This window comes from Haemaphysalis longicornis, unplaced genomic scaffold (assembly GCF_048455015.1).
Source record: "Haemaphysalis longicornis isolate Haplotype H1 unplaced genomic scaffold, Haemaphysalis longicornis Haplotype H1 scaffold_18, whole genome shotgun sequence".
Taxonomy (NCBI): Eukaryota; Metazoa; Arthropoda; class Arachnida; order Ixodida; family Ixodidae; genus Haemaphysalis; species Haemaphysalis longicornis.
In genome coordinates this window covers 8,381,128-8,453,046 of record NW_027526282.1, presented here as the reverse complement: position 1 = coordinate 8,453,046, position 71,919 = coordinate 8,381,128, and the positions used below count along the sequence as shown (strand labels likewise).

The 71,919-nt window shown below is 47.2% G+C and overlaps 2 protein-coding genes across 3 annotated transcripts in view; both read left to right on the top strand.

Annotated features, from left to right (window-relative positions):
• Positions 1-21,291: 21,291 nt before the first annotated feature.
• Positions 21,292-59,789, top strand: LOC144166613 (scoloptoxin SSD43-like). 2 transcript variants are annotated; one of them, XM_077696154.1, is made up of 7 exons: positions 21,292-21,688; positions 43,672-43,980; positions 45,403-45,493; positions 49,218-49,396; positions 51,185-51,294; positions 55,253-55,346; positions 59,426-59,789. In XM_077696154.1, the coding sequence occupies exons 2-7, from the start codon at positions 43,690-43,692 to the stop codon at positions 59,600-59,602; spliced, it is 942 nt and encodes a 313-aa protein (XP_077552280.1). In that variant the 5' UTR covers positions 21,292-21,688; positions 43,672-43,689; the 3' UTR covers positions 59,603-59,789. The 2 variants fall into 2 exon arrangements, with proteins under 2 accessions (XP_077552280.1, XP_077552281.1); XM_077696155.1 differs by lacking the exon at positions 21,292-21,688 and adding an exon at positions 34,347-34,478.
• Positions 59,790-67,170: 7,381 nt separating this feature from the next.
• Positions 67,171-71,919, top strand: part of LOC144166649 (CRISP/Allergen/PR-1-like) — a 20,024-nt gene continuing 15,275 nt past the window's right edge. Inside the window, exons 1-2 of the mRNA XM_077696182.1 lie at positions 67,171-67,386; positions 70,993-71,083. Of these exons, the coding sequence (XP_077552308.1) occupies positions 67,171-67,386; positions 70,993-71,083 (307 nt within the window). The remainder of the gene's footprint in view (positions 67,387-70,992; positions 71,084-71,919) is intronic.

Here is a 71,919-nt window from a genome sequence, read left to right as displayed (position 1 = left end):
AATATTTTTGTTCCACGAAAGCCAAAATAGACGTTATGTGTAACACACATTTTTAAATACAAGTCGCCTTTCTTGCTGGAGAAAACACAATGCATTACAAGTGCCGTTCGCAGGGATTTGCCATAGAAAAAGCACATAGGCCGCGATATCCGCGCACTGCGTCGCCTTGCTGTACCGCGTGAGTTCCACAACGCTCACTGCGGCTGGTGCCGCAGTGATCGGTGACGAACACAACGTGGAAGCTGAATCATGATGTCTACTTTTCACTCTGGCAGCAGAAAACACCGAAACGCAGCGTGAATGACACGGAAAGTCAAGCACGCCGCGCATCCACCGCAGCTGCGCCCGCTACTCCGCAAGCGATAGCCGGCCCCTCATTCGCAGCGCCCCCGCACCGCTGCGGTCTGCGCATGTACTAAGGGCGAACACGATCTGGCCGCGTTCTCCGCCGCGGCGGCCGGCGAGTGTCAACACCTAAATATTCTTACACCGTGGTTCGGGAGAATTTAAGGAGGTCAAAATGGAGTATTCTTTACTTCCTGAAGGGCGTTTTTAAGTGATGTTTATGGAATTTTTAGGCGGTTGAATAGGAGCCTATTATGGCTCCCTTTGGAAGTACTTATGTTAGTTTAGGGGCTTTTTAGGTGGTTCAAGGGAAGCATTTACTTCTTTTGAATGGAGTTTGACGAAAGCTTGGGGAGTTTTGTAGGCCTTCCGAAAGGAGGTTTTCAAGGCCACAAGGGAGAATTTCTAGTTCCCTGCGGGAGTACTGATTTCACACGGTTTTTCTCGATTTCAGGTTTATTTCAAACGAACTATCGCAGACAAGTTTACATGGTACATGGTGTACACAAGGAGGTTCCGAAATAAATACTTATGGCGACCTCATATTAGAAATCACAAATGGTACATTGCTAAATAACACGCCAGTTAGGAATTGAAGACAGCAATACGATGCTAGTTGAACAAAACGTAGAAACAATATTACTACAAGAACTGGAAATACGCGAAAAACAAAGATAGGCACAAACACAACCGCATGGTAAGTGAAATCATTATAGATTACTAGAGGATCGAGAACGCGTCAGTACTTATCAGAACTTATCAGTACGCATCAGCGCTCAGTACACAGTGAAAAAAAAACGCTGCAGTGTTTTACAACAACAAATAAATTCAGTAGGTGGTGAAATGAGCGAGAGCTGTCTTCTAGTTGTACAAACTGTAGAAACAATAATAATACAAGAACTGGAAATACTTGAAAAACAGATAGGCACAAACACAACCGCATGGTAAATGAAATCATTATATAATACTAGAGGATCGAGAACCCGTCAGTATTTATCAGAACTTATCAGTACACATCAGTACTAAGTACACAAAGTGAAGAAAAAATGGTTGAAGTGGTTTACAACAACAAAACAATTTTTCAATTTGTCGTGAAATAAGCGAGAGCTGTGCAACGATTTGATATTGAAAGGTAACAAGCATTTTGTAGGTGGTAGAGGCACAAGAGATAAATGATGTAGGAGACAGACTGCAGTGAGATGGCTATGGATGAATGAGTAATATAAAGAACAAAAAATATGCTGCGGAAAATACCAGTGCGTTTTGATAAAGACACAAATGCGCCAAGAAAAGTGACCGAGTCTGACGGGTTAATTGCAATGATATAGAACAGAATGGGTGGTATTGCGACAGCTTGTTTAGAGTGAGAACAAAAAGCCATGAAATTCGTGTTTTTCGGATAATTTTTAGTTGATTCATTTCGCACCAGTTGCCAATATTATTTAAATAATTGTTTCAAGTTAAATTAGTTTGTTAATATTATTGATTCACTGAAAGATAGCTGTATTATGAGCATACAGAACGGCCCATCAAATATCCCCTTTTCAGTAAAAAAAAGAAAAAAGAAAAAGTCAGAAATATAATACGGAATTCTTTTTGACTACTATCCAATGATTAGAGGATTGAAAACAAATATTAGTGAGCGATATAGATGCGATAAAAGTTAATTAGTTCTAAATCTTTCACATGTGGTTTGGCGCAGGCAAGGTCTAAAAAGCCATGTTCCACAAACGTTATAGCTCTGTGTAACTTCTTGGGATATTGAATGTTGAAAACCCAGAACGATGCAAACAGACTACACAGTCCTCCCAGTAAAGATGATGCAGTGAAGACACGCTGGCCATCGATGTGGAGGCTAACTTCCCCGTTCACGGAATGCAGGCAGGGAGTCAGAGGAACATCTGCCTGAAAAAAGCAAAAAAGAAAAAAAAGCCCCACGCGTAAAATTCAAAACAGACACTATGGTTAAATGAACTTATTAATTCGGTACAGTAATAAAATTGTAAGGCCAGGTTCCCTGCGAATTCCAGTACCTAAATTAGGAATGCAAAGGCTTCATAAAACCAAGTGCCAGTACATTAACCGTCGTGGCTTTTGCAGCAATAAAAAAATATTACTTCCGCACAATATACTCGAGCACAACTTTAAATGACAGTGAAGATAAAATGCAAGTCTCTGTAGGTTGATAGATTAGTTTTTGTTTTTGAGTGAAAAACACTTTGGTATTGCATGATTTTGTTAACTGCTGTTTCTTGCTTTAAGATGCCAGCTTGCATCTATTCAAGTGAGTGGGCACACAGTTAAAGATGCAAACCCTTACACTGCCTCTCCCCTACCATGGTGGCTCACTTTCATAGAAAAAGTGGAGCTTTTGCGAGCTGGACGGCTGTTGCAAGCCGTGGCAATACTCACTTCTGCTGGAGGGGCCAACTTGGTTTCCGAATGCAGCCTTGCCTTGTACAGCACAGCCTATCCTGCCTTAAGATCTATGAAGTCATTCAACTCGATCATGTATCAGGATCTGCAGAAGAAAATCGTGTCAGCAAATAATGAATTCATGCCGGACAGGCACCCACTGTTTCAGTTATACTTGCAGATACCTCCACCTATTTCCCTCCTGGTGTTACATCCAAAGCTAATTTGTTACGGTTTGTCTCATCAAGTATGGTCATTTGTCATAACACAGCTAGTCATACAGGAAAGTCCTTCGCTGGGTCAGAAAACACTTTCTTTTTTTATAGTAGTAATAAACTAGGCGACTCAGTCATCCGTATTCTGACACCTTAATATTCTGTGTCACCGAGCTGACAAGCGTGATTGGTGCATAAGGTCATTTGTAGCCGCAACCATTACTACAGCCTTGTTAGCTAACGTAAACCTCGTTCATGGCAACGAATTACTTGTGACTGCATGGCAACAAAAAAAAACAGCTGAAATGGAAACGCTATTCTCGCAAACTTACCAACGCTGCGTTCCACACACACCTGCCTTAGTTAATTTACCGTGATTGTAGAAGTTTCCGTCACGTAAAACCACAGTGCACTTTTTGGAGCTGCAAGCCCCGTGTCAAAATCGGGTGTCAGATGAATCGAGTAATTTTTGTGTATGGTCTTACTATTGATTATGACAAATTTATTACCAACAAAAGAAGAGTGTGTGCATTGTTCTTGTAAAAAAATGATATCCTTTTTTATACCCGGCAGACTTGTGTCATGCTACGGCAAACTCTGTTCTCTTCCATAAGGGCATGAATTTGTGTTTTTAATTACGTGGCCTTAGCTGGCGACTGACGGGCCCCGATTGTATACAGACCCCTCATTATCACCCGAAAGGGAATAAAAACATTTCGGTTTCGAACCACGTCGCCGTCGTGGTCCACACTATATGCATTTAATCGTTCGATAGGCTCATAGCATCTTTTACGCATGTCACCGTTTCCTTAATAGGGTACGCTGTTAGATGTGAAGAGTCGACTCAAGCGAGCAAACAACCCCACCGAATCTACAGGGCACAGTTTTCGAAGGGGGTGGCCGTCTGATCTGCGGCTCTCGCCGACCAGAGCGCTAAGAATGAGTCAGAGCCTTGAAAGAAAACAACACAAAGACTTATATTTGGACAGGCAAGCCATCAGGAGCGTTAACAAATAGATATTACAAAGTAGAGCAGTTAACTAAAAAGAACCCGAGCAGTTCGATGCATATGAGAGACAGAGTCCCACAATATTCACCGGCCGGGCCCGACGATGCACCACTGTCGGAGGCGATTCGGCTACCTGAGTAACCGCCACGTTGCTTTGAAACGACGCCGCGCGCGACAAACGATTTCATATCGAATGCCCTGTTACAAACCGGCCTACAAAAGAATGCGAATGCATACCCCAAAAGCCACAAACAAGTACAATAAAACGTGTGTGCGCTTTTTTCTTTGCAAGTCCCACAATATTCACCGACCGGGCCCGACGATGCACCGCTGTCGGAGGCGATTCGGCTACCTGAGTAACCGTCACGTTGCTTTGAAACGACGCCGCGCGCGACAAACGATTTCATATCGAATGCCCTGTTACAAACCGGCCTACAAAAGAATGCGAATGCATACCCCAAAAGCCACAAACAAGTACAATAAAACGAGTGTGCGCTTTTTTTTTTTGCCCGTGCGTGTACGTGCTGTGTGCGGCACGGGTACTTCGCAGTTAACCCTATCCAAACGTTTGACAAACGCATCGACTGATGAAAGAGCACTTACCAGCGAGCTGTCCACAGCTGTCGCCGTATCCAAATGTTGTTAGCGGCCGTTCGTCGTGTGACAGGGGCACATAAAAATCTTTCCACCAAATGGCACTACTAGTCCTTCTCAAATAAGAAAAAATGATGGCCCAAGGCGAGGCGCTTGAAGCTCCGGCCGCACCAAGTCACCGGCCGCGCTGCATTGATAAGCACGGAGGCTGTTTACATCCGGGCAGCAAGTCGTGCCGCCAGGGCAAGTTGAGTCGTTGCAGTCGGGTGCGTTGGCGCGCTGGCACGAGAATTTAAATTGTCTATATATGCGCAAGCAAGCGAAGCAGATGAACTTTGCAATTGTTTGCAACGGCGAGAACTGTCTCTTTGTTAGCAGCAGAGTTTGACAACACCTACCGTCAAAATAAACAGATTGAAACAACACGGCCGCGCTGTCTGCTTGTGATCGCGCTGGCTGAAGCATCTATACGGGTATACGTACGGTATCGGTTTTGTAGCTGCATGCAACTGTCACGTCCTGCTTTCTCGTTCTAATTAGCATTAGTCCACGGTTGAAGTGCTGACACACGGAAACAACACAAGACTAACATGGCGACTGCCAGCTTGAGATGATTACCCCAGATGGGGAGTTTTTTGTGGACGTGGTTGTTTACAAGGGACCGAACGCCATCTCACAAATGGTGTTATGTGGTTCTAAATCCTCCCTTTTGCTACACGGATGGGCAGCGGTACTACCATGGAGGTTCGTCCACTTGTTTAGACCATGCCTAGGGAGTACATTTTTTGCTATAAGTACTTTTCAGGGCACATTACTTGATTAAAACTCCATTTCCGGCTAGTTTGCGTTTACAGTGTAACCACGACCTTGTGATCGCCCAAGGGCACGTTGGGCATGCGTGCCGCTCTTGCGAATGCCGCGTTCACTTTTTGAGCAAATTGCGCCCTCGTGGGTTGAGAAACGGAGGGACGCTTACCGGGCTGCCGGGCCTGCTGCTGGGGCTCGGCCGAATCCCTTTTGGCGGGGCGGCTGCGTCGGGTCGCAACCACCCATCCGGCGTGGCTCTCTGGCGACGAGTCGTCGATCGGCATGCCACGCACCGTAATCACCGTGCGGCCCGAGCCGCGGTCCAAAAATTCATTCCGGTCCTCCGTCGGGGTCACTTCCATGTCCGTCGAGGGTCCCGACGACGACATTTCGCCCGCGATGAGGTCCGATGCACACACCGAGGCGGCCGGAGCCGTCGCTAGGCCTCGCCGGCCCGTTAGGCTTAGCGCACTCGCCACGCCGATTTCAGAGCTATGGGCCTAAAATGCCCAAAAATGCACCGATTTGCAAACTTCTTTCAGTCGATCGGAGCTATGATCGAACTGAAACTCCACGCACCTTTTCGGTCGAGTTGGGGCAGGATGGACCGCCGAAATTCTTCATGCCACACGGAGCCGACGTGAAGTGCGTCCGCTCGCTCCGAACGCTCGCAGCGCCCCCCCGCGAGACAGAGAACGCAGCCGAAACGACGTAGCTGAATCTGATCTGGACGAGAATGGGGAGATCGCCGAAGGAATGATCATGCCAGACTCTCCAGGCAAGGCAATCAATAGCACGAGCGCATTTGTGCAACCGACAGGTCTCAGCGCTGTAGGCGACGTGAATGGGGACTCTATTAGTATCGGCCATGGAAATAATACGCAAGACTATCGAGGTGAAGGAAATGAGGCACCCGCAATTATGATTTAAACCGTTTCAATCCAATCGAACAGATGTAAAACTTATTTCAGTTTGAGTGATGCAATCTTGCCCTGTGCACTAACGCATTACAGGCTACTTATTGGTGAAGGATAGCAGCCGAAATGACTTCTCGTTGGCAATTTCGGCAATATTTATGATGAAGGGCATTGAATATGTGCATGTGTGAGAGTAATAATTTAAGTAATTACGCGCACTTATCCCAGGACACAGGGGCGCACTCAATGGGTAACCTCAATGAAAACGAAAACGATCAAAAACTAAATGGAATGAGCAAAAGAAGAAATTGTGGACCGACTAGAACTCAGCCCTTTTTGTTTCATCTGGCCTTTACCTGAACTCCTGTTTGGTATACGTTGCTGTGGATAAATGGTCTGCAATTATTGGGTACGTTTGCGTTCTTTCAATAACGCTGGCGTTAGTGGAGGGATCTCGAATGAATTTTGACTGCCTGGCGACCTGTACCACACGTCAAAATCTTCACACACAGGCGCTTTGCTTTACATCAAAAGCATCCGCGCTGGCCGGGAATACAGTAGCCGACCGATTTTTCGGACCGGGAGGGGAGCGAAAGAAAGTTCGAATAAAAGAGAAGTTCGTAAAATCCGAGTGTCATAACGTTTATGGCACAACTGGCGGTTCCTCACGAAAGTGCGAAATATCCAGCAAGTCCGAATTTTCGGAGTCCGAAAAAAAAACAGTCGGCTACTGTATTACCAGCGTCCTTGGCCTCAGGAGTGCAACAACGTAGTGACTCAGCCACCGCGGAGTGTGGGTAATAAGATATCGCGAGTACCTCTTTGGTTCTGCAATGGTGAAACATTGTCGAGGATCATCTAACGGATTGCAAAAAATAACTGGAAGCAATCCGTACTTTCTCTATATACAACAGAAACCCGATTATACGGCTTTCTCGGGACGATGAAAAAGCGTCGGGAAATGCGGGCGTCGTGTAAAATCCGAACAGTTGCGCCTATAAATACAGTTTCGAGCGACAGTTGCGCAAAGAAAACTTGTGTCATTTCTTTCCATCGCCGCCAATCTTATTCCTCCAATAAATACTTCCTGTTTGATTCTGAAATTACAGCAGCAAATTCATGTAAATACCTCGGTATCACTCTAACTTCAGATCTGACCTGGTCATCCCACATAATGAACATCACTAATGACGCTAACCGTGTTCTTGGCTATCTCCGTAGAAACTTACGTCTTGCCCCACCTTCTGTTAAACTTTTAACCTATCTAACACTAGTTCGCCCGAAGCTAGAATACGCATGTGCCATCTGGGATCCCCATCATATCTCTCTTATTCAAACACTTGAATCCATCCAAAATCGCGCAGCCAGATTCATTTATTCAGACTACTCCTATCACAGTAGCGTCACCGAACTAAAATCTCAAGCTAACATGGTTAACTTAGCTTCACGCCGAAAAATTTCAAGACTGTGTTTGTTCCATAAATTTTATCATGTATTGCACCTAAACCATGTTATCATTCCAGCTCATCGTCTTTCATGCCGCATTAGCCATTCGAAAGCCGTTTATCCACCCCGTGCGCATACCACTGCTCATCACTCTTCATTTTTTGTGCAAACATCAACAGAATGGAACGATCTTCCTGCTGACATCGTGCACCACTCCAGCATCGCCCATTTCAAAGAAGCCATCGAACAAATCATCTGTTTGTGAACTGTCTACCCCCTCATGTAACACCCCTTGACTGGGGCCCTTGAGGTATTATAAATAAATAAATAAATAAATAAATTTAAATGTGAACTACAAAGTAATCCTTCACAGGGCTATGAAACGCAGATCATAAAAAAAGTAAACGAGGAAAGAATAATACAGTGTAGGTCTGAAGAAACCTTGCACTGCAGTCCACTTCCGCGATTTCCGCCAGCCACTGGAAATCATGGCACAGACTATAACAACAAACGCGTGTGGAGGCCTATGCTCGTCCGCGTAACCTCGTTGGCGATTCACTGCTGAGTGAAGCAAACGAATACGTGCACTGCACACTGCACCGGCGACTGCCGCACAACAAGAAGAGACGCCAGCGTGGAGAGGGGTAAAGCAATCGTGCAGAGGAGCGGGTGGCTGCTGAAAAGAAAAGAAACGAAAAACGAGACCGAGAATAAAGCCGTGTAAGAGGGAACCGAATGGTAGGTCTAAAGGTTCATGAAACAGGTCCGCGCACATCCATGTCGTCCGCCGCTCGGCCGCGCACTGCGTGTGCGTTGTCAGATGAGGCGGGACAGGAGAGAGAGAGAGAGAGAGAAAACTTTATTTTTTGTCTATTATCGCAGTGGTTGGGGTGGCATCCGTCAGCCGCCTCCGTCCAGGCAGCTGCTGGTAGCACTTCGGATGAAGGCCACCAGGTCCCGTTGATCTTGGTGATTGCAGGCGGTAGCCAGCCACTCCTTAGTGTGATGTGTTCTGAGTGCTGAGGTGTTAGTGCATTCCCACAATATATGTTCTTGGTTAAGTGTGGCGTTGCAGTGGCTGCACTGGGGGGGGGTGGGCTGGTGGTGCCATGCCTTAGGCGGTGTAACCATGCCGGAGTTTGTAGTGTGTTTGTTTGTGCTTGTCTGAGTAGTGTTTGTTCTTCTCTGTCCAACAAAGGATGTGGGGGTGGATACTCCATCCTCTCGTGGAGGTACTGTCTCATTTTGATACGACGTTGGGGGTGAGATTTCAGGGTACATACATGGTCAGCGGGAGCCCGGATGAGTGCTTCACGGGCGAGTTGATTGGCTCGTTCGTTCCCAGCTAATCCCATGTGCCCAGGTACCCAGTGAATTCTGGCCTGTCCTCTTCCTGTGGCTAAAAGTTGCAGTGCAGATGGAAAGGTGATTCCGCTTGCAAGTAGGTGACATGCCTTCTTGGAGTCCGTGTAAATATTTGTAAGTGTTGTGGGTGTCGTCGTTTGGCCAATTGCGAGTGCTATGGCTAGCATTTCAGCTTCTTCCGGAGTGGTGCAGCTGGTGTGCATCGAGCATTCGTCTTCTTTGAGGTTCGTATAGGCTATTCCACACATAGGTCCTCTCTTGGCTGCATCCGTGAATATGTGTTTTTGGTGGGGATCTCTGACAACCTTCTTTGAATAAAATGCCGCTCTAATTTGTCGTCGAGATGGATTCCTTTCTTTGTCCATGTGCCGTGGGATGGGTGCCACCTGTATGTGCTTGAGGATGTCTTGCTTGATGGGGGTTGTAGTGACCTGGGTGGGGCTTGGTTGGTATCCGAGTTCTGTGAGTATAGCTCGTCCCGAGTGAGTGCTGTTTAGCCGTATTAGTTGGTTGTGACGATGCATGGTTATAATTTCTTCGGTGGTATGGAGAGTCCCTGTGCTGAGAAGCTTCGTTGTGCTGGCGCTGAAGGGAATTCCTAGGGAAAGTTTTGTTGCTTTCCTGATTAGTGTATCCAGCCGATTTTCTAATGCTTTGGTGAGGTTTATGTAAGGGGCTTGATATCTGATGCGGGTGGTAATGAGGGCGTCCCTGAGGCGGATTAAGTCTCCTTCCTTGAGCCCTTTATTTCTGTTTGACACTCTTCTGTTTGACAGTCTGCTCACACTGCTGTATGATTTGGCTCACCGCTCTGTGTCCTCCACCGTCACTTTGTATGTGGAGGCCCAGAATTTTTATGGAGGGCTTGGGGTATATGTCGTGGTTTTCGTGGCTTAGGTATATGGTGGGGGGCTTCCATCGAGGATTGTGGACTACTAAGAGTTCCGTTTTCTCTGCAGAGCATTCTAGTCCTATGTTGTGGGCTGCTCTTCCTACTGCATTCAGGGCCAATTGCAGGGTGTCTTGGATATGACCTGGACTTCCCTTATTGATCCAAAGTGTGATATCATCTGCGTAAAGGGAGAATTTTATGTCCGGAATCTTGCATAATTCTCTGTGAACCTTCAGCATGGCAAGATTAAATAGTGTTGGTGAAAGGACAGACCCTTGGGGTATGCCTCTTTGTGGGTGAGAGAAGGGAGCAGTGAGATGGTCGCCAATGCCGATGGTGAGTTGCCTGTCTTGTAGGAAGTTTCTTACATAGTTGTACATTCTGCTTCCACAATTAGTGTTTCCCAGTTCTTCGAGCATAGCGTCGGGGTCAATGTGGTCAAACGCCTTCTTCAGGTCAATGGCTAAGATTGCTTTTAGTTGTGCTAGACTCGGTTCTTTGTGTATATCTTCGTAGATGCGAAGTAAAGCATCTTGGGTGGAGAGGTTGCTCCTGAAGCCGACCATGTTAGGAGGTAGCATCTCTTGATCTTCAAGATACTGTTGGAGTCTTTTTAATGCCACCCTTTCCATTACCTTCCCGACATTGGACGTCAGGGTGATTGGTCTTAGGTTGCTGAGTTTAAGGGGTTTGCCTGGTTTGGGGATGAATATCATGTGTCCCAACTTCCATTTTGTGTAAAGTGGGTTTCCACTCCATATGTAGTTGATTTCTGTGAGCAGGAATTCCATATCACTTTCCGCCAGGTTTCTTAGGTGGGCTGTAGTAATCTGGTCAGGGCCTGGCGCTTTGTGTCCTGTGCACTTCTTGATTGCTATTTTAAGTTCGTCCATGGTAAAGTCCTTATCAAGATCTTCGTTGTTGGCTCCCGAGTAGTTCCGGTAGTCAGGTTGGGTCGCGGAGGGGATATACAGGTTTTGTAAGTCTTTTAGCATTTTTTGCGGATTTTCGTGCTCATCAATTAGCGTTTGCATTTTGTTCCTAGTCATGGTCTTGGTGGCCTCTGGATCGATGAGGGATTTCAAGATACGCCATGTCTTACTTGTGCTTAGGGTTCCCTGAAGTTGTTCGCACGCCATCTGCCATTGTTCTCTTCTGAGTTTATCTGAGTAGGTCTGGATATGTTGGTTTAGCTTGGCTATCCTTGCTCTGAGCTTGCGATTTGTTTTGCATTTTTTCCAGCGCTTCATAAGCGCGTTTCTTGCCTCCCAGCAATGGGCTAGGTGCTTGTCCACGCAAGGTCCTCCTTCTTGGTTTGCGTAGGTCTTGGTATGCTTCATTTTTGTGTTGATAATATCATTTGTCCAAGCGTCAAGATCAGGAGGGTTTTGCCTTTCTCTTTCTTTTCTATACATGTCCCATTCAGTGATTTGTTGTTTTTTCCATTTCAATCTTCTTGGTTTGGTGTGGATAGAAAGGGCGATAATTGCGTGATCGCTTTCCATGTATTCTTGGGTATGGGTCCAACTGATGTTTGTCCTTGATGTGGCCATAGTAAGGTCTGGGTTCGTGTTCCGTTCTACAGAGTTTCCCAATCTAGTAAATTCCATTGTGTCATTGTGGATTGTGTATCCTGCTTCCTGTAGTGCATAAAGCAGTTTGCGTCCCTTCTTGCTGTCTTTGCTGTACCCCCAGGCTCGGTGAGGGGCGTTGAAGTCCCCAGCTAGAAGGTGTTCGTATGCACTTCGCGTGGTCTTGGGTCTTAATATTTCTTTAAGTTCCGGAAGGTTGTCTTTCGGCGGGCTGTACACATTTGTTATGTGCAGCGGTCCTTCGGTCGTTTGGATTGATATAGTGATGCTGTTATCTGTGTCATGTTCCAGGTTGGCGGGAAGTTCCTTGAGAATGAGGAGTGCAAATTGGTCTCTGGTTTGGAAGGTAGAGTAACCTGGTAGGGTTGGATGCTTTCCAGTTTCCTGTAGAAGAAGTATGTCTGGTTTCCTAGGTAAGTTTTGGATCCACTGATGCAGGGCGTTTCTTTTGTTTTTGAAACCCCTGCAGTTCCACTGGATGAGGCTTAGCTCTCTAGCCATGTTGTGGTTGATCTGCGAGGGTGGTTAGGTGGCCTGCTGTTTTGAGTAGGTGGTCGAAGCGCTGCTCGAAACGGTGGAGTAGTATGTCGGTGAGGTGTGCCAGCCTTCTCTCAAGGAGGGCATCGAACACTTTGTCCATCATACCTGCTATTCTTTCTTCCAGTGTTGTGAGGAGGGTGTCCACCTTTGCCTCTACTTCTTGGAGCCTTTGAGAGTGTATCTGGAGGTCAAAGTCGCTGTGAGCCGACGGTGGCATTCCTCCCCCATCAGGGGTTCCTTCATCATCTGTTCTGCTGCGTTTCGGGCCCGGTGTAGAGCGATTTATTGCGACGTTAGATTCAGTGTCCATGTCGCTTTGGATGTCTGGTGTAGTGACCGTAACTGGTGGTGAGTGGTTTGGAGGAAGGGAGCTTTGTTGTGCGAGTGTTTGTGGCCGGGGTAGCATCTGTTCTCGTCGGGCATGTGTTTGCGTCCTAACTGCATCTCTGTAGGACTTATTAGCTTGTTTGGCTGTGCGTATGTGTGTTGATTTAAGGAGTGACTGGCTCACCTGTGGTTGACCGGCGTTTTCTGGCGATTGTTGCTTGATCAGGTCCTGGGATCGGGATGGTGCTCCAGGCCTCGATGAGCTTCGTTGCCGTGAGGAGCTCTTCGATCGCGATCGGATGCCGTTGTGGGTCTCGTGTTCGGCGAAGCGTGTGTGGCTTCTTCCACGTTGTTGGGCTTCTTGCTTGGATTGCTGTGAGTTTTGCTCGGTGTTGAGGTTCCTACGGCGGATTATTCGTTTGTGGTAGGCTTGGTACCGTACTGCGCTGTCCGCAGCTTGTCTCTTCTCGCAGGTTTTGTCATCCGCGCTGTGGTTGCCTCCGCAGTTAATGCATTGTGTCAGGCAGTCTTGGTGGTCTTCTTCTTGTCCGCCTTTGCCGCATTTCGGGCAGAGTGCTTCGCTGGTTTTGGTACATACGTCAGCCCTGTGCCCGATTGCGAGACATTTTCGGCAGAATTGTGCTCGGGGTCGGTGTGGACGGCAGCGGTATTCGCCTCCGGCGTAGATCACGTCACGGGGGATATAGGTGCCCATAAAGGTGATAATTGCTGTGCCTGTTTTGCCCATCATGCGTGCCGAGGTGATAGTGTAACCTGGGGCGGATAGGTGCTTCAAGAGGTAATCTGAGTCCGTTGTGAAACCTCCTGGGATAACCGAGGTTTTCAATGCATTTTTTTAGGGTAACTTAGCCGGGACTCGAAAAGTTCGTCGTAAAACCCAGGTCGTCGTAAAACCCGGAGACGTATAACCCGGGTACCACTTGCATACAAAAGCCTCTTGAATAACCGGGGCAGTTGTTTTTTGACGTACGCTGATAGATGCGAACACTCAGACTTAAGCCCTTCGCCGTTATCGCGGAGTCGTGTAACTTCCGGACAAGTTTACTTGTATGTCAGGCAACGGCGCCTTGCTATGGTGCCACGAGGAATTTCTGTTATCCGGGGATAATGCCATACGGCGCCTGAAAAGAATACAAAGCAATGTGAGCTCTCCTTTGGAACACTCTTCATATGAAGAGGGTAACAAAGTTCAGTTATAGCTTGCGTGAAAGGGACGGACGGTGATTGGTTTCTGTATCACCTAGCTTTCTCTTTTGAAAATAGGGCAAATGTTTAAAATATTCTCACGTGGAAGTGAGGTATATATTCTCACGGTACTCATAAGTCGACAACGCCCCACATAGCCATCACCGGAGTGAGACGACGAAGACAAAGTGGTTGGCGCGCAGGTTGCGCGGGCTGTGAGGGCCGCCGTGTACATTCTGTAAATGCGACAATCACTCGACTTTCAACCATGAATCGTGTCATCTACTGCCACGTAACATAACCCCCCTGTCAAGGGCAACTATCCCTGCCGTAGCTGCGGCATCATGAGGATTGTGATGCGGATGAACAATGCGACGGGAGTATAGAGATGAAACGTCTTGTTGCCACGGAAGACGATGATGTACTTGGTGATGTCTGACCCCGCAATAGCGATGTCTTGAAGGAGCAACGAAGGACCATTGGTACTCGAAACCACATCGGACTAAAGGGCTGAGGGCACAAAGTCGTCAGCTCATCTAGTCTTGTCTGAACTTGTAGCGGCTGGCCTTCATGTCTTTGTCTCGAGCAGGGAACAGAGGGCGGAACGCATGGTCGAGTGCTGTTCTCGTCGGGGGTGGGGCTGCCCGACATAACCCGTGTACCCTCAACAATCGCTTCCAGATGAAAGTGGTGCAAAGCTGGTGCCAGGATGGTGATGAACCCGCACCTTTCCCAAGAGATGTTACTTGGCAGCAGATGAGGCGATCCATGGTTGAAGGTAAAGTCATCTGTTTAAAAATTGGCCGCGTATCTGCTCCTTTCTTTGCAAATGTCGTCAAAAGACGATAGTCTTTGTAGACATTTGCCAAGGAAATGCCTCCCTTTGCTTTCCCGCTCACCTCTCATGCTGTTGTACCGTCGTGCTCATTCCAAGGTAAGCACACTAAAGGTTTGCGGAAGGCGATTTGAATTTATCGTGTTCCACTGCTATAGGCCGGGTTCCTAGATGCCAGCGCTGCAGTACGGCGGAGACGCGCGTGAATGGAGGCGGCCGACTAGAAGGTTTACAGAGCCGCGTGGCCGTGCTCCACGTGCGTTCCAAGCAGAACGTGGAACGTAGCTAGTGGAACCTTTCGTTGTGTTGCCGCCTGAATTTTAATATGCCTCCAGGAGGCGGCGGTTTTCTGCAGTAGATGTAGAATATCATTTGCTATCAAAAAATCAAGCATCCATGAATTTTTTAATAAAGAAACACTGTAAATATCCCTTGTGTACTAATTTCCTGTCTTATATTTGCATAATGTCTTGTTCTTCTTCAACAAAGTTGACAAGTATGAACATATAAACCGGGCTTAGACGTTTACATTTGGCTGTGAGTATATAAGACTATTGCGCAGTAAGCATTTTACTTTGGCCGGGTGGCTGAATCGAGTCACAGACAGACAGACATACACACAGACCAAAATTTCTGTGTTTAAGTAGCCCAAGAAAGCCTATCGTCTTTAAAAGAGATGCAATGGACGCATTTACAGAATGTACAGGCAGCCATGGTGGGTTGGCTGGTTGACTACAGCCTGCACAAGGTACTCGTTTGTGGCTTCGCCTTGGACGTCTGACTTGGGTCGTGGTTTCGGGGGGCATGGCCCACCTATGAGTGCCGTGGTAATATTTACAAACTCCACAAAGAAGCTTGTAAATATTTTTCCAAAGCAGACAAATTGGCTAGCAAATACAACAAAACAACCATCTGCAGAGGCAGCGTCCAGGCCCCAGCACAGCTCGCTTCAGGGAATATCTGAGCGTCTTCCTCTTCCTCTCCTTGCACATGTGTGTCTTATTCCCGCTCAGCGCAGTGACTATACCTATCACGGTGGTTCGGCCGCTAATCCCCACTCCGTCGTTGGCATCTTCTGTGAAAGAACAGCGCCGTTGCAGTATCTACGTTATAAAGATTTAATGGGTTACATGCCACGAAGTTACATGTCCTGCACTGAAATATGCTGCCCCGACTTTTAGCGTCAGAAGCATGGCTGCGCTACTTACGAATAAAATTCGGTTCGCCTGTCGCCCTGCGTCGGCGTGCGATAGATTTTATGCAACCCTTATTGCTGTGAAAATGCACAATTACCGTCGACTGTAGGTAACTGGAAGTCGCCTAAATGAAATTTTTGGTAAATGAGAAATGATGTGCTGGTCCTGGCAATTTCGCATTAAACCACACAAATATTTCTCAATATTTCGTAGCTAATACTCATCATGTCGGCTAATTAGACGTTATTTCTTATAAAAACATCGATGTGACCGTCATTGCTCGATAAAATACATACTTTTCGAGTGAGGAAACCACGTCGTGTTTTGTACTGGTGTCAGCGTCATCGCAACTAAGGCAGCGAACAGTCGATAAAGCGGCAGGCCCGTTGACAAAGAGAGAGATGGAGAGAGAGAGAGAGTAAACTTCTTTATTAGCCAAAAAACGTGTAGTTGTGTCCTCATTTGAGGACCCCATTCGTGGTGCCAGCGGTGACGAGCCTTTCAACCAACGGAAGCTCGTCTTCCGGACTGGAACTGCACAGCACACTCTCCCACTGCTGGTAAGACGGAAGAGGAATTCTGTCAAACTTGGGGTTTTTTCCGACACCCTCACACCTTATGGTAGAGCGTGCCAGGTTCGCTACAAAACTGGCACAGAGCGGAGTACTGCGTCGGACACATTATGCGCAATTTCGTCAAGTGGGGAACCGTATTCGTTTGAAGCAGCTTAAGCGTTTTCTCCTGGGCTTTCATTACGCCTGCGTGGGCCGGGGGTGAATCCTGCGCTCGAGCCTGTGATGCTGACTCACCTGGTGGTAGGTGAGCAGTGGGCTCGCAGCCTCTATCTCTCGGGGTGACTGGTGGGTTAGCTCTCGGGCAGGAATCAAATGGGCTGGAGTCCAGAGTATTTTGACTCGTTGGTGAAGCGGACGTTGAAGAAGAACGTTTAAGGCACATTTTGATATTCTTCAATGGAGGTAATTTCGGCATGCCTGTTCAGAATCTGTTAAACTGTAGCTGCGGTCGTCTGAGAGATGGACAGGGCAATGGCAGCCTCTTCTCTTGGTCAGTGATCAGGCAGGGTAAGAGCGCCATTTGTCCGGAGAGGTGTGCCTCCACTAGCTCGCCAGCATTATTATGGATCCCTAGCCCGTCTAATATCGCAGTAGACGAGTGTAGGGGTATCTGCAGCGCTGCTTTGTAGGCTTTTCGAATGAGGCAACTTATTTCCTGTAACTCAGTAGCACTGGCATGAACGTATGGGCGAGACTACGTTACTCTGCTGACGACGAAGGCCCCGATAAATCGCCATCTCTTACTCTCACACAATCCATACCGGAAGTTGGCAATCCTCTTGATGAGACCAATAGTTTGGACAACATGCTTCGTTAATTGGTGGACGAATTTTGAATGGCTTTGATTCCATTGTTAAAGGAGCCCGAGAACCTTTTGCGGGCGAACTTCCGTGGCTGAGAAACCACTGGCAGAGATGGAGATATCGTACGTTGCGAGCGCTGCTCTTTAAGGTCTTAATACCACAAGCCCGGACTTGCTAGCTGAGCATGTAATGCCTGCTGCCACTGCTTCTTTTACTACATTATTTGCACCAGTTTGCAGGGTCTCTTTGATGTGCGCATCACTGCCGCCTGTCACCCAAGAGTGACGTCGGTGGCGTACATACTTATGCGCAGATTGGGAACCATCTGTATTTCCTCGGGAATATTTAACAAGGCCATTTTAACGAACATGGGTGATAACACGGGCCAGTTGAGACTCGCCCCAGCGTCGGCATCTCTCCTTTCTGAAGTCCACAACCATCGTTGTTGCGCACAGGACTCTGTGAGCAGTTCGTGTGGTGGACGCTTCAGGCTTCGATTTTGCGATTACTTTGTAGTTCAGGCTTCGATTTTTTCAGGCTTCGATTTCAGGCTTCGATTTTGGTGGACGCTTCAGGCTTCGATTTTTGTAGAACCCGAATTCTACATACTTTTCTGCGAGGAATTATGAGGGCGAGGTTGTAAGCCAGAAACTCGTCTCGCCCCCTGGCTGTGCGCCGAAAAGCCGTTCGACGCACCTGGATTGAGCAACTGTTGTCCCGAAAAAGAAGAGAGAGAGGGCGTAGGCGAGGGACAGTGTTCAGTCGAACTGCTTCCGCTTTTATCGGGTGAGAGACGCCGAGGATGGCAGGCGGCAATGCGCAGGAAATGGGCATAGAGCGGCTATGGACTGTGTGTGTCCTTGAGTAGCTCCCCTTACTTTACATATGGATAGCTTTTGAATAACCCGTTTTATTGTCTCCTGTTTATGCTGTTTGCATTGTCCCCGTGAAGGTGTTGCGCTCAGATTTACTGCATTTATTTCCACCTGCCTTACCCCAATTACTTTGCTATGAGGATAAATACCTACTCCTCTATGAGGCGGCTCCACATCTTTCGAATTTGAACCGTCGTCAGTTTGTTGAGCCGCCTCAGAAAGCCACGAGAAAATCTCACATTCAGTGCTTGCTCCTACGAACTTCCGTCCTGGGGCGGCAAGCTTTCCAGACATACATTTGGAATTCTGCCTTAAAACCGCTATCCTCAAGAGGGCATCACAATTACTGTCGGGAGTGAAATGGGGCACTTGTCCCGTGTAGCTGCCCTACATATCTTGTAAGCTAAATAAAATATTCCTCTCTTTAAAATTTGGGCTTGAGTATCTTCATCGTGTCCTTGCGCGCCTTGCAATATTTTTATTTATTTATTTATTTATTTATTTATTTATTTATTTATTTATTTATTTATTTATTTATTTATTTATTTATTTATTTAGTTAGTTATTTATTTATTTATTTACAGTACCCTAAGAGTCATAACGCATTGGAGAGGGGAGTGGGCTGGTTCATCGCAATAAGTGATCTGTGCCACGCGGCACTAGTCCTGGTTTTTGTCCAGACATCATGATGCTCTATGAATCATGGTCGCTAAGGCGTGGGTGTCAGCCTCGGAATGCTTCACTCCACCCCTAACTACTTTGTATTTCAATACATAGCGACCTAACCTGCCCCGTCTCGTACTGAGGGATTCAAGTACCATTGGGGAGGAATTGGAGAACAAAACTACATCTACTCGCGCTTGCATTTTTACCTCATAGCTTCTCCCTCCCTCACTCACTCACTCACTCACTCACTCACTCACTCACTCACTCACTCACTCACTCACTCACTCACTCACTCACTCACTCACTCACTCACTCACTCACTCACTCACCAAGTGTGTAGTGTAAGTTGTAGCATTATTTGCTCTCGCTACGCAACTTAACCGCTATATGCTAATGCGCCAGCATTTAGTCATAAAAAAACGTCGCGCTCTTTAACCATATTTGAAACCACCATGTTTTTTGCCAGTATTAAATGCACATATGCCTTCATACAATCTGTAAGTACAACTTGCAGTAAAGCCTTGTGGCTACCCTGTAGGTCTGATATCTTCGAGAGGCAGTAAATGTGCGAGGCCGTGGCCAGCAGCCGTGTCACTCCCAGGTGACTATCTCCAAAGGTTTGAAGGCCACGTACAGCTGTAAAACAGCAGTAGGTGAAGAGATAAAAAATCGTGCGGTCAAATACAGATAACGAAGCGCGCACAAAACCCTTAGGATCGTGTCAAAACGGAAGCAATAGGATAGAACGCGCAGGGTCTGCATACCGAAGGTATAAGAAGCGGCCGTGTACTCGGGGCTGTTATGAAGCGGTACCGCTTATTAAACTCCAGGTAAGACGCATTTAAAACGCACCTCCTTGCTTGACTCATGCTTGTAAGAGCTGTCGGACTTCGGACGGCGTAAAGCAGCATCCTCTAGACTTCAGGATAGAACTAAACAGGCTGAAATAATTTCTAAATAAACATTAAGTTATCAAATCATTTAAGCTTTAGTCTGTTTTAATTCGGCCAATTATCTGAGACTAAATCACATCGACATTAGTGAACTCCAAAGGTATCCGTATTCTAAACATTTGATATCATATCAATAGACCGATGTACTTCAGGTTTATTTACATTTGGCTGCAACCTACAAACGCAGGATTGTTGTTATACATCTATGGCATACCCGAAGATGCGAATACAGTTGAATGTCGTTAATTCGGCCCCCGTGAATTCGGACATTCGGATAATTCGTCATTCCCACACCCTTCCTTCCGAAATGTACACAGCCCCACGGCGACAAACATTCGCTAATTTAACGGAAAAATGCACCCTCACCGGTTAATTCGGACTGGGGCCAAGTCAAGGACAGTGCAACTGAAACGAGTTTTCGGAGCACGAATCGTTATTGTCTCAACCACCTTCACGTGATTTTGGAGCAACGACGACGAGCGGCCGGTTTTGCCGTCGCGGAGGGCCATCCGCCATCGCTCGCCATCCATCGACCGCAACGGTGCGCTGTTGAAGCAGCGGTGCGCTGTTACCGGCCAGTTGACCGATGACAGGATCATCAGAGCTCCCCTCGGTGTGGCGGATGAGGCGACCGACGAAAAAGACCCGAGCGATGTGCTACGCCCAGTGCGTCGTACCGCAAAAGAATCCGCGAACGCTGTCGTCATTCTAGAGAAGTTTTGTTACGATATTCCAGGCATTACGCTTGCGCTAGAGGGATTGTCGCATGTACGAAAACTAGTCCTTTCCGCTAAACTGTCCGCAAAAAAAGAAAAAACAAACAATTGTCATGGACTTATTCTCAAAGTAAAGGTATGGAGTAAAAGAATTGAAAATGTGCGTTCTGGTTATTCATTCGATAATGTGACAGTCAGGGAATTCGGATATTTTTTTTCAGTCCCTTGAGATCCGAATTAGCGAGGTGTTACTGTATATAAAAACATGAACACCTAAGAAAGTCAGATATTGGAGACATTTTAGCTAACACTTTTTACCTTTGAATTGGTGGCTTTATTTAGTAAACAAGCTCAGGGGCACAAGTCGTGTCATACGCGGTCGCGGTCATACGGAAGAGCAGCGTTATCAAACGCGTACATGGGTTTCCTAGCCAGTACAGCCAGCCATCACCTGAGCTTGCTTATGTGAGCTATATCACAGCATACAAGTACCTAAAGCATACGAAACCACCGAAAATAAAGCATACGAACCGAAATAAATAACAGCCAAATCGAACCTTCAATTGTTAAAAACCACGGTGTGGAAAAATAGTCAACATAAATAGCCGATACTGACCTAAAAGGGCAAAACCCGCTAAAACGTACAAGAAGCAGTGGCTGAAACTGACCAAAAGGCAACGAAAATACCCGAAATCCTTTTTATAATGTATAAAGATGTCATAAATACGTTGTATACGTGATAACAAATGTTAATATTCAAATATGACAAACCCTTGAAAATTAAGAACAAGAAAGCGGTAACCGGGTTTGAACCCGGTTTGCGATGCTTGCTTCGCAGATGCGGAACTACTACACTACGAGCCCAAGAGGTTCTGCGAGATTAAATTGAGGGCCACATGCATGAGGGCATAGCCTTAAACATGCGCCTAGATGGCGCCATGCGTCGCTCGGCTGTGCTGACTAGGAAACGCCTATACGCTTATCAAAAGGTCGACACAACGACCGAGACTCGCTGCAGCCGTGACATAGTGTAGCGTATCGGTCGGCGGCGTTTCCGTTGGCGGACGCGCTTACAAAGCATCCGGCAGTACACGCAACCCCGTCTGGCACACCCTAAACGCGGCCTCCGTCCACACGGCCCGTATCTGCCAGTGGAGCTTCCCTTGTGTACATTCCTCATGCCACGCTGAGAGCTCCTGGTCGTGTCAGAGCCAAACTCGGGGCGAAGGCCAATCGTTCATTGCGCTGTGATGACTCGCAGGGAAACCATCGTCCCCGGAAGCAACCTTTTCGACCAACTGACAGTGAAGGCATCGTCTCTGAACGTCGTAGTTTTGGAGACCGATCAGCGATAGGGAATATTGAAGCTACAGCCGGGTGACCCCTCAAAGTTCTTGAGGTATGGATCTGTTATTTCTCTGGCGGTTCTTCGATGAAATTTAGTTCTTTGAAGCACGGCCATGCGGATGCCCGCCAAAATGCTTTCTTTGCGTGTGTGCGCAACCAAGCACATTTACTGCAACAGTTGTCACCACTAACGCTTTAAGATGTCGGCAATTGACCAAGTGCTATGCCTCATTGTTTAAAAGATTTTTTTGTAAGGAATTGCCGATCACGTATCTATGTTTTTACGGAGTTACTGACCGATGACAACAAAATTATTTTTGTACTCCAGTTTGCTTTTTTAAAACTCCACCTTTTTTTTCAGCAATTTAATATTTGAGTGGTGTTTCATTTGAGTTAAGATTTAAGATGGCTTCGTGGACAACTCAGTGGAAAGTGATGGGGCACCATTGAGAGTGGACGTTAGTGCAAACGCCTCGAAAGGGGTTGAGTAACTTATGGCAGTATGTAGGGAACACCCGCTAGCCGCGTTGACCACACATATCAGTTCGGACAACGCGACATGTATAATAAAAAAAGCAGTGACATACATTGGGGTGTAGGGCAATACGGTCGCCGTGCATTCAGAGCGTTCATTCTGTGAGACTATTCAGAGGCGATAAAAGCGATAAAAACGATACGCTGCACAAGCGCTAGGAGATAAGGCCACGTAAGCCCGATACCGGAATAAAGAGGCTAGGCTCCTCTCTCTACTGTCGCCGTCTTTGCACCATATCCAGCTACAGCTCTCTGAATTGGCACTTATAGGGCACGCGCCGTAGCTAGCATGACCGACGCACCGACGCAACGCGTTTCCTAGTAACCAAAACGGACAATTGGGCGAGTTGGTATATATTCAGAGTAATAGCGCAAACAGCATGAGACAAAAAGAAGAGGGCACAAACACAGCGCTGTTTGTGCCCTCCTAAAAACGCTTTTTTTGCTCTCGCGGTATTCTTTCGTTTGTTGCCCGTGATAGACAGGCTTCACACAGCGAAAAACGGAAAAGCGCGCAATGCGACCTAGCCCTCTGTCATTAAAATTGGCAGGGGGGGGGGGGGGTGAGGCTTGAGTAGATGTGTTATCAGGGCGAAAGCAAGCTTAATTCTGTTCATTCGCGTTACAAACCGAGCCAAATGTGTCTTTCTTTTTGTCTTCAGCATGCGCGCATCAAACTCCATATAAATTTGACCATTCAGATCTCTTCTTGGTAATTTTTGAAGCTTCAAATATCCGCGCAGATTTTCTGTAGTCGACTTTCGGATGACATCCGCAGTAACAACATCCTGCTCTGGACAAAGCGCCTGAGCGGCGGCATGCTCCAGAGCTTGCACACACGCCTCATTGAGAGGCTTAATTCAGGGATGAAATGGCATACGTGATTTTATGATGTCGGGCACGTATAGCCCTTCCGCTCTAAAAGGAAGAAAACAGCGCCATTTACGTTTCATTTGATCAACGACAGAATTTTCTGTATTGCGTCACCTGAGAGACTGTACTCCGTCCAACTATCGACTTGATTAGCCAAATGTTTGTGTAAATTGGACACTGCACCAAGAGATTTATAAAGTTTGTTTTGGTTTTGCTATTTTTTTTCTTACTTTCTTGTTGGCGTTGATCATCAAATGTCTTTATTTCTGCGTTTCTTGTGGTTCCGCTCGTCCGCCCTTGAAATTATAATTGGCACGAGTCACTGCGAGACAGACCAGCACAGAACCGGGTCTGATTACACACGCAGGTTCGGTTGGCTCACACCGTAATACAAAATTAGTGGAGGCAATTGTTCTTCTTGTAGACCAGCCCTGGTTCCACAAATCGGCGTGCGCACGGTTCTTCCTTAGGGCGAGCAAGTTTCACCGTTGCGTCCCTCTCTTTATTTCAAATTGGTAAAAATTACATGTTGAAATAAATAAATATCTATATAAATTACATTATTGAATGGTTTATATTAGTATTATTTGCAAATATTATTTCAAATACAATTTAGAGGTTTTCTGTGAAGACATTGTTCCGCGGCTTTTTATCCCCTGCGCGACAGGTCTAACATTCGCTTGACGGTGAAAAAAAGGAGAGGGTTTCTTTTTTTTCTTGCGCAGCTTCCTTTTTCACAGGATGACCAACTACAAATCTTTAGTTATATGAAATTCACCGCATTTTGTGATGCCCTTGATCGGAGAATATCGCGTTTTTTTTATTCGTGCCCCATCTACTGCAGATATGCTGTTGAAAAATGGCCTTTCTAGGAAGCATTCGTGAAGTCCGACAAAAAACAACCTTCGCAATGAATGCAAAAATTACCATAAAGTGAAGACGTGCTTCTCCCAACGGACTGCCGTTGGGTCCCGTAAGACGGCCAGAAGCAAACACGTTCTAGGAATAGAACATGAGGTATTCTCAGCTCCAGTTATCGCTAAAAACCTGTATGACCGTAACCATGCACTTTAAACAATGACTGGACAGTTCCTACTGAGTAAGGTTGCAGGACTTGGCGCCACCCTTTGATGTATGAGGGGAGGAGTGTCAGCCCCCTGCACCACATCCGCAATTGCGGACGCCTAATGCACACAAGTTTTTCCATCTATTTCACTCTCCTAATGCTTACTCAAGCAACCGAGTAACAGAACAAGGAACAGAACTCAATAATGATACGTGAGCAGTTAAAATGGGGTTTTTCTATGTGATAAGAATCAAAATATTGACTTAAATACCACATCCAATTCATGGCGCCGGGACGTGGTGTTTTTTGTTATTTAGCAACTGCTGATGTAACATCAAACACTATGGAACAACACGCTACTAAAAAAAATATTTTTTCGAAAAAAATTATGTGGCACGTCTTTGTTTCTTGTGTCGTGAGGCCAATAGGTGGGCCATCAATCTGTTGACACATACTCCTAAATGCTCTGTTTATTCCTATTTATTGTCCCCCGCTCTAGTTTACTGGGAAGAATGCGTTCTGTATAACTGTCATATAGACTTTCTTTAAACCCCTTTCACGGAGCTGTATACATATGTCAGTGCAAGTGGTCGGGCTCACCTGCCGCCGCCGTACAGACGAGGTTTTGGGGTGTCCCAGTAAGCCACAGACACCCACACAGGTGTGCATACAATAGGGCAACAGCATGGCAGGCCTCGGGGCTTACCTCCCAACCCGATGACCAAACAGCAGTTTTCCAGCTGGTGGCAGACACCGCCTAGGCCCACGGGACGTCAGAAGGAGCGAGGACAGTGCCACTCCCAAGCTGGGACAGCGTCTGAACAGAGGCGACCATAAAGTTTTTCATCATCGGGCTTAGTACGGCGTTAGTCGGCACGTTAGAAACATGAATTTGAAGGTTGTTCAACCCAAGGCCTAATGTCCATCTTCCAAGTGCCTTCAACCGGTGCCCACTGGAGCAAGGAGCATTCATTGTACTCAACCTTCTTCCACTTGTGGGTATACTGGTTGATGTCGGAAGACCTGTTACAATTCAGCGCGCCGCTACCCTGTTCCCGCGTACTGCAAGTTTTGTGTAGAGCTCCGGTTCTGTGTAAGAAAGCCTTCCTTCCTCGGACAGGCTACAAAAAACATGCCGAAGAACACTCGCCGCGTGGGCGCTTCGCTGTCGGTGACTCAACCTCGGCGGCTTCAAAATACGAAAGAAAATGTTCTTCGTGTTGAGGCGTGCACCTGCGAAGCGGACGCCGCAGCCGAGATCTCCTCTCCTGTTCTCTCAGTCTCTAAGTGCGCCGCTACTTCCGGTCCTCACGAACTCAGGAAAGATCGTTTGTGTGTGTTTGTACTCTTTTTGTGCCTAATGCAAAAGCCCTAGGAGAGCTATGTGACCTGTAGCGCTTCGGGGATAAATACGCGGTGTCTTCGAGTACAGAATGGAATTCTTTTGACAGCATCAGATCCCGCTGTCGCTCTGTTCAAGCATTGTTGTAAGCTCGGCCGGAAGCGTGACGTTTCTGTGTCGTCGTTGTTCATCTCTCGCTATCCCGTAAGCCAGTAAAGTTTGCCTTCGGCTTTTTGTCGTCACCACCAAGGCAGCAACTTTTGCTGGATGCTCGACTACCACGTTACCACACAGGACGGATACGACGGACCACGGTTCGGGGACTCCTTCCCCGACGTAACAGACCTGAATGGTAATCGTCACGCCTGAGCTCCTGTGCTCCGCTGCACACCCGACAGTTGCTGCTGTTATTATTGCAAACTGATGCATACCCAGCATTACCGACAGCTTCTGGGGGTTATTGAGTAACACCTTATCAACACGAATGTGCGCTGCTCCAACGCACGCGGAGTTGATTAAGCATACACCAAGCCATCAATGAATTAATTCATTGTTTAGAGGACAAGCACTACGAGTGTCAATCACCAACAAATCTGGGCCCGTACTTGAAATGCTGTACGTGCATTTTCAGGCCGTGAAAAGGGTTACAAACACTCAACAAATGCCCCAAGTGCAGAATAATCAGTTAGCCGCAATTTATGCAAATTTTGCACGATGTCTCGTTGTACATCAGAAACAAAACGTGGAATCTAACCATTTATTGAACACTTGACGCGCTTGCACAAAACCCCCTTTCGGGAAATAAACATCAGTATTACCTATTCTTGAAATTTTTTTACGTAAACATGCCAGAGGGAAGAAAAAGGACAAACACTAATACAATGGCTGGGCTACATAAATCAGCAACTATCTGCCTTTTCTTTCAGCACAGTGAAACATATGCGACGTAAAATTTCGGTCGATAGCACTTTTGATGGCGTACGCGTTTCCGGCCTAATACGAAATCTTCCTTGGATGTCGGGGCCTTAATGGAGCTTCATTAAAACGCGCTATTGGGCTAATTGGCACATACTGAACGGGAGACTTAGCGCAAAAAAGACTAGGGCGGTGGCAGAAGACACAGGTGTTTAAAGGAGCCATGAAGAGAAAACACCAGTTCGGTTCATTTGAAAGATTGCCTCGATAGAAAAATACTGACACCACCGTTAACGCACACTTCGCTCAAATAAGCTACATAACTAGGAAAAAACGGAATGGCCATGCGACCCACTAGCTCATTTCCCGCAACAGAACCTATGATGTCACATGAGCTCAGCTGTGCGATTGGCCGAGGACGGAAAAAGTAAACGCAAATTAGGCACGGCTTACAGGCTTTCCGAACGAACTATTTGCGCTTAAGTGTAATGCATATTCATTTTACAGCAGTAAGAATGGTGCGGTAAACAATGAAAGTTGCGAAAACGCACGTAAGCATAGAAGTACCGATGCGCACTGCTGTAGGTACTGGGCGCACTATGCTTGTTTTAGCTGCACAGCACTCCGCCTCTTTGAAGTTGTTTTACAGGACACTGGCCGATTGGCGTAAGCGGCGTTGTCTTACGTGACCCTATTTGTCGAGGATACCCCAGGTTTCAAGAGACGATCACTTTTTACGATCGTCTCGTTTTACGATCGTCTCGTTTTACCTGGCTCGTTTTACGTGAAAACGAGCCAGGTGCAAATACGGGTAAAAAACAAAGCAACGGCGGACAACGGTTTGTGGATGACTATAGCAGCGCCATCTGGGAGGGCTGACGGACAGCAAGGCCGCAAACCCGAATGACGCAGTGGAAGTTCGCTTGAATACACGCGCTTCTGACGTAATTTGTGACTACGAAAGCTACGATTTGGCGGGAGAATCAAAATTTTAACTTAAATTGATCAATTTCTCAGTGAATACGGCATCATTTGCAGCCGGGCAAGCACTGGGGGAGCTATAAAACGCGAAATCTTTCGAATAAAACAAACTTGTATTCTGTCTTCATGGCTCCTTTAAAACATCATGAGTCTGGCACGGGAGTCTGCCCAGGCAATGTAGCTTGCGACGACAGAGGCGTGACGAAGAAAAAAAGCCACAGAAACAGAAGGGCCCTCTGTAGAAAGGCACTTCCATAAAACGGGCTGTTGGGCTAGTTGCTACAAACTGAATGGGAGGCTAAGCGCAAAAACGACGAGGATGGTGGCACCCACGATGACACCGAAGTACTTCAACGATATCACCTGAAGGATAGTGTCCTTCTGATACACCGGCAGAGGTTCACCGGAGCGCATACCGGAAACTAAGGGACACCACACATATTGACATTAGCCTTCAAATATAGGTTTGCTATCCACCTTTTGATTGACCACAAATAGGCCTGTAATATTTGATAAAGGACATGAATGTCTTGAGCCGCAGTAAAAAGGCTATATCGTCCGCGTAGCGTGTGTACCAATTTCCTGTTTAATTGGAATTAAACTCAATAACGTATTAAATAGTACGGGATAAAGCACCGATCCTGCGGGGACGCCCCTTGCCTTAAAACCATTTTGTGAGCAAAAAAACTACGATCAATTTAAAATTGTTGAATCCATGGAAGAATGTGCTAGAGTAGCCCACTTTCTTTAAGTTTGGCTAGGATAACTATATTCCACAGTGCCGTAAGATTTTGCAACATGCGGGGTGGCAAGGGCGCCTACCTGGTTATTTTGCATGCAAACTGAATGCGGCTCTCCAAGTCAACATGGAGCGCCGTAAAAATATTAACCGAATCCCGAGTGCTCGTGCACGCGTGCCTCAAGCCCACGTTCGTCAGGTAAAGCATACCCACTAAGGAAGTTTGGCCAATACTGCAAAAAAAAAAGAAAACTCAAGCGTTCGCCGCCTGCCTATACACGCAAAAATCAATTAACGAATTTCAGGCTATTACGAGATATTGAGTGATTTATGGAAACACATTCCAGCCAGCAGCTTTTGTTTCCTTATTTTTAAAAATCTAAACGCGTTTGGAGAAGCACTTAGATAGTCCTTTAGAGGCATGAACAAATGCCACAACTTTACGTGAATATGAAGTACCTAAGCCCCCCCAAAACGCATGTAAGCCAGTTTTATTTTTAGGTTGAAATTTCTCAATTTCACACCTAGTGAACCGGTACCCCACGACGGCCAGTATTCTCCAAATTGCTATCCTCAGGTCTGATATCCTGGGTGATAAGGAATCGGGAGGTCAGCTGGTCAGTCTCGTCCTTGTCAGCATAGATAAACTAAGAGTGGCCACGAAGAACTGCTCGCTCTACTCTTGTAACAATAGCATTGTTTATGGAATACAACGGCTGTGGACAGTCAAGCTTGGACTCCGTGTACTCGAATTGAGGCTTTTAGGTGACCTTATACTTCAAAAATCACGCCTTTTAATGCTAAAGCAATACATACTACTGTGTTTTGGCTATACTGCATTTAGGTACCGCAGTAACAAGGAATTCCCTTTCAAACAGACACAAACAATGAGGTGACCTTGACCGCCTAGAGCGGCAGAATTTACGAAGAACATGGTTTGACAGAAACGACAAAGTGCGTGAAGGGAAGTCATCTTTATTACCCCTTCGCTTCGCTTTCTTCTGCAGTGTGAAGGGAGGCTATTTCAACTTCATCACGCCTGCGGACTACATCGGCATGTTGAGTAGTAGTAGTAGTAGTAGTAACTTTATTTGAGCTCGAGGCGTGTTCAGACGCCAGATGGAGCGGTTCCCAGGTCGCGGGAACCGTATTGGGCCAGCAGCTCCTGGCCCCTGGCCGTCAGCGCGAGCTGGGTCGGCAGGGCGGGGCTGGACCGCAAGGTCTCCCATCGCTCGTGGAGTGGGGTAGGGGGGGTGGAGGGAGGGTGGGGGGGTATAGGGGCCTTTAGTTCAGTGCACTCCGCCAGTATGTGCGCGAGCGTGCCGCTGTTTGTTTTACAGAATGGGCAGCGGTCCCCCTCGTGTTCAGGGTAAAATGTATGCAACAGGACGGGGTGGGCTAGTGACCCCGCCTGGATGCGCCTGAGTATTGTCTGTTGCTCCCTGGTCAGGGTGCGGTGTGGCTCGGGGAGGGTACGCCGCTCGTCTTTGTATTCGTTCGTAATTTCTTTATATGTGAGTGCCGGAGTTGGGGTGTCCGTGTCCTGCCCTGCCCGGAGGGTCATTGCTCGGGCGTGGTAGTCAGCGATGACGTTGCCGGCTACCTTTGTATGGGCAGGCACCCATGTGAGCTCTATGGCTCGGCCCGGTGCCCTCTTTTTCGATAGTATTGTGGCTGCCTCTGAGGAGATCACCCCCTTTCTGAAACCGCTGTAGGCTCTCTTTGAGTCAGTGACCACCACCCCGACGCCCGGTTGAACGAGCGCCAGGGCTATGGCCACTTCCTCCGCTGTCGTGGGCTCCTTAGTCTTTACCGCCGCGCTGTTGATGAGTCGTTCCGCATCGGTGACCACCACCGCTGCGCGATTGCTTCCTTTCACAAGAGAGGCGTCTACGTAGAGCACTCCATTTTCTTGTTGTAGTTGCTGGGACACTGCTTTGGCTCGAGCACGCCTCCTACCGTCGTCCTTGCCCGGGGCCATGTTCCGGGGTAGGGGCTTGGTGTTTAAGGTCCTCGTCCATTCTGTTGGTATGGTGGTCTTGATTGTTGCCTGTTCTTTGCGCCATCCTATCTTGTCCAGCACCGCGCGGCCGGGAATTGTCTGGCTCAGGCGGAGACGCTGGCTGGATAGGTGGGCCTCGATGAGCTCGTCAACCGTGTTATGTACGCCCATGGCTTGTAAGCGCTGGGTTGACGAGTATATCGGTAAGCCGAGGGCCTGCTTACATGTTGACATAACTATCATACAGTTTCATACAATAATAACTAGAGAGGAATCTGGCAGTACGATCGCCCACCGCGATGGACGGGATGGGCAGAAGTGGATCTGGATTGGCACTCGATGGCTTCGCGTAAAGTGCTGTGGGTTAGATCGTGCAGCCAGTTTCGTTTTCATCGGGGTCTTGATTGAAAGCCTTCGCCTATGCAGGGTGTCGGTAACAGGTGTTAAAAACGAGTTCCTCCTTGAACAGGATGTCTCACGAGCGCTGACGCCGCGCTGAGTGGAAATGTTCTTATAGCTGAAGTTGTGCAACGGGTTGCTAATCAATTCATTGCCGGCACATCCAGGTCGACAACAAAAATGGCAGCGCCATATACGGTGGATTTGCATGCGCATTAAGAATTACCGCGCCGGTCATCCGGCATAGCAATAATTTTCGAAGCTGCGAAGATTGCGAACTGCTTGGGAAAGCAAGACTTTTCGTGCGAACGCAGGCTCCTACGGCGTAGACGAGCCGGATCGGCGGTCGATAGGAACGCGACTTGCTGAATGTGACTAATTCAGTTTAGAATAACTTCTCAAAGGTAATTGATTTCTTTTCTCTTTGTTTGAGCACGAAAACTTTTCTTTAATTTTAAAACCTACAAGCACCGATACATTAGCAAATAGTATTTTTTTATGAAGTGCGCGTCCCGCTTTAGTTGGCCGTAAATGGCAAACCTATTCGGCAAACCTCCTCGACGACGCGTCAGCTTTTTGTCTAAACGCGCTGCTTTATTTCGGTCAACACCAGTTTTTAGGAGCTAAATGTTCTGTTTACAGAGTAATTTGTAAATAGCAAACCGCGCCGTAAATGTTTTGTTGTAAACAAAACTCAATGTGCGCGGCCGTCCGTTGCCACGTTTCGATCCTACACGTAATCCGGTCCCACTTCTACTCATCGTTCCCATCGAAGAGTAAGCGGCGTCTCTGAGTTCGCGTTGATACAAGCGCCAGATTACTCTCTAGTTATTATTGTATGAAACTGTGTACCAATGACAGACTTTTCTTAGGAGGAACGCAGTAAATTGGCTCTTCATGTATACCTTTATCTCTACACACGAGTAAAGCGCGAAAAAAGCTACTGAAGTGGTGGCGCCTGTAGCAAGCCGCAGGGAGCCTGTTTAGAGAACAAAATCCACAGAAAACCATATATGCGCACCACGAGACAAAAACCCCTATACTTAAGCAACATCTCTATGGTGAATTTGGCCGTGCTCTTTCATGGCGTTAGTAGAAATTTGAATTGTGAATGCTGCTGAAACTCAAGCTGGAACCTACACGACATTCGGCGTGGGAGTGGACTGTCATAAATAGAAGCCGCTATTAACAAAGCGGATGCCCGTCATCTTACAACAATATTTTCGACGTGCCTAGTAGCTTCCAGACATTGCAATTATGCTATAATGGTGCTAAAACAAAGCGCCAGTACAACTAATAGATTGTTGTGGTGCTGATTCCAGGAAGTACCCCTACACTTTGCGATCCTTCGACAGAAATAGATATTATGCGATGGTCACTTTAAAGGATGATAGTCTTTCTAGGGTTACTTGAACGGGAAACTTTTGGTCTGTCTGTCAGTCACTCGAATCATCCAGCCGGCAAAAGTGAAACAGGTGCGGCGCAATAGCTTACATACAGCGAAATATAAACGTATAACACGGGTGTTAATGTTCATACTTGTCAAAATTGTTTAGCAAGAACAAGACGCTACGCAAATATGAGGCATAAAATCAATACAAGAGTCATATTTGCAGCGTTCCTTTATTAAAAAAATACGAATGCTTGCTTCTTGCGATAGCAAATAATAAAATACTAAATCAACTGCAGAAAACCGTAACGATGATGATGATTATGATTGATAGTGGCATCCCCTTTGTAGAGGGGTGATGACGCGTCATCTTATCAAAAAAGAACTAAAAGGAAACTAATATACCCATGTTTTACATTCTTCGTCTAATACCAGCGCTGCTCTTAGGGAAGGCACAAAAAACTTGTTGGGCACAATATAGTTATTTTTTCTGTTACAGCTGGTGACTGTCCTTCGCAATATTCCCCTCTCTGCTTTTCGTCCACCAGCATTCTAATCTCCTTTTCGTCGCCTCGACAGCCTTGGAGTTAACTGCCTCTGTGCTACCCTTAAATCCTCGGGCTTCTGGAAGCCGAATATTTCCCTCTAGATTTGGATGGATACCCTCGCATTCTAACACTATGTGCCGCATAGTTTCTGCTTCTATTCCGCAGATCACGCATACGCCATCATTTTGTGAATACAGTCAAACCCGGATATAACGAACCCGGATAGAGCGAATTATGCTATATATCGAACAAAAATATTTCAGTTACAGAAATACATGGGAAACATATTCCTTATAACGAAGTTCACATCCGATATATCGAACTCTGCGCGCCTAGAATGGTCGCCGAAATGCATGGTCTCGGAGCGGCGATTGAGATGTGGATTGGCCGCGACCACGGAGCAAGAGTTGCGACTTAGACATTGCGCCTCGCACGGAGCGACATGACACCCGACACTTTCCGTAACTGTTTCCGACGCGCGGGACTCACGACGGAACCCGCGCAGTCAGCGAGTCCAGACCAAGACAGCAGCATCGGTGAACTGTGGGAAGAGCTCTCCCACATTCCCGATGATGCCCCGAGTGAAAGCCCTCCGACGCTTGTAATGAAGCGCTTTCGGCAGTCAATATGCTCCGCCGATGCTTCTTAGATTTTCGAGGACGCGGACTCGAACTGGTGCAAATAATGTTTCGTGTAGAGAATGCTATGCTAGTTGAAGCCGCCAAAACGAAAGTGAAAACAAAAATCATCGCTTTTTTTTTTTGCAAAGTAGGCAGTTCGGGCGGGAAGTAGCTTTAATGCTTGTAATAAATGGGTTATTTTGGGTATTGTAACGGCTACTTTACTGTGTTCGGTTTTGCATGTGGGGACGGTGGAGTTGAGGAGGTGGAGGGGGGCTACCGCGGATTGCGAACTTGTAACGATAAGTTCGCTATAGGCGGGTTCGGCTATATCGAACTATTGGATATATCGAACTAACTGCGGTGCATATTGCAATTCGCTATAAACGGGTTTGACTGTACTTCCTTACGAAGCTATTTGTTCGCAAGCAACCTGCCCTAGCCTCAAAAAGCAAAGCGCCGCCAGCGCTACCTGGCGGAACTCGAAAAAAATCAAACGGCAACACCAACGAAAGGTTCCACTGGACAGGTTCCGCGTTCTGCTTGGAACGCTCGTGGAGTAGGGAAACGTGGTTCTAGCAACGTTGTAGTCAGGTGGCTCGATTCAGGCGCGTCTCCGCCGTACGGCAGCGCTGGCATCGAGGCACCCGACTTGGAGCAGTGGAACGTGGTAAATTTAAATTGGCTTGAGCAAACCTCTAGCGTGTTATCTTGGGAGGAACCAGACGGGAAAGGAACAGCATGAGAGGTGAGCGGAAAAGAGAAGGGATGCATTTACTTGCTAGGGGCGCCAGTCGGCTGTCATGTTGCGTTGACATTTGCAACGAAAGGAGCAGATACGCGACGAATTTTTTTTTTTTTTTATGGAGACCGCATGCATGAAAAAAGCAAACGACGGAGCGAAAAGTTGGCACGATCACTGACAGCCTCTCAAAGCCTCCTCCAATACACTCCGCAGGACAAAGAAAGTTGTCACGGAAGAAATATCACGGCGCCACTCGTAAAATAAGCGAAAAGGGTGCACATGGCGCATCAGCCCTTTCGTTTTCACATTGACTTCTTTATCGGCCGTGTTTTCTTTAGAACGCACTGCTTTTTTTGCACGAAAAGAGGCAAATAAACCAAGATGCACTTTTTACCCTCGGAGAAAAAAAAGAAAGCATTGCGGACCCCGTTTTAGTCCTGCTTCAGCAAGCGCCCCGCGTCGCCCGAGCGAGAGGAGTTATTTCGGAGGGAGCGTGTTTACCTTTTAGTTAGTTGCTTCACTTTCCGCCGTTCGGCGTACACAGCGCACCGGAGGTTGCCTACAGCGGCGGCGGTTGCGGTGAGCTCTCCCGTGTTGAAAGCTGAGATGCCTATCCGGTCTATCAACTCAGTTCAAATGTGTGCGCTCACTGGAATGGGTGTAGCACCTGCTGCGCCTTCTGGGAAAGGTAAGCGTTTGTAAATATTGGCCATTACCAAATATCGATACTCTTTTCCACCCAATTGTGAGGAAAGCAATAGCACATTGAGTTCTGTGCGTAGTTCCGTGCCAATTTTTAAGGCTAGGGAAACGCAAGTTTCCTTAGATCCCTGGGTAGCGATCGCAAGTCGCACGTAAATATATCCTAACTTGGTTTTAAAAAAGTTGCAGGCGACATCTATGTTTGGGTATTAAGATGTAAGACGTGGTAACGTTACCTCGACAGCGAGATAACGTTTCAATGCAGTTGCTGCATTTACGATATATGCTTCACGAGCCCTCATAGCCAGCGCAGAGAGAAATACTAGCAGCGAGGGTTTTTAATCACCGCTTCCGAGGAGAGACAAAGGCCCTGTGCACTTTTGTCGCCTAAGATTATAGCATTAAAGGTTGCGGAGGCGGGGTTTGGGTCGGTTTGAGCGAGATGTCAGTGTCAGTGCTTCAAAGTGTTTATTCTCTGATGTTGATGTCTAAGCCGCTCTGGGCCTTTTTTTTTTCTTTTTGCGAAGAGAGAGAGAGAAAGAGAGAGAGAGTAGAGATCTTTGTATGGAAAATGATAGCTGACAGGTATATGAAAGGAAGGTAAATACATGGTAGGGAGCTGTATGGTGGAACACAATGTCTAGGGCGCAGAATGCAGCAGCGCCTTCCCTTGGCCTCTTATCTGTTCTTGAGGCAACGAGCTGCTCATAATTGCCTCCCATGTCTCGACAGAAGTGAAATCTGCAATGTTCGATGTGCTCTCCCTTCGGCATACCCTTGGGCATGGCTAGGTTGCGTGGAAGAAACCGGATATTTCCACGATTTTAACCGAGATTTAAGCTAGCTTGTAATATTACTACCGAACATCTTCGCCTAAATAGATTTGTAGATACTTGAGTTGGCTTATCCTCCGCAGAGTTTGCGATTCTGGGTCATTAGGACCACTTTGAAGCAAGGGGAAAATCGGGTTGCCAGACGCAGGATGGGGAGACGTTTTTAGCGTTTTTAAGCGTTTTTTTGCGTGTGGTTGTTGTTGTCGTTGTTCCTTTGTTTGTGGCGCATACCCACTTGGGGGATTGGCCAGTATCGGGAGTTTTATTGGGGCTAATGTGCCCGATTTAGGGAACTAAATTGTGTGGAAAAAATTGATTGGTAGTCGTGGTCGCAAGGAGCACGGTATGCGTGTTCGCGTGCCTCTTAGTAGGGTCCTCGTTCTCTTCCGTACTCTTTTGTGTCGATTTCCAGGTGACGTTATTAAGTTTCTGAATTACGGAATGGAGTATCTTAAGGAAGCGTTTAGCTATTCTGCCTGCATAGAACAGTCAAATGCCCTTGAGAATCTATAATGATGTTTACGCTTCTATGCGATACTTCCGCTAGTTGGATAGCCAAGAGGATGTGTACAAGTTCCGTCTGTTTGTTCCTGTACGTAGAATGCCCATACAGTCCCAAACATTGCTTTTTAGTCAAGTACGACAATTGCTGTCTTGTATTTTCGCGCCTGCCGGAGTCGGTGTACACTGTGCTCTTGTGATAATTGAACTTTCCTCAAGGGAACTTGATACTGCGGTATGGTATGTTCTTGTGTCGATTTGTATCCATGTTTTGGGTAGAGGAAAATTATTATGCGGAGCAGCTGGATCGTTGACAGGTCTTCGTGGCCCGCAGTAGCTTCTTTTGAGATGGGTAGCCTGTTTTCGGTACAATGACGTCAAAGTCGGGGTCAATAGTTGTACTACTAAGGCTTTTGTTTTATTCATTGGTACCGCGTACATGCCATGACTGGAGCCACCTTCCACGAGACAGTGTTGAAATTAACGAGGTCAATTTGTTTCGCTCTGCATTGTGTAGTATTACTTAAATAAGTCTTGTTTTGCGCACACGCAATTTCTTACCCGTGATATGTATTCAAATTAGTGTATTACTTCCGAAAGGTGTATGTGTACAAATCTGTTGTCTTTAGAAATGTGTTACGTATTTTCTTCTCCACTGCTCGAGCCGGCTTGGTAATTTTTTTAAAATATCTGCCTGTTTTCATGCTTTTTTCCCTTAAACCCTATTCCCTCTTTAATGCATTATCCCGAGGGTATAAATAAATAAATAAATAAATAAATAAATAAATAAATAAATAAATAAATAAATAAATAAATAAACAAACAAACAAACAAACAAACAAATAAATAAATAAATAAATAAATAAATAAATAAATAAATAAATAAATAAATAAATAAATAAATGGTCCGTCCTGATTTTGTTTCCCTAGTCCTTATATTGATGCTAGGTGAGCGAATTTTCTAATATCTACAAAAGCGTTATGAAGACAGAAGTTTACAGCCTATTTACCGTCATCATCATCAACATCAAAGTTAGGTCGACTGCAGGACGAAGGCGTCTCCCGTTGAACTGTGGCCGCTGCTGTCCTGCGCTGGCCGAGTCCATCGTTGCCTCCGAATGTTGTTATTTCGTTCCTCCCTCGAGTTAATGTCCTTCCGCTTCTTCTACACCTGTCTCTGGCTGTTTATTCTGTCACTCGTGTGGTGTCAGTTCGTCTCACAGTCAAAATTTCGAGGTTGGCGAGTGCCTTATATGCTGTCATGATGATGATGCTTCTTGTATTTTCTTTGGTGCGGGCTAATTTGTGGTACCGTAGGCTCTGCAATATCCGGCTCTCGGTCAGTGGTTGTATGGCTCTCAACGTTTCTTCTTCCTTCTTTCCTGCCCTTCTCTTGGTTAAGGGCTTGCAAGGTGGGCCATTGGTTAAAGATTTTCTCTTTTTGGGTGATTGTGTCACGCTCGGCTCGGCCGCTTGACTCTACAGCTACGCCGAGCATTCTTACGTGACTGTTTCCTCAAAGACATCTGTACTTATTTTAGGGGTATTTTTAACTTGTTTTCGTAGTTCATTCCTCCATCGAGTCCTTAGCCGACCCCCGTTGTGTTTACAATCTATTGGCGTGGGAAAGAAGGGTGGGAGAAAAGGGGGGAAATTTGAGGAAAAAGAGTGGACTCGGCTAGCTCTTGATAAACGTGGGTGTAGATATTTTGGAGAGGTCTTCGTCCTGCAATGGGCACAACCAGGCTAAATGACTGGGTTTCATTGTAGTTTGTTCCTGCACATAATCTATTCTTTTGTTTATTTCTGAGAGACTCACGTTATACCTTTGACGCCTGTTTCAGTAGGTGACCTGATGTGCGTGGCGGCATCAGTTCCGGTGGAAAACACACCACTGTGCCTCACTGGATAAGGCGTTGCGCTGCTGAGACCAGGGACCACGGTTAGAGTCGCGACAGCGGCTGCCGTTTTCCTAGTGGAAGCAGAAAACTGAAACGCATGTGTAAAGATCCCCAGGTGGTCGATATTATTCGGGAGCCTTCCAGCTACGGCGCACCTCGAAGCCCAGACGTAGCTTCGGCTCGTGAATTTCCGAAAATTTGTGTTTTTTTTCCGGTTGTAAAGACGCTTTGGTGTGATAGCGTCAGTTGCTACCAACGACCAGGCGTTGAACGAACTTCACAGAGCAGGCGTGGCACCTGCTGAAAACGCGGGTCGCTGCTTTGTTCTCCACCGAGTATCAATGCCCTCCTTTCCACACTTCAGTTCCCCCTCCGCCACATTCCAGATTCAGGACAGAGTGCCCTATCCTAGACTGCACAAATTCACAGTGAATTGTCATGTTTTTTGCGTGAGCAAAACGTAAGCAATTAGTGATGCGAAGCACGTAAAGCTATGGCGACTTGCAGTGTAATTTGACTCTGCTAATTTGATCACAACTAAGCTATGAAATATTACACATAAAAGTATAACATCACTTTACATGCATTATAAAAATTAGGACGGCAGCTTAGGGTGACAACATTAACACCTTTTTATGGTTAAAATTGGCGTCAATACCAAATGGCGATCAAGTAACGTTGATTCAAAAGCGAGCAAAAGGCACGCGTTGAGCTAAAGAACATCACGCAGTCTTTTTAGCGTCTGTATTTATTTCTTCCAATCACTTTTAGTAACATAGTTTAGCCCTCTGCTTCAATGCAATCTTTGTTGCGTTATCACCTTCCCGGCCGTCACCGCCACCAGGCTATATCGTCTGCTGCTATGTTACAATGTTATGGCGGGATCACAGAAAAAGACAGCCGTAACCATCGGTTGTATGACACGGTAAGGGCAGCGGAACACTTCGCCTGATAACCGCAGAGCTTACCGATGCCGCCGACTCATTCATTCGTTACCTCCGAACTTAATCAGCGCTGTAATGAATAAAACCGTCAGATTTCTTTGGTATTTTTATCTTGCATTTGATCATGTGACCCACCAGATTACTAGGAGGAGTGTGGACAAATGCAATGCTTTTGGGTTCTTTGTAATAGATAGGCTTGGACTGCCCTCTTATCTTACTGTTACGTAAAACAAATAATTGCTTTTTATTGCCAAATATAAAAACAAAATGCGAAGCGGTTATTTAATGCTCCGTTGGTGCTGACTTCGATACATTCAACACGGTTATTTCTTTCGGTAGAAAACAGTTGTAAACCATGCGTAATGAAAACTGCGCTTGCTACTAATTCACGGGAATTTGTCGCCGCCAAAGGTCGGTAAATTTTTTTACCGTATTTCACGGCGACGGCAACCGTCATTAGAAAACATTTATGTAACAACACGTCCCTTTTACGCAGGCTCGAGTTGCCAATGTCAGACGTAAGCGCTCCTGCTCACTGTTTAAATTACTTCCCGTCTTCACGGTCAATCACAAAGAGGGCGTGACATAAAAGCCGTATTGTTGTTGAACAGCAAATACAGGCCTACGTTGTCAGGTCCGCTGTATTTCGTCTAGTTTTGTTATTTCCGGACAAGAATTATGCGCTTTCAGTGGAGAGAAATAAGGCAAACTTCAGAACTGGTGCCAGTACACGTCATGAAACGTCAAAATGACGAAAATGCACACAACCACCTTGTGAACTGGAAGCACATAACCTAAAATGAGAGCCAATCAGAAAAGACTTCCGGCGAATTCATAGTTCAAGGGGAATTTACGACGTTGAGAAAAGGGTCCCAGCCCTCGAATATTGCGGTCTCTCCAATATTACTGCCGCGGTTTCTTGATGCGCTCGGCTGGTAGCGGACGGTTAGCAGCCACGTGGAAATCTAAATGGGCTTAATAACGGTATTGCGTTAATAAGGACAGTCCCAAGATGGGAGCGCGCGCTACCTGATGACGCCCCACGTAAATTTAACTGCTATAACATAAACGTTGAACCGAATATTCTTCTTGGATTCTTGAGTGTTTGCACTGCTTGCAAGTCTTGCCCTCGTTGCAGGCCACTTTCCCTCATAGCTGTTTACGATTCTCTCGCGCGATGCTAGTCGATGTTATACTTAAAGTAGAGAAGGCTGCGTTGCGATTCTATATTTTTTTCCCTGATGTTTCCGTTTTATTGTCACTTTTAGTTGAACGAATCAACGGAGGCTAGGTCTGTTATGTGCCGTGTCGCTTACTAGAAATGTGGTTGACTTGGTTTATCTCCCTAACTTAACTATCCTGCCTGCCACATTTGCAGACTGCATGGCATTGACTTCCTTGACTACGTCTAGAAATGCTCTCCAAATGTTTTTGAGTTTCTCGTGTGGAGCGAAGTTCTTTATGACCCAAGAGGCATTCCAGAAGTACGCAATGGTGTACCTATTATTAATCAGAAATTTTAGAGCCTTTCTATTTTTGCCAACTGTTTCATTACGCCTTCGTCGTGACGGGGAAGCGCTCGCTGTCCAGCGTCTTTGTTATAAGTAAGAAAGTACATCAGACATGGTAAACGTAAGATTAAAGCAGCGTACGAACGCTCGCCAAATAGAATATTAGAGAGTTTTAGAATAACATACGCAGCCATACGCAAACAGTTAGCGAACGCCGTTTGCGTCGTTCCCACTGCGCATGCGCCGTAGGCTAACCTGCTTCTGCGTTTAGCGGACGGAAGACGAGCGGACGCTATTTCAGCAGCGTGCGCGCGCGTGCGTGCGTGCGTGCGTGCGTGCGTGCGTGTGTGTGCGTGCGTGCGTGGGTGGGTGGGTGGGTGCGTGTGTGCGTGGGTGCGTGTGTGTGTGTGCGTGTGCGTGCGTGTGTGTGTGTGTGTGTGTGTGTGTGCGTGCGTGCGTGCGTGCGTGCGGGCGTGCGTGCGTGCGCGCGCGTGCACTCCGGCCCTCCGCTGGCAGGTGAGCTGGCGAGTCATTTCGCAAAACATTCGACAGATGGCGCCGTAAGCATTAGCGTGTCGCTAAGCGAAACTGATAAGACGCTGTACTAAAACCCTCGCGGTGTTTAAGTAGCGTGACGCAAAAATTTACCGCTTATCGCACGGAAAGGCAATAAACGCTGTACTAAAACCCCCTGTTGGAGTATACCTTCGTTAAGCCGTCCTTTGGAGACCCTCACAACTGTAGCCAAATCTGAGATAACTTTTGATTTTGTATTCAATAATCTGGTTAAGCTGTCTCAGTAGTCTTGACAGTACATACGTTTTAAACGTATGGGGGGTTACAACATTTTACGTAATGATCCGCTTTCGCACCCTCTTTCCAACTGAAGGTGCAGACAGCTGTCGAATACAAGAGATCAGGTGCAGTGTGTCACTGATTGCCCTGATCCTTTGAAAGAGTGTGCGTATCCCTTGGAAGCATTATGATTATTTCGGAAGCAGACTTGCGGCCCACTTTCTATAGTGATCACCGCGACGAAAGTGTTGAGATGAGGCGGTTTTCCTTGAATCTCCGGAATTTTTCTCGCATTTATTGTCAGCGGACCAACTTTTCGTTCATTTGCCATAAGTTTCCGCGGTTCGCCATCGTTTCTAGTCAACCGCTAGCTTGCCCGTGGCACGTGTGCCACTTGACAGCACTATCGCACTCTGGCGAAAACAGAAGGCACCTTTTCATGTATTATAGTGCGTCGCCTCCTTGCCCAAAAGCAGTGGCGTATTCAAACAATGCAAGGTTGCTCCAAACAGAACAGGCAAGTTTGATTGATTGCAGTGCTTAATGCGGCGACGCAACGCAGGCGGTGAGGCGCGCCGTAGTGGAGGACACCGGATTAATTTTGACCACCTGGGAATCTTAAACGTGCGCCGAAATCGCGTACACACGAGCATTTTTGCTTTTCGCCTCCATCAGAAAAGCGACCGCCACGGCCGGAAATCAAACCCGCGTCCTTGGGCCCAGCTGCACAACGCTTTAGCCACTGAGCCACCGCGGCGGATAGAACATACAAGAAAGACGACAGGAACAGCCAGCACTGGTACCTGACCCGTTTGTCTTATAACGGCGAAGCTGGAAGAGGAGTAATAAACGTCCCTATGAAGTAGTTAGCCTTGATATTCCATGACCACTTGATGCCGTCCGACGTCTTGGGCTGCTTTCTCCCGCTAAAGCTGGTCGTCAAGGTCCGAGCTGGACAGTGCTGTCTCCCAGTGCTCATGGAAGGGGAAGGGCAGGGGGTGTAGGCTGGGGTTATTATCACAGCCCCGTACAGTATGGTAGAGGGTGCCCGGAGCCTCGCAGAAGAGGCATTGCGAGGAGCACAGGGCGGGGGCCAGATTGATTGATTGATTGTGGGGTTTAACGCGCCGACGCAACGCAGGCGATGAGGCGCGCCGTAGTGGAGGGCTCCGGATTAATTTTGACCACCTGGGGATCTTTATCGTGCGCCGAAATCTCGTACACACGGGCGTTTTTGCTTTTCGCCTCCATCAGAAAAGCGGCCGCCGCGGCAGGGAATCGGGCGGGGGCCAGGTGGTGGGCTCTAGTGGTATGGGGAAATCTGTTTGTATTCCTCAAAGGTGGTGTTCTTGTTCTTTTGTGAGATTTTTGTGTGGACGGGGTACAATCCATTTGTGTATGGTGTCCGTAGTTAACCTCACATTGCTAGTGATCAATATCCTCGAAAACTGCTGGCCCGCCTTGAACAGAGTTGCTGCGCGACGAGGTGCAAGAAGCGCTGAAGCCTTTAAACAGAACTCCTGTTGTTTGGCCTGATCTCCCGCAGATCGGAACCATTAGGAGCCTTATCGTGCGAGAAAAACGGCGTTGTCGTTCTCCCGTACAGAAAGTAACGGCAGCAGTAAGAAGTGAAAAACGCACAGGAATTGCTGAAATTTCTGCCAAAGTGCGTATGTAGAATAATTTTGATAAAGCTTATCAATTACGTACAATGAAAAATTGTGTAAATTAGAATTCGTGTGACGATCGAACCCTGGTTCATAGTGTACGGATATGGTGTGTCACCACGACACTACACGAGCACGCTGAGGCAACCCAGTGCGGTAGCGCTGACGTCATATCGCATGACAGGCGCAAATGACAGGTGCGCGTGACGGCGCGTGAAGAGAGAGAGAGAGAGAGAGAGTTGCTTTATTAGAAGAAAAACGAAAGTTGACTCAGCCGACAACTGCCTCTCGGGTTGAGGGCACCTCAATCAAGACTGAGTCTAGGAGGGGGATAGAAAGGAAAGAGGGTGGACATAAAAAGGTAGAAAAGGAGAATAACATAACGGTTCACAAGCCGCGCAGCATGGACAGTACTGTCGGCATCAGTTGCCCAGTAGAACTCGATTTTGGGGAGGTAGGGCTTGCATTAAACGCGAACATACTGTCTCTAGTCTTCTCAATATGCTTGAAGCCCTTGTGTGATGCAGATGTAATTGATCCCACAGCGTGGACCAGCGCCACCAACAAAAACGATTTCGAATTCCAATACGCACCAGCATTATGCGTTTCCTTAAATCATTTTCAAACGGCGACATCAGCAGGATTTGGCGTGCGTGCGTATCCACAAGGAACCAGCTATTATTTTTTTTTTGCTGCCTGCATCCGTGATTTGGAGCGTGGACTGTGCAGTTGGCTTGCGTAATCTATATTTGATAAAAGCTGCTGGTTACCAAGAAACGCCGGGGTGTGTCTTACATCTACTCACTCAAATAAATTGCGGTTCGCTTTTGGTAGATTTTACGCCCAGCAATTTTACAAAACCCTGAAATCTGAACAAATCGCCGCTTTATAAATTTCATGCTCCAAACCTTATCAGCTGAAGATGCTCTCCGTATTTTAGAAGCTCGTTCAACGCTGGCTTTTGCTACCCATCAGCTTCTGAGTCTGACGTTGCCACGCCTCGAGTACGTTTCCTTTGCTCGTGCAGACGGCCTAAAGGAATACCATGACCGGAGTCGACGAGGCAACTTCGTCTCTGCTGCTGGCCCTCCTGGTCACCACGACCTTCAGCCGCCACGGGTCAGCGCATGCACTGTGCCGGGCCGAGTACTACAACGTTCCCAACGGGTTGACGCACACTGCCTGCCTTCCACCGAAACAGGGCTGCCAGCTCATCGTGTCTGGTCTCACAGATGACGAGAAGCGAGAGGCGCTCAGGGCCCACAACGAGTACAGGTCTCAGGTGGCCCAGGGACGCCTCAGTAGTTATCCTCCGGCGTCGAACATGTATCGCCTGGTAAGAACACTACGTAACCATTTCAACGGGGGCTTATCCGGGTTATCACCTTCTGTGTTTACCTCCTTCGTCCCTTAGTCAATGCTCCTCGAACAAACTTTCCAACGCCATCATTCTTGTGGCTAGAATTCACTGCGTATGTGCATGCTACATTTAGGCAGGCTGATGCAACGCTCTCTGCGCACTAATTGATTGATTGATTGTAGGGTTTAACGCGTCGACGCGACGCAGGCGATGAGGCGCGCCGTAGTGGAGGGCTCCGGATTAATTTCGACCACCTGGGGATCTTTAACGTGCACCGAAATCTCGTACACACGGGCGTTTTTGCTTTTCGCCTCCATCAGAAAAGCGGCCGCCGCGGCCGGGAATCGAACCCGCCACCTCGTGCTGCTCTCTGCGCACTAAAAACGATGAAAATGTCCACAATTTTTTATTACATGGTCTGGTGGCTGAGGCTTAAGAGCGAACGAAAAGAGGAATCAAGTTTGTTATATACTGTAGCTTACAGCAAGTACGTGCACAGGGGGTGGTAGGTGGTGGCTTTGCACTTTAATGTGACTGAAAAACCAAAAGCGGCGGTGTAGGGTTTAACCTAAGAACGCACGAGCGCGAAAACCAGGCACGAGCGCGCGTGATCCGAAGACGATGATTTTGTTTCGCCTTTTTCGCCGTCGATCATCGTTGTGTGGTGTCCTCGCTTATAAAACACGTGAATATACGCAAAAAAAGCGGCCGAATTCGTTCGCACTTCTCCTATTGGTTTATGAAAGGAAGAGGTCAAAGTTATTGGCAACCACGCTTCATTAAAAATGGCACATTCAAATGCAGTCTATTTTTTCTCGCTCTTTGAACCTCACCAATACCTACCTGTATTTACGTTATTCTGTGACTGAACCAGTTGAACAAGTGCTCATGTTGTGCATGTCACCTGCGTCAGTACTATGTAAATAATTAGCGCAATCAAACATGCAGAGCAATATAATTTACACATTGTCTAACGCATATGCAGTGGTCTCGACCTTTTTTATGTTCTTGGTGCCGGTTAACAGTGATGTTCTGATATTCGGCTAAAAAGCATATCCATGAGTACAACTTTCATGATCCGGTGCGATCAGTGTGTTTACTACATTCTGTTGTTGACTTGCTGTCCCATCATCGGTATGATCGGTCTCTGTTGACGATGCGCGCGAGAAATTACCGCTAGGAGTTTCGAACACCATTGTCTCACATTTGGGGCGCCTATTTTTTAACATTATTACCAAAACCTCTCAACCTTTTTATATCTTCTTTTTTATGTACGAAAGGATAAGTGAAATGCTTGATGGGGCATGCAAAGTGCAGTGTTTAGTAACGGAACACTGTTGCTGGTTTTGATGCGTGAGTGGTACAAACTAATCTTAAGTGCTTACTATGGTTCTGCAGATTTGGGATGAGGAACTAGCCGACGTCGCTCAGGCATTCACGAACCAGTGTGATAACAGCGACCATGACAAAAAGGAGCAGCGAATCACAAGTAAGCTTTACGGAAACGCTGTTCAGGAGTTGTAGTGATACCGTAGGTGCTAGATAACACGCCCTCTCCTTCAAGCAGTCCTAGGGCGCGAATATGTGTCTCTCCATCGCTGGGAAGCCTCGTTTATTCGCATACTAGTTCTCAATTTCACCTTTAGCAGATGGTGAGGTGAGCAGAGTGAGTGAAATCTGAAGTTACACTTTTTCGTTAGTTAATAATATTTAGTTTCAATGAAAATGATAATGAGTGCGCTGGACTTAGGAGCGTAATGTAAAGCGGGGTTTAAGATCCCCGGTGTTACTTTTCCTGTGTGTAAATTTTTTTTATTTTGTTGCGACTTATGGCTGCTGTTTGTTTTGCGTGAAGCGCAGAATGACTACGTGAGCGATTCTTGTTACTTTAGAATGCTTAGCCATGGTTCATTCTGTATAAGACATACTTATATCAGCTCGTTCGACGGATAGGAATGAAGCTCACGTGGGATAATGTGCTCTACAACCTTCAAAATGTAATCATCGTGGCATTTGTACGACTTCGTCTGAGTGATCCGGACTTACCGTAATTTTTTTAGAAGAAACTCACCCTTTTTATACTGAAGCTACTAAATCAAGCTGTAAGTGGGGCAAACTGCCCTCGTGACAAAACCCCAACTTGTCTTGCTTGAAACCAAAACCTCCTAAACAAAACGGCAAAGTATTTAAACAAGTCACAAGCGTGGCGTTTTCCATTACAACTGATTGCGAATGTGAGACGTTAACGAAGCTCTGAAACATGCACAATGAAGCGCCATTAGTGTCTGCCGGCTGTGATTTTTTTTCAGCCTCTTCAATATGCCGTTAATTCTTGCAACCCAACTGCCATAGGGTGATATCTGGTGTCAGTGAGGTTGTTCAATCTTTTGGCCCGCTTACTCCTGTGACCACGAACACGACGAGACAGTAGGCTGAAACGGGAGCTCGTGCATCGAGTGAGACGCGATGCGGTTCGGAAGGTAGCCGCCACGCCAATAAGTAGTTTTCTTACGCCTTGAGTTTCATTTTTCTGCGCTGTTTGCTTAACAAAGCGTTTTCTTCTCAGATAAATATCCGATAAATGGAGTAATTAAAGAAATAAAAAGATATCATGGCATTTTCAAGTTGTTTTACAGGTTGCCCCGATATTATTTGTCAAGAACCTAACAGCCTCTTAGGTAGCTTGAATTCTGTGTAAATTTTACAAAAGGACCGAGCAAAGGGCAGAAAGCGGAGGTAATGCTAATGATGGTCAAAGTAGCAACCGTCATAACTGACTACTATATAACATTTTTTATGTCTGTAAGGTCGTCCTATATACGGATATATAAGGCATCACGCATGTTTACACGACATCGTCAAGACACCTGCCGCAATCGCATTACGGCTGTGGTTAATTATAAGAAATAAAAGCTTCAAAGTGAAATCCCCCGGGCATTGCCATACTGCGCGCTGAACACTGCCGGGCATGAGTTCACTCTTATAAAGAGTGAATTCGCCCAACTTGCCACGTAAAGGGTGCTTTTGATCGCACGCTTCATCTGTGCAGCCTCCACTGCGGGGCATTATTAGTGGTCTCCCTGCCTTTCCCCTTTCCCCTTGCGGTTTCTTAAAAAAGGTTGTTGCTTACTTCCTTCGCATTACGGAACACAACACCATATTCTTATGCCACGCGTAATCACTAAGTAAACGGAAGGTAAGGTTTATTTACAGCGCGGCAGCACAGAAGAGCAAATGGGAGGTAGATGATACAAGTACGGATCAGCAGCCGGCATTTACTCAACCGAGATCGCCCAAAGTCCATCCAGTTCCGTATTAGCCTTTCCAATTAAAAAGGGCCGTACGAATAACAAAGTTCAACTATTTTACGAAATGCATGAAAGTCTGAAGTAAAAAGGCCGAATAACTTCCCGAGCTATATAATGTAGCTCAGATGAGATCACAATTTTAATTTATCCGGCTACAAGCTTTCAATAGAAAGCCATAACCAGAAGACTTCAATTATTTTTCGACGTAATTTCGAGGTCCCCGGCCTCTGCTAGGTTGCTGGAGCATCGTATGCACTTTGGTTGATAATGTAATAAACACTTCCGTTCTTGCCACGCCAAGGTGTCGAGTGCATAAAGTGAGAATACCAACATTTCGGTGAGAAAGAAAGCAGCAAGGCCAACACACGAGCGCGCAGATTCATTACATCTTGGGCGCATCAACATACAACACCTTAGTATAGGATGTATTTCTGTTTTGTGTGTCTACATCACCGTATGTTTTCTATCGTCTGGGGATCACTGTGTATATTTTGCAGGTATCAACAAGCGTGCGCGGCCGAGCACGTAGTATGTAAAAAATAAAATGCTTGTTTATGCCAGGTATGAAGTACTGCGGGTCGAGCAATAGGGACAGCTGTTTCTGAAGCGCGCATCCTGCCCACATGGGCAGTAGTCCCCTTTGATAACGAGATATTTGCTGAGTTTGTTTTCGTGTTTTGAGAACCGCGACACAAAACATGAATAATAATTGCTTGTAGAATTGACCGGAAATGGAAATACCAACATTCTACGCCGTTGTTGCGCAACACCCAATGCCTACACGCAAATACACGCACACAAACACGTATGCGTGCACGAAGGCGCGCGCGTACACACATACGACACATCATAAGGGTCATTGGTCAAGCACACGTACGCCAGTACGTCACCAGCCTATCTGCAGTGTCATTCTCCCCAACCATTACGCACATACGCATACACTGTACATGCCAACTCTCGTCATTTTCTTCTGCATTTAAAGCAATAACACGTATCTTGTCATGTATCGTTCGTCGATAATAATACTCAATGCACACCCACACGCAAACACTAGTTTTCTATGGATAACGTGGTGATGTTAATCGTCTATTTATGGCTTTGCGGTGATCATCTGTAATTTTTTCTGCTCTGCTTTTTTGGCGCAACTGCGCTGGAATCTAAAAGATACAATGGTTTGGTTTTTCCACCTGCTGGACCACAAAACAGCAGAATAAAGTTGCCTAAGTAGCAGCTTGTTGTCAACACATGATTGTGAGACACTTGGGAGTGTTCAATTCCCGCCTACTAAAAAGTGTGGTCTGGTATTTATCTGCAGCAGTTGCAAGCTCGCTGAAAGGTTTGTTTTCAGGCTTGCGAAGCGTATTGTCAGGCAAGCCCATATATCCCGAGCGATTTCGATAAATACCAGGACATTTAGGAGCCCGATGAACGGATTACCGAAAAATTACTTTTTGCACAGATCAAGGAGTCATGTTGGACGCGCACGTTGAAAAAATATTTCGCCGAATTGATACTACGTTTTCCAGTGGCCATAAGTATCCGTCCACGGAGTTATGGTAGAAAGCTTCCACACCTTCGGAACCTGACTGGAGGTTATCCCAAACACAAAAATTGGCCGAAGGCAAACTGGCTCCACCCTATTATAAACGAAGAAAAATACTTTTCGTGAAGCTCGACAACTCTTTGGAAGCCAGTACTGAACGAATTTCGGTTAGTCTGGAAGCTGTACTCGTGCATACGCATAGCGAAATGAGTGATTCTTGGATACTGCTAAGGTATTTCATGCTTCAAAGTTTTTCCGGATTGGATTAATATGAATGAGTTTCGAATTGTAGGAAATGATATGGTATGCAACAACCTAAGTGCCTGCCAGCTCCAATCGTCGTGTCTTTTCGATTGTCGCAGCACGATTCCAGAAGGTTGGCCAAAACTTTCACTGGAACGAAGGATTCGGGATTCTGCCAGGTCCAGATGCCAAAGGGCGCATCGATGACTTTTTCGCCGAGTATAAGGACTTCAACCCCTCCAACGTCGACCCATTCAGCACTTCACGAACTCGCGGTGTCGTCACGCACTTCACGCAAGTACGCAGTGAGGCTGGCCTTTCTCTCCTCTTTTAACCAACTTCAAAAATCTGCACTGTCTTTTAAATTTATTCAGTTCCTCGTGCCGCTATGATACCAGATATCAGTTTTAGTTACTAAGGTTTAGAAGCGCGAGAGTTGGGTAATGTATGCAGGTAATAACAGCACCCCAAAGGATAACGCTATGAAGAAATGTAACATGACCAGCGCTTACTTCTTTTCGGTTGTTGTCTTCTCTTCTTGCACCTGTACTATGTATTCCTAATTTTGTGTTCTAACAAATGAATGAGCATTAGGCTGGAGCAAGAAAGACTACCAGCTGAGCGATATACAGGCGTACGCAGTTTGTTTTTCATGTAGCAGTCGGGTCTTTACAATGTTTCTATTCGATCGTTAGTCTTGGCATGTTGAAATACATTCGTAGCGGCCCTTCCTTGGTGCATATCGGATATCGATCCAACTTGTCGCATAAATCGTACGCCTCTCGCACGTGTTCTTTGAGCAGCTACAGCTTTTTGCGCGTACGAATGTTCGTGTCATTTAATTAATATAGAAACACCACTTGTTTCAATGTAGGTTCTTGCCAAAATCTCCGGGTCAATTTCAAGGTTACAAGAGAATACTGAGAGACCTGTGGGGTACTGCAAGCTTTGTCACCACCGTATCCCTGGTTGCGTTGGCCATTAAATTTGGGACCCACATAATTATCCAAGTCTGAGTTATTTGTTGCATTCACGGTTCATTAACCCTATAACCCCTAGGATTGAAGGCCTAGGCCATAAAGCCTGTGCGGAATACCCGTTACATACCGTGACAATTCAAGTACCTCAACGTGCTTCATGCCACCCCTGACAAGCTATTAGAACCGGCTCACGTTTCACAAAATATTCAAGCGAAGATTCACTGTTGTCGCTGATGCCTCTGTAACACGAAAACGCCCTGCAGGTAAGCCAACATTTTCTGGCGATGATGATGAATGATGGTGGGTGAAGTGAGACCAAAAAATGTGCTGGTTGCTCGAATAGAACCTGGCTCCCTTGCGTTATGAAGCCGGAGTCTATCCGATTGCTCTATTTCGACGTGGTCGAAGCGGTTTGGATAACTCATACGACAACCAGAGAACCCGTCACCTGAAAGCTTCGTGTTCAACCATCGTCCCCGTTCGGCGGAAGGCTGCATGACTTTTTGTATTATCTATACAGCAGGAACCTGTTGCATTTGCATTGTGTTGCAATCAGTTGTGGTTCCAATAGGTTGGCGCCAATGCAACGTTGACCTATATAGGTGCAGTGTGGCATTATGGACCATCGCCAGCCGCGAGTCATTTTTTAAATGAAACGTTGCGTTGTGCTGCACTTTCCATAATAACATGAATTCTTCCATTTGACACTTGTTTCAAAGCTGGAGAGAAAAAGTGTTATTCATTTAGGAGTCATTCGTTTATTGCTCGATTTTTGGAGGGGATGTATAAGGCGCACATTTTTGATTTTGTCAGATCAGTTTTTTGAAAATATTATTATTTTTCTTTTTCTTATTCTTCTGTTAAATTTTATGATTTCTGTTTTTCTCATTTTTTGGTTTTCGACATTCCTTCCGACCAATTATCCGTATACGTTATTATAACGCTTACAGGTGTTACATTCGCCAAATCTGCATTTGTGTGGAAATACAGGGCGTTTGACGGTCCTGGATGTGGGGGTATTCAGCACGGAATGCTGCACCTTAAAAACATTTTGTGAAAAGTTGATTAGCGCAAGTGATTTGTTTACTCCTCTCTGTATGTTACAGGTGGCCTGGGCGGACACTCGTTACGTTGGTTGCGGTTTCACCCAGTATAAACTACCCCATTACGATGCTCGAAAAACCACGAAGCTCTTCGCCTGCAACTACGCACCGGCGTGAGTTTGCGGCGCTGCCCTCTGTATGGCCGCATTCACTGCAACAAGACATATTTGGTCTGAAAGAGGAATCTGTTAGAAGCAAAGCATGTGTTATACATGAGGCTATTTTCCGCCTCGTGCAGTCAGCGTGCGCTTCACTACAAACAAATTGTTGACCCATCAGTTATTTCAACGCAGTGTGGCCGTTTCTCTGTTTACGTATGTTTGTTAAACATCAAACCCACAAGAATTGGTCGTGGGGCGACCGCGTGTAACACTACCTCATTGAACATACTGGAAAATATCGCGTAAACGGGGACAATGAGACACACAAGAAAGAGCTTTGTGTAAACACCGGTTTTTATGTATAGCGGCAGGCAATAAACGGGAAAATAGATAAGACGGTAGCCTCCATGTCATAAAAGGAATAAAAGATTATCAGATTAAAAATGTGAATACTATACATGAAGAAGCACCGACGTCCAAGAACATAGTCGCATTAAACAATCTGCAATCAAAAGCTTCTTTTTGGTCAAGAAGGGATGCTAACGCACCGACCACCATAGTTTGCGATCTCGAAGGCTTTAGAGATTCCGAGCTTGCGCCTACCCGATACCTATTTCAGTACCGAGTACCTCTTTCGCTGAAGGTACCGTACCGGTACACCGGTATTCCGTACCATGAATAGCGCCGAAAAAACTCTGTTCCCGACCCTCCAAAATCAAGCTAAGTAACCAAAGAATGCCACAGGAAAAGTTTTTTTACGGTAGTCCAAAATAACTTGGAATTCCACTCATGCTCAAAACTACGCTCGAAAGTTACTTAAAAACGCCAACTCTCGGCCCGTCCCTGCAACCTAAATGACGCTGCACTGAGCTGGCTTTGTACGTATACATTCCGCCTGTGCAAATTTGGTTCCCGTAAAGCTTGGCGATTGAAGCTTCTAAACGCGGTTCATCGTGTCACCTATTAACTTCACGCGACACTGCAAGCATCTGGTCTAAGCAAAGTAGCACTTCACGCGCACGAAGTGCATGAATGAGACGGGGAGGAAGTACACTGCAATGCGGCTCGCCTGGCTGCACGGACTGCATTTTCAAAGCGCTTTCACGCATGTTGGGCGGAATGAAATTTATTTGTACGGCGGTAATGCAAGGGACTTTCTCTGCCTTTTGGTACAAGTAGAATATATGATGTCTTTACGCACAAATAATCCTATCTTCTACAAGGAAGCTGTTAGGAACGCCGTCAACAGCAGCAATGTTTTTACGTCGGGTGCAACACAAATGATATCACGAGATTGCCTTGAATGCAAACACCAGAACAAGATGGCACACGCCGTAGTGGGTCAGTAGCTACGCTGTTGACCTGCTCATCGCGTGCTCACCTGTTTACATCGGTCCGTGGGTGGCCTTATTTCTAAGGCAGGCAAAAGAAACACGTTTGCGCGTTTTAATAATTGGGCGCTCGTTAGACAAGCCCAGGGGCCAACAGTATCCGTTGCCGTCTGCTACGGCGCTCAGCATAGCTCGTGGGTAGCTTCAGCTTGTAAAATACGAATTTAAATTACTACCGACTTTATACATTTTTCCCCTGCCCTTGGGCCAAATTCTGTAGCAGGATAATATATTTTCCTCAGCCACCCAGCTTATTTCTTGCAGGCCAATGATGATGCACTTCCTACTGTTGGCAAGGTCTTCTCAACTCTCCTGGGCGCAGCTATGGGCGTGACGTTGAATAGGACAGCTGTAATTATCAAATGCGCCTGCGGCATTTTGGGATCGCACTCTATTTATGACAAAAACAAGGCCACTTTACAAGTGACGACGGGAGATTTGAGAATACATGAAACGTATAAGCATGACTTTTTGGGCAAAAATACTAGATTCGGCAAGTATTACCCGGCTAACCACCTCTCCGGGGGAGTATTTTTCGTCTGTTTTTAGATGCTTAGGACGGACAACCTGATTAATTCAAACGTGGAGTAGAACTCATTTTTGAGAGATTTTTTCACGTATGTTTAAGGTCATGATTCGTAGGCTACATAAACCCCGATAAACAGCGACTCGCGTCTTTGAGTTTGCCCCAATATTGAAGATTTCGATTTGTGTCACCCACACTACGAAACGACTTTACCACCTTCTTAAGACGGTAGCCTTTATTGGGCTAGTTAAACGTGAACGTCTTCACGTGTGTGTATGTATGTATGTATGTATGTATGCATGTATGTATGTATGTATGTATGTATGTATGTATGTATGTATGTATGTATGTATGTATGTATGTATGTATGTATGTATGTATGTATGTATGTATGTATGTATGTATGTATGTATGTATGTATGTATGTATGTATGTATGTATGTATGTATGTATGTATGTATGTATGTATGTATGTATGTATGTATGTATGTATGTATGTATGTATGTATGTATGTATGTATGTATGTATGTATGTATGTATGTATGTATGTATGTATGTATGTATGTATGTATGTATGTATGTATGTATGTATGTATGTATGTATGTATGTATGTATGTATGTATGTATGTATGTATGGTCTCCATCCAATTCAGCCTTCCGGCCAGAACTTAAAAGAAGACTTCACCGACATGTTTATAGCGGCAAAAAATTTCCAAACTACTGAATCCAGTGTCAGTACTCATACTTGTCAACATTGTTAAACAAGGAAAAAAAATAGGCCGCATATCTGAGACAAAGCATTAGCACGCAAGGAGTACTTGCCCTGTTATTTTAATTAAACTACGTCAATGATTGATGTTTATATTCAAAAATACGAAAAGGGCTGGCGCGTGACAATAGCCCTTGCGGTGTCATTGTACGAAGTCCATCAGTAACGAAAACTTCCCGTAGATGGCGCGCAAGCGGGGGAACGGGAAAGTCGAGTTTACTTTAGCAAACATCGACCATGTTCATCGCGGGAAGAGTGGGACGGGAGGGGAAGTGCGTGAGAGCTGAGCGGAAAAGAGAAGAGAAGCATTTACGTGGCATGGGCGGCAGACAGTTATTGTTTTCGACTAAGCTTGCAGCGAACAGAGTAGATACGGCGCCAATTTTTCTTTGGATCTTTCATAAGCGTTTATTCCTTCTGCTTCATGTTGTGCTGCGTTGGCTGTTTGCACTAAAAGAATAATACACCAGGGGCATCCACAAACAAAAATTGTGGTTGATTCCTCTTTCATAGGAATCGGTAAAACCCGAAAGTGAAAGGTGCCTTCACAGGGCCAGTTGAATGTTGAAGGAACCTCCTTCATGTGCGAAAGGTTCGCGAGCCTGGCCCCGCCAGACGAAGTGACGCCGACACGGAAGAAACGAAGCAATAACCATTTTTTTCCGGGACAACGAAACCTAAAATGGCGTGCACAGAAACATCAGCTTGAAACACATTGCGGTCACTGGAACGCCCTGACAGCGGAGGGTGTCCCTCAATTCACGCGCGTCTCCCGTACCCGAAGGCGCTGCCATCCCGGCGCCAACTGTCGGCGCTCATTAGCGTCATGATGCGCAACTTCGCTTCGCTTCTCCTACATGACAGAACCATCTGAATGAGTCATAGGAAAGGAAGTAGGGCGCGTTTGTAGCGCTGTTGACTTCTGAGTTCGTAGCGCAGTTGGGAGAGCGCCTCGTAGCTCCCGTTGCGGCGAGAGAGCTCGTGGGCTTAAATCCGGGTGACGCCACATCAATGTCACGTTTTCTGGAGACGTCATTTCCGTGACGAATATGACGTCAGTGAGGTCTTTGTTTAGCCTGGCATAAAACACTTTCGTGTTAAAAAAGATCCCCTGTGTATTATTCGTCTTCTCAAACAGTCGGCGCAGTACAACATGAAAGATTACCATAAGCTCCCACCTTATCGTTGTTGTGTTCCTTTTGCGCCTCGTGAGTTTTAGTTTTTGTGCCACTGAATGGAATTCTCTATGCCTTCTTGTAAGTTCTGTTTTCTTTCCTTTAAGTGGAAACACCATAGGGAGGTCAATGTACAAGAAAGGACGGCCTTGCAGTGCATGTTCAGACGGAACTACCTGCGAGGAGGCCACCGGGCTGTGCGTAAGTGAATCAAGATCTTCAACTGGGTCGGCTGGGTTTCACAGCGTTGTGTTGCTAAACAAGCGCGACGAGGAACGTAACACGACGAAAACTATGCAGTAATGTAACGGAAGACTGGTTTGTTTGTAGCACCTAAGGTCATCTCCCAGTTAGAATCGTGTTAGCTACCCCGCTGTAAGGTCGCGGTGGCGGATACGGTGGCTATTCATCGAACAAAAAAAATATTGCCGCAGCTTGCCCTATATAGTGGTGCAGGGCTGGAGAAACAGCTGGGCTGGTGGTCGACGTAGCTTCTCCCCACACTGACAGCGGATACCATAAGAAAGCTAGCAGCCGTCTAGGCGGATAAACGAAGCCGTTCATCGGGCTAAACTGGGGAAGTTTGCCTTGAGGCAGGCAGTCCTGGCATGTCTTCCGTACGTTCATCTGTTCGGGGTCGGATTCGGCGAAAAACGCCTCGCCTAAAGCTTGCATTGCAATCGTGCGCTTTTCGTAGTCACGAACAAAACTCAACGTAGACAAGTTGGTGTCAAACCCCGGCCTAGTGCAGACACGAATGCTTTACAAAAGTCGGTGCTCAGGAATTCGCGCTAGAACCAGTCGTTCAAGCAACTTATAGATTGGCGGGCTGGACGTTACGGTTCCTCTATTGCTTATGTCCGGGGTCGTTTCGCCGGCGATTCCGCTCGTACTCCACATCACAAGCGCCATGCTCGGGATCTTTCCGTCTCCGCTGCCTTTTAGGCACGACGGAGAGAGAGAGAGAGAGAGAGAGAGAGAGAGAGAGAGAGAGAGAGAGAGAGAGAGAGAGAGAGAGAGAGAGAGAGAGAGAGAGAGAGAGAGAGACGTTTATTAGGAAAAAAAGGAGGTGTCGTGATTGTCCTAGGGGCAGTGCCCTCCTTCCAGGGCCGCAGACTCTTCTGCTCCTTTCCGGGCTCGAAGAATGAAGTACTGAATCCTCGGAGCTGGCCAGAGCTGTGTCCCATAGCGCGACTACGCGGCGGTATCGGCGCGATACTCGGGGCTGGATCGTAGCCATCTCATACCTTCTCGAGGAGCGACACGACGGCATTCGCGCTGCGCTCCTTCTTTCTCCGGAGTCACATAACCCTTCGGCCGACCCATACTTTGCGGAAGTGTAAATGATGTGCTCGGAGCGGAGTAACGAAGTACTGTTTGCAGTAGCACGAGCTGTTCTGTTGTTTCCGCTTCAGGCCAGAATGCACGTGAACTGGCGAGGAGGAACGCACGCGAGAGATCACGTCATGAACGCTGCCCAGAGTGTTTTCGAAGGCCGAGCAGTTGCGGCGCGCGTGATAACGTCGTCGCTACGAGAAGTTTGGCTCCGCGTACGCAGCTGTGCAAGGGTTGTGCCGGGTGCCGAGTGCCAGATGAGAAGGAGGAGGAATAGGCTTTACTGAAGCCATAAAGGACTTCGGGGGATCAACCTGGGCTGTTACCTACGTCCGGGGTCCCATTTGTCCTGAAGGTCTGATCCGCTAAGGATACCAGATGGCGATGACCCTCCGCGTCCGACGCCCTGATGGCCGTCTCCCAGGGGTTAAGGTGGTTTCGCAGTCATGCGGCGTCTTTAGGTACCGGATGGTTGGCCACGCAAGGACCTTGTGGTAGGTGGTGCCGCGGGCCTGTTGGCAGTTGGGACGTTCGGGTGAGGGGTACAGGGAGTTGGGGGTAGAGCAGGTTCATTCTGGATGGTGTTGGGTAAGTGTTGCTCTGGAGCAGACGCCTTTCGACTTGCTCCCCCTTGTCAAGCAAATGATGATGTCGCGGTAGAGTGCGCCGTTGCTCCCGATAGAGTTTTGGGATGCTCCTAACGGTGGTGAGTGGGGTTGGTGTGTCCAGTTGCTACTCCGGATCTTCCTCTTCTGAAACCATGGCAGGGGCGCTAGCTCCGTCGCGTGCCAAGTGATGGGCTCGGGCATGGCCGCTCACTTCGGTCTCAGTATGCTACGAAGTCCAGATGAGGCTGATGGTCCGCTTCCCTTAAAATTCTGTCTCAAAATTCCCCCTCCACCTCAGTAGAACTGATCTGGACCCCTGCTCACGCCGGGTTGGGAGTTATTGAGGCGGCCCATTCTGCTTCTCCAGGGTTCACTTTCCGAGCCGGCCCCAGCCTCGTCCCCTCGCACGATGCCAGATCAGCTAGAGATAGCCTACTCAGCTATCATTTCCGCCTCGCCCGCCGTGTGTACCCCCCTGCTCACGTCAGTCTCGACAACGTGAAAGAACGCACCGGGCGACTTCTGCAGACAGACAGCCTCCCCTGTCGAACGCTGCTCCGTCGCATTCACCCGTCTTTATTTCCCTCCCCGAACTTCCCATCATGCGGCATTCTCGCCACCTTATCCCACACCATGTGGGCTTGTCTCAATGATCCTTTTCCCTCCATCACCTGCGACGAGCACTGGGAGAGGGCACTGGGCAGCTCTGAACCGGAGGTTCAAGCCTCACTGACGAATCGGGCTGTCATTGTCGCCGCCAGAGCCAGCGGCCACCACGTCCCCGTAACAGAGCTTGGCAAAATAAAGTTTACCTCCTCCACCTCCTCCGCTTCCCTTCAGGTGGTTTGTGGGTGTCGAGGATGTGATGAGCATCAGTGCAAATACGACCACGTAGTTCGGCACGGCAGGCGTCTTGGGAGTCGGTGTGGATGTAGCGGGGGTGCTGGATAATGGCGAGAGCAATGGCCGCCTGCTGACCAATCGGAATTTCTTCTCCTATAGGGGTTTGAAGAGAAGCTACTTACGAGTTGTGGTACCCAGTGTATGCCACGGCTAAAACTTCACTTGAACAGACCAGGGCTGCGTCTCTGTAAGCTACTCTGTGAGAGGATATTTACTCATGCATCTTGCTGAGTGCTTTGGCGCGTGCTTCTCGCCTGCCCTTGGGCTTCGTTGGGTGCGTGTCTTTTAAATGCAGAGCATTTCAGTAACTCACGATGTCACCCGCGTTGGCGTCCGTAGTCCGCACGCTCACTGCGCATGCGCGTCGAGTCGAGGCGAAAGCGAACACTCTCTCGCGAGGGGCATTGGATTGGCTTGGATTGGATTGGCTTGGATTGGATTGGCTTGGATTGGATTGGCTTGGATTGGATTGGATTGGATTGGATTAAAGTGGATTTTGTTGGATTGTGTTGCGTCATAGCCGCGGCACGTTGCGTCATAGTCGCGGCAGACGCGCTTGGGCCGGCGCATGTGCAGTACTCTCTCTTCCGCGGTTTCCTCTCCTTCGGGCGCGCTGCGCATATAACCGGTGTGCCGTTCTCCGGCCAAGCAACATCCGCGGTTGGCTCAAACACCTAGAGTCCACGCCGCTTTACAAGTACGCCAACGTCGTCGACTGGGACCGGCTTACGCAGTCCCCTCAACGTATATAAGCGGCGGAGCGCGCGTTCGGAATTCAGTCGAGGGCGTCTTTGCATGGCTTACGCTTGACGTGACGCTTTGCTTGACTCGAGTAGATGCGACGCATTTACTCGAGTTCCCCCCGTAGGAAGATGCGGGCGGCTTTTTTGGTATTGGGCGGATGTCGGTAAGGGCCGTCCGCGCAGGTGGTATTTTACTGGGTGCTGCAGCAACGTGGACGGGGTTGACGTTGAATTTGTTTTCTTGGTTTTCTCTCAGTATTTTCTTTGTATTCTTGGTATGGCCAACGCCAAAGGACCAAGCTCAACCTTATACAGGTCTGCTGTTAAAATACATGCGAGATATATCTGAATACTGCACTCCACAACGTTCCTATGCAAATATCAGTTGGCTTAATATAGGAGTTAATTGAAGTAATTAAGGTACAGCCCGGTTTGCACAAGAAAAGTGTGTTTTAGTTCGCAATACCACGGGCGTATTTTCTTCTGTATTTGTGGCGCATACATACGTACAGCAGCATTTGACTCACGAATCTGTTAGGTTGTGGTTTTATGACACTACTGAAATTTACAATATAACACAGTTTCAATGCGCTGCCTCCAAATTATTTCTTCTAATTTTTTGTTTATTCTTTGAGCAGACATCCTTCCGAATAGATAACACAAATATTTGTTTTTTTTTTCTTGGTCGCAGTTCGTTCCGGGAGAGTCTGACGGCGTAGGCATCTCTATCAATGGATGGAGTGGCTTGCTCTGGACGGTCTTCGGGTTCATCGCACTTGGAATTATCATCGGCACAGTGGTCGGCGGATTTATTTACAAACGAAAGAGAGCTCAGCTTGCCGCACAGGCAAATAACCGAGAAAACTAAAAACATACTGCAATGCAAGCCACAACATCATCTCTTTCACTTTTCCTTGCAAAAAGGTCAAACTCCTTGTCCGCTTTTTCAAACCAGGCACCCCGTTGCTCTTGCAAAATATTTATTTATAATTTATAGAATTATTTTTTGTTCTACGCTACACGGCTGCGTGAAGCGAAATAAAAACCTACAAGGGCCTGTTGTTTCTCGTATTTTGGTTACAATGGGCTGAAATATGCCCTGTTAAAGGTAAGTAGCTTTTCTGGCTCATTTTATGGACGGTACACTGGTACCCCATGGACGGCAGCTTTAAGTTTTGCTTGCTGCAACGCCGGGATTCGGGGAGACCCACAGCGTTAGGTTGTCTGCGTATAGTATTGCGCCATGAAGGTTCGGAATTGCCTGTTGTAAAGGAACTCAAAGTTTGTTCACACATTCCCAACCTCTCTTGGGCTGCTTAAGCGCGAACGTTTTCTCTGTCTGTCTGTCTGTCTGTCTGTGTACGTGAAAAGGAAAACTGTAATGTGGGTAATGTCATAGAGAAGTGAGAGTAAGAAGGGAAGGGGAGCATTGCAGAAGGCGAAAAGGAGGGGAAGTGGTTAAGAAGGAAGTGAAAGGGAGGAAGCCGATGGGGATGAGCAAAATCTAGCAGAAGCGGGTGGTTTGAGATGAGAAAGTGGGGGAGAGGAAGATGAGAAAAAAGCTTCTGGGAAGAGGGGGAAGACTCTGAAGGGAAAGGAGTGTAAGGGGAGGAGTACGATGTCATTACCTAACCGCTTTCCAAATTTTAGGAGAGTGTAAGTAGAAGTTTCCAGTAAAGTTATTTGTGGACATACGAGCAATAGTGTCACAGAGAGACCAAATGCTACAAATATGCTCCAATCAGTTACGCTTCTAGGATGCCTGTGCGAGCTCTGGTACTATAATAGCGGAAGTTTTCCTAAAGGTTTGCATAGAAAGGTAAGTTGGCATATTTCTAAAGAGGAATTGGTAGTAGATTGTAGAAATCTAGGATAAATAAAGGAACTGTACCGAGGTCGGGTTTTTCCCGACAGTCTGTACCCATGGCGATATAAACCCAGCCCTTCCGGTGCGATGCAGAGTGTTAAATGTGGTCATGGGACGCGCCTCACATCTAACTTTACCAAACAGACACAAAATCACAATTTTTAACGAGAGAACGCGTAGAACTGAACTATAAATATTTTTCGCGTAGAAAATACACAAAAAAATTCGAACCGAGGCTGTTATGGTAGGATCCAGGGACTATCAAGCTGAACGGGGGGGGGGGGGGGGGGGACTTTTAGCAGTTATTTCAGACATTAGCGTGACCGCTAACGACAACCAGTAGACGCCGCTGTGCTATACAGAAAGTGACTGGACGGTACCCGCTTGAGAACGGAATGTCGCTGTTCTCTTACTGAAGGGCATAGCTCTGTAAAAATAACTGACAATGCAAAGACAGAACACCGTAACTTTTACCTGAGATTTAGTCTCATAAGGTGGTTGGTCCGAGATTTAGTGATATTAAAAACAAAGACAGAGGAAGACCTTTTTACAATACTCGTTGAAACGAATTTTTAGCGCCCTCACTGATGCTGCTCTACGCCAATACAACCTGCCGGAAAGCACACTTTCTCGGACAATGAGGATAAATGATCGTAGGTGAAGCGGAAGGTTTATACGCTTTCCGCGGCAGGAATCGAACCAGGGTACCCGACTTTATGAAGCCGACGTCTATCTGATTGCTCCATTTCGACATGGTCGAAGCGAACGACCAGCAGCAGGTACCGATTCCCGCCGCACATCCCAAACCCAAACGTTAGGCTTACGGAGTGCACACAGGAGAGTTGCTGTGGGTATTCTAGAAACGTTGTGCGTACTTCCAGTAGTAGATCAGAACATACTCGCAGTGTGGGATCGGCAAACCTAAGAATCCACCAAGGGAAAGCTTCGCGGTCAACCATCGTAGTCGTTAGACGGATGGGTGCATGATTGTTTTAACAGTCATAACAAAAGATTTCGTTGTGATTAAACAAATTGTTAAATCTGATGTGCGCTAAATAACTTATAATATTTACAAAGAACGGGCCATCTCCACTGACGATGAACGTGAGGGGGGACGAAGCATGCAGTGGAAAAATGTATTCAAAGATTGTAAGTCTCTCTTGCCCCACGGTGTACGCCGATTGGGAGCCGGAGAAGCGCTGATGGGAGGAGCAATCGCGCGCTTGCTGAGGCAGTAGCGCCCTCTCTTGTGTTCATCCAGATTTAAGTAATTTACATGCCCATCTGCCCCAGTTTGGAGTAGTGCAGGGGTCAATGCGAACGCAGTGCAATGCCCGCACCTCGTCGCGGTGGCTCGTCCTCGGTGATCACCGAGGCCCCGGCACCAGATAAGAATGCTTTTTCTTGCTTCGATCAACCACCCGACCCGATCAGGCCTAGCGTCGAGACTTTCATTTTGGGGAACTGCGCGGGGGGGGGGCGGGGGGGTAAAGAGAATTCATTAGAACCCACATATAAGGGCGCAGTGACTAGTAAGAATAGCGCTGCCCTAAGAACATGAAAGTATCCAACCAGTTTTCAAGTAACATGGTCACCCTACACACTGCACAAAAATTGTTTCGGGGGGGGGGGGGGGGCGCATAGAGAATTTGTTATGACACGCATATCAGGGTGCAGCGACTAGTGGTAACAGCGCTTCCCTAAGAACAGAAAATTACCCAAGGTGTTTTCTGTAACATGGTCATGTTACACACTGCACAAAAATTGTTTGGGGTGGGCAGCAAGCTACTACAAATCAAGTCACCCAAGGTTCACCAGCGTTCAAAGAAAGAGTTCATAAACTATACTGAGCTCAATACGGCACTATAGAAACGCTCAGGATGTGGCTCCGGACCATTATAAAACGCGTATACCAACGCAAAAGGAAGGTTTCTTCTCCTAGAGCTGCCAACTCAATCTCCAAGTGACTCATCAGAATCGGCACGACATACCACAGCAGTGGGAACATCGCCCGTTGCGGCCGGGCTCGAAGACATGCGGCACCAGGTTTCTCCACAGAACCAAAACACCAGCACACATCAGAAAATTGACAATTACATCATTTGAACGCGTGTTCATTCGAGGGATGAGTCCGGACAGCCTGCTTGATACAGTCCAAAATGTAGCCTCTACACGACATTGAAACAAGGCATGTTCTAATGTTTCAGTGTGACCGCAGTGCGCACACCGTGCGGAACGCACAACGCCGGATTGCGCTAGGTGGTCACACGTCGGGAGTACTTCCCAGCATCGTAATCATCCGAAATCCCGAACATCAGCCGCAAGTGCCACCGAAGTCAGGTGATGCCAACGGACACCGCGTGACCGTCCTATCTGTTGGTTGTCTTATTGGGTTATCGTCAATTTTAGATGCGAAGGCATCTCATTCACTCGCCTTGTGCCTGCATCCAGAGTCGTCGTCGGCGTCCACCCCTCCCCCATTCTCCTCGCCGCGCCAGCTGCGCTCTCCGCCGCTCACCCCCTCTTCTCTCCGATAGCGAACACTCTCTCGCGAGGGGCATTGGTTTGGATTCGATTGGCTTGGCTTGGCTTGGCTTGGCTTGGCTTGGATTGAATTTGGATTGTATTAAAGTGGATTGTGTTGGATTGTGTTGCGTCATAGCCGCGGCAGACGCACTGGCGCTGGCGCGTCCCCTCACCGTTATGCGCGCTATAAAACGCGGTGCCTGCGCCGCTCCGCTCCATCGTTCCAGCGCCGTTCCTCCGCTGTCCAACGCTGCAACGGGAACCCCCTATGCGTCGCATCTACACAGGGGTTCCCGCGAGGGGAGGTGGTAGTTTTTTCGCACACTTCGCTTGTCGTACTTTCCTTGAAACCTAGGCTTGGCAAGGAAGGCTGGAGATTTCGCAGCGTCTTCATAAGGTACGCATAAAATAACGGCGGCTGCTCAGCAGAAGGAAAGGCGATGTATGCGTCATAAAATATTCAGCGGGAAGTTCCCAGAAAGTACCGTAGCAGCGCCTTCCCTGGGTACTCGTCTGAGTCTACAAGGTCGATCTCTGGCCGCACCGCCACCACGGTACACATGGTTTTCAAACAAGGCAGACTAAAACCACACATTCACTTGGGAAGCCTCAGCAGTGCTCGTGACACTGTTTCTATCTTTCCTGCCCAAAAGAACGACCCACACTTCGTGGCGAGCTGTCGGGTGAAATGGCGCGGAGGTTTCGCTACGTGTAGTATACATAAAAAAGCGCTGCCGAGACGGATGACGTAATTATGTAGCTTCCCTCTGCGAGGGAAAACCTGAACTTTGCTGCAACTGCAAGACGCTGCTCCGCAGTCTCGAGGAGGCGCTTCCCCGTACTACGCGACACTTCACCCAAGGAGTGGAAAAGCACAACGAGTACTCGAACATCCATTGTACGTCGCCCGCCAAGCCAGACGCAAATGTGCCAAAGCGCACCTCCATACTTTTTCGCTTGTTCAGTCGAGCTCCAGACAGCTCACCGAATTCATGAAATAGTTGCATAAACACTCGATAGCTGCCCTCATTACGAATGAACAGGGACACGTCATACGCGCACACTTTACACGGCATACGCGCACGGCATACGCGCACACTTTAACTTGGCCTATGCCTGACAACGGAAAGCCGCGGATGCCAGAGCTTGCATCAATACGGCGGAGTAGCGGGTCGAGACAAATGATAAAAAGCAAAGGCGACAAAGGGCAGCCCTGCCTTATCCCACGGGTGACACAGAACAGACTACTTAAAAGCCCGGTAGCAAAGATTCGAACGCTCACGTCCGAGTACAACAGCCTCTAAGATAACTACAAAGTCTGGTGGAAAGCCATATTGACGCAAAACACCCATAGCAAGTGTCGGTGTTCTACTCTGTCAAAAGCTTTCGCTTGATCGAGTCTGCGAAATGACAGGGACACAAAGAAATAAGCCCAACCCGCCACCTAGCTAGCAGGGATCACCCCGGGAGTATTTGAGGCTAACACTAATTATAACCCGTGTACAGTCCTTGTCAAAATTTTGTGGCCGGAGCAGGTGCATGGCCGAGCAGGGGCGCTGCGCTTGCTGCTGTCGGCTGGTTGCGCGGCTAAAAAGAGCAAGGGGAACTTTTGCTCTTGCTTTTTCAGTGTTTCCGGTCCGACAAGTGCTGCGCGAAGTGCCTGCGCTGAAGCGAAGTGCGGCTGCTCTGAGAAACCGGCCCCGCGGCACCCCTTGGGCCGCGGTCGCCGTGGCCCACAAAATTTTGACAAAGACCGTACAAACAGCTTCTGCTTGTGCTTGACGATTGCTAAAGCGTATATTAAGCATTCAACAAATCTTTAAATCGCAGCACAGGCCTGCATCCGGGGAGACCCCCCGATCTTCAGCGATGGCTGTGGGGGCCCCACCACCGCTGTCTTCTGGACTTCACCCGGGAAACGGGTGCAAACTTGTACCTCTAGCAACTTATGCCAAAGGGCACACTGTCGCAATTAAAAAAAAATGTTAGTTTATTTCGAACCGGTTTTATCCATTACACACTTTTGTTTTAGTACGCGTTACATTCTAGCGCGAGGCATTGGAATACGAGTGTTGCGGTGTTTTAGTACCGAGACTGCAGGAGACGGCGACAAGAGACGCCGACAGCCGGAGCCCCTAAGCTGCCTCGACACAAAGAGAAAGAAACAGTACATATACATTTCTCAGTGTGAAATTTTCCTTTTCGATTTCACAATTTTTTTAATTCGCCTCGGTGAGGAAGTGAGAAGGGTTCTACAAGGAATAGGGGTAAATTTGAGAAGAATAAAAGTTGACAAAAGGCCGACATCACCATGATCAGGATGATTTTCGTGAACCTCGATAGTATACTATACAATAAAAAATGAGCAGTGGCTTAGCTCGGCTATGCCAGGATATACGTAGCGTAAGGTAAGGTTCAGCGCGTTATTCTTAGGCTTCCTGGTTGTCTAGGATTAGCTGATTATCAGGCGTACTACTGCTAAAACGACTTCCAATCCAATCCAATCCAATCCAGTCCAGTCCGGTCTAGTCCAGTCACTGCTCCTCGAGCATGCGCAGCACGGCTCTCCAGGAGCCACCCGAAACGGCTATCAAGCGGCTCCGTCGCAGCGTCAGACTTGGCTACTGCGCAACGGTGGCGCTGAGCCAAGGTACGCGCCGGTTCCAGTGCGTCTGCCATGGCTATGACGTCACTCCTCGGGAAAGCGCAGACCGGCGTATGTGCAGACCCAATTATCGACACACCCGTACTCCAATCCAACACAATCCAATTTATTTCAATACAATCGAAATCAAATCCAATCCAAGCCAATAAAATCCAATCCAATCCGATCCAAACCAATCCAATGCTCCTCGCGCTTGCGCAGAACGGCCCTTCAGGTCACACGCGAAACGGTTCAACTTCAGCCGGTGTAGCGTACGCTACAAAACAAGGCCGAAATGTCCTCACTCCGCATGAGTTAGTATATGAGGTTCCAGTAGACTAAGATGGCGCCATATATGTCGCGGAATCAAACCACCATTTTTTTAATTGCCGCTGCTCCTCGTCGAGAATGCGTTTGTTCTTGGAGGACCCAGTTGCTGCATAGTGCTGAGTGTGTCACTCATTCTCCCTCTTGCAATATCACTGTGAAGGCTGGGCGTGAAGGCTGGGCGTTGTAGTGGCATGGCGAGGCGAAGCTGACTAACTGAAGAGAAAGTGTTTATTTTCTCATTGCAGAACACGCCTGTCCACGCCGGCGGCGGGCGCAAAAGAACAACACTACTACTACAAAGTGATTCCTTAGATGGGCTCAATAATATCCCCAGTACATTTCCTTTCCTTTTCTATACCCGAATCTCTTAGTAGTAGTATTGTTGTTATTTTGTGTCCACCGCCGGCTTGGACAAACAGAACACGCAAGCGCGTCCCAGACCTCGCTTCGGCCTGGCGCTGCGTCGGCGTAATCGCACTGGAGGTGGTGCTAGCGATAAGCTAGTAATTATAGCAGGCGCCCACACCACAAGCCGGTGGTATGTGAATACAGTAATTGGTGAATTTATTCATGGTTATGTTTCCGCAACGGCAGAGAGATTGAAATGCTAACGACTGTGCAATTGCTTCATCCGGGTCATCAATAAAATTGCGGCACCATGTTTTTTTCTCCAGTTTCTAGTTTCATTTTTGATTTGAAAAAAATATAGACGTATCAGCCCGAAGCTGAGCGAAACAGATGCTCTAACCATTGTCAATCGCCTGTGTAATTACTTTTGTAATGCCTGTACGACACGGTAACTTTCAATGGACAGCTGAACGCGTACCTGGAAGTGAACTTTATGTATTTGCATTGCGGAACTCGATAGCCAATTGGTTCGAAGGCCTTCGGAAGGCCTTTGAAACAGCCGTGTGGTACATGCATAACAGGGTAACTGGATCATGAATGTGATCATGTCGTGGGGAGCGGAAGAAGAAGAAGAAGAAGGACGCCGAATATGGGACATGCTGAGACGACCTCGGGTCTCTTTCTGACGTTCCTGGCTGCTGCACCTTGGGGTCTTCTCGCGATGGTGGAGGCTGTCTGCCGACCCGAGTACCAGAATTTGCCGGGGAACATCACGCACACGGCCTGCAAGAAGCCCGACCCCAACTGCGAAATCATCGTGGGCGAGCTGACAGCGGACGAGAAAAGCCAGACACTCAAAGCCCACAATAACTACCGATCTGAGGTTGCCCAGGGGAAGATCAAGGGTTTCCCCAAGGCCACGAACATGTACCACTTGGTGAGCAGGCATGATCACCCTCCCATTTCTCCTACATGTCCCGAGTTACTTTCGCTCCACCAAAGCTGCGTTACCGCTTAGAGAAGTTTCGACGTCTTGCTGGCTGAAAAATCATGCGCTAATTTCTATGCTTTTGTTATTCTAAACCGCTGCATTGCATGCTTGGGTCCTGGCTCGGTAGCAGGCTATTGCTTACCTGAGAGAACTGATGCCGGAGGCGGTTTTTCTTGAAACGGTTCTTAAAAGGAATTTTCAAAACTTGATTTGGTGCCGCAGTCTGCCATTGTAGTGGCGATATGTTAGTCTTTAAAGAAATGACACCATGTTTTTTTTTTTCACTTTGACGTGCGGTAGTAAACTTTTGTAGCTGAGAAAACGTTCGTTGATTGCGATTATGTAATAACATTTGGTAAATATCTAATGTTTATTGTCCTTGCCAAATAGATTTGCGTACACCTTGTACCTGAATTACACTGTGTGCTAAGGAGATACATTGAATTACTAACAACGGGATGCGGGCTTCTGCCACATCCTGCGCATCCTTGCGACAGGCCGAGTATGCGCAGATTAAATAAATAACGAGTCTTGGTGTCAAACTGTGGTGCGGAATGGCCATCGTACGGCGTGTGAGCCCTTTGATTTCACCACTACTGCGTTTGGTGCGCATTCACGCTGCCGTTCTTTACCTTCGTTGGTGCACAGGTCGGAAACAGCGCTAGCCTCTGTATTTCATTTTTTTCTGGTTTCGTGCCGAGAGCTGGACGAAAAAAAAATTCCCCCGCATTTCCCCGAAGGGGAGAATGTGAAAGTGCGAATGCACGGTTGTCGGCCCGCTTGCGGCGCTTGCGCTCGGCCCCCGCAGCCCACCGCCTCGCCGCCTTCTCTTCCATCTCTTCCATCGGGTTTGTAGTATCACGTGTACACCACGCAGTTATCAAGCCGCTATAACGCCGCTGAGTCGCCAACGCACGCCGCTGACGACGTAGTTTGAATGCGTTAAAGATATAAGGCGCGTCTAACACTGATATCACCGTCGCGTCCGTAGCTTGGTCGGTAGAGCGTCGCGCTGCGGCCGCAAAGTTCTCGGATCGAAACCTGGCGCCGGATGCTGTTTCTTCTTTGAAGAGCACTGCGGACGCCGCCGACGCCGCCGCCGCCGCCGCCGCCGGCGGTGGATTGTTTGGGGTCGCTTATAAAGTGCATTCGCACTTAAAACACTCCCGGAACGTTTGCGTCTTCGCCCGCGTAAGCTAGACTGCTCGGTAACATTTCCTTACTGGGGAAGCTAACGGCAGCGCGCATGGTACCTTTTGGGACAAGGGAATTAGGCTTGTAGACCCTGAAGTGCATGACGGTATGCGTCAGCCGTCGCCACCGATTAGCTTAGCCACTGACGTGGAGGTATGACTCAGTCTGCCTGGCTGCCGGTTATTTCAGCTCTCATATGGAGTAAAGAATGAGAAGTGTTTACATGGCCGCGACACGGCCGCACCGCAGCGCGCTAGCGCAGCGGCCAGATAGCGCGTCCAAGCTTGCTGAAGCGTTGACTCCGCTGCGAGTTCCCCGCGCGTTGTGTCATTTACGTGACAATTGACGCGACAAAAACTGGGACGCGCTGCACTTGCGTCACTGCCATATAAGAACTGGCAATGTCTGTTGCACGTCCTGCAATAAAGGAGAGTTCTACGGGTGTCTGATTGGCTGTATGAGGCCGGTTCGTCGTCTTCAGACAAAGGGGGAGGTACACGCGTCCTCCGAGCAAGTGCTCAAACTGATTTATATCGAGGCTTGGTGCACAAGCAAGCACATAGGCATCTAACACCTTTCTTTCCGATATTTACGTATCTGTAAGGTCACCCTTCATCACAGTTGAGCACCTTACTCTCGGCGCTTCGTTGTACGCAAAGTGTAGCAAAATTATCCCCTGGCTGCTTTGAACTGCGTTCCAGAATTTAGGCTTCATCGGTCCTGCAATGCCAGCCAATTGTTTCTCTCAAGGAGTTCTATCGGCTTCTTTCGTGGCAAACCGTTAGAATCGTCTCTTCCGCAGTTTTCTGGAGCAATATGCTTCTTTGTTTTTTAGTTTTTCCTCTGAGACCACCTGTTTTTTTTATAATAACTGGGACAAAAATGAACGATGTTTGCTACTGCGTATAGGCGAAGCCGCTTAACTGGAAAGTGGGGCGGTCACTGCGCCTCTAGTCACAACGTTGAAGCAAGGAACCTTGCATAGAATGTCTTCATGCTTCACATTTCGACTATCCCAAAGAATCGTGAGTGCCTTTGTCAAGTACGAGTAACTTTCAACTAAGTAGGACAAGTGCGACCTTACAGCCCTTCCACAAGTGCCGTCGCACATCCGAGTGATACTCCCAACACAAGCTAAGTATTAAACGTGCCAGGAGAATACCTGCGATTGCAAAAGCTCACAGTTCATTATTGTCATATCGGAAAAATTAGCGGTCAAAATGGCAGTTTTTCATATATGGCCCCCACGATCGTTCTTTACGGAAGACGGCGGAACTTTCGGTCTCAAATCGGATTCGCGTTGTTCTCTCAACAAAACCCAACTCTGGACTTCCAGTTATCAGTTCTACCCTGAACAGCGTAGTAACTCAAAGCCCCTTCCTTATGAGAAAGATGGTTAAAACGCGAAGCTTCCTCCCATGTAACCTGAGTAAAATTCATAGAGGTACAAACTGCGTCGACCGTGTCGGAATGGTGCAATCGGATAGACGCCAGCTTCATAACGCGATAGACCCGGGTTAGATTCGGCGCTTGATGTCCTTTCTCTTATCATAATCATCATTTTGTAAGCCCATTGTGTAGAGTTGGCTTTCCTGTAGTGCGTTTTGGCACATCAAACGCCATCAGTGACGCATAAAAAGCGTAGAAGCTGCAGCGAACTACGGACTTTCAGCTACCCGGTAGTGAGCAGAGACTGAGACCACATATCAAATGAACCTGTTTATTCACCGCTGCTTGGTTCTTGGTGTCGCAGCACCTCCGTATTATGCAGTTCGTAGTCGACTAATTGTGCGAACTCTGTTTGGATTGTAATGCTACGCTAGTTGTTGAGTGACTGGTTTCTCGTTTGGCTGTAATTACGCTTGCTTGGTTCAATGTATGAATATGGCTAAGTGTGCCAGAGCCCCTTTTTGTGTCGTGGTAAAAACCATGGTCGTGGTAAAAACCACGTCGTGGTAAAAACACGTCTTTATTGTGACTGTTCTAGTTGTGTCTGGTTATTGGGATTCGGACGTAATTATGGTAATTTAGTTGAATGTATAATGATGGCTAAGTGTACTAAAACATTGCTTTTGTAGAAAAAGCACGTATTCTGTGTGGTTTTTAGGATTGCCTAATGTTTTTGCATGTATATACACACATATTTCTGCTGTTTTCAACTATGCGTTCGCACAAGCCTCGTCAAGCCCAAGATGGCTTTCTGGCTGTGTACTTAGGATATCTACTTGGTTTGTGTAAAAAATGGCTTTGGCTTTGAGTTTTAATGACGACTAGGCCAGAGCCCGAACCATTACTGTTATTTACCTTGTGTATTTCACTGTGAAAACTTCGACGTGAACTCCATGCACTACATTTCAGATATGGGACGACGAGCTGGCCGACGTCGCGCAAGCATTCACCAACCAGTGCGACGACTCTAAACACGACCTCCAGGGAGAGCGCTTTACAAGTAAGGATAGCTAACGGCATCCTCTGCTTCACCACAGTCCGCACTTCGGTGTAAGAAGAGTCATTGTACCACTCACCAGGAAACCATAGTTTTCTCCTACTGGGTTTTCGTTATAGCTGGGTTTTCGTTACATGCCGCCGCAGAATACCTTGGCTGGATTTATCGATTTTCTTGCCCAACATAAAATGAAGAGGTAAACTGAAAAACAGCGAAATGATTCTTCTGTGCGTTGTAAATGTTGTACATTGCTGTATTTCAATTTTATTGATATTGCACACTCATTCACGGCAATATCATACAATATGGGTGCTGCGGACGATTTAGCTGTTTACATGCTTGAGCGGCTCGGATGCTACTAGGCAGCAAGTTAAGGATTTTCGATAATGGTTTTTCTAACTTACAGTATAGCTTGTAGGCACTAGCGCTACTACATTTACACTTTAATTCAGAGTGACAGGACCGCTGATGCTTCTAGGCGGTTATGTCTGCCGCATACATAAGCTTACTTTTAATGGCAGGCAATTTCTCACGATGCCTATTAGAAACGAAGCATCTATGATCTGTCTGTAACACCGTTTTAGCGCACGCAATCGCGCGTTTTCTGCATATTATGTATATTGAAGCATACCGAACAGTATCTAAAACAAATGAAAACTGATTTCTTTGAGCTCATACTGTGTATGGGAAATTACAAAACAATTATGCTAAAAACAGCAAGAAGCGAATAACCATTCGAATTGGTTAGCTGGGACACTCACAGCCGTATTGTAAAAACAGGTCATTGCGGTTCAGATATATCTATAAACACAGTTTCACTGCCCAGATGGCCGGCAGGC

Coding starts and splice junctions, on each gene's coding strand:
- LOC144166613 (XM_077696154.1), top strand. CDS start 43,690: ATGACCGGAGTCGACGAGGCAACTTCGTCTCTGCTGCTGGCCCTCCTG. Junction 49,397..51,184: donor TCGTCACGCACTTCACGCAA/GTACGCAGTGAG, acceptor TGTATGTTACAG/GTGGCCTGGGCGGACACTCG. Junction 51,295..55,252: donor GCCTGCAACTACGCACCGGC/GTGAGTTTGCGG, acceptor CTTTCCTTTAAG/TGGAAACACCATAGGGAGGT.